This window comes from Bos grunniens, chromosome 21 (genome assembly GCF_055505025.1).
Source record: "Bos grunniens cultivar Pamir isolate PY7600 chromosome 21, Bosgru_T2T1.0, whole genome shotgun sequence".
Classification (NCBI taxonomy): domain Eukaryota; kingdom Metazoa; phylum Chordata; class Mammalia; order Artiodactyla; family Bovidae; genus Bos; species Bos grunniens.
In genome coordinates, this window is record NC_141185.1 from 36113306 (window position 1) to 36174253 (window position 60948).

Genomic DNA, 60948 nt, shown 5'->3' on the forward strand with positions numbered 1-60948 from the left:
TTAATAATACATATTAGTATTTTTTTGTGTATCCTCCATTCATGTTTTTTCTGATATGGTAATGTTTATAGGTTTCAGTGTTCTTTGGGCATTAGGGATATCATCCTTTTATATATACTGCAGATACTACCTCGTTTGTCTTTTTTCTTTTTTGCATTGTGGTGAATTTTGCACCATTATAGAAGATTATATGGATTTTTAAAATTTATTTTATTGTTTGGCTGCACTGGGTCTTTGCTGCTGAGCACGGCTTTCTCCAGTTTCAGGGAGCGGGGACTCCTCTCTAGTTGGGGTGAGCCGGCTTCTCACTGCGGTGGCTTCTTTTGTTGCAGAGCAAGCAAGGGCTCTAGGGCCTCAGGTTTCTTAGTTGTAGAACATGGGCTTAGGCATGTGTGTGATCTTCTGGGACCAGGGATCGAACCTATGTCCCCTGCATTGACAGGCAGATTCTTAACCACTGGATGACCAGGGAAGTCCCCTGGTATGGATTTTTATTTATTTTTTTAAAATATAAATTTATTTATTTTAATTGGAGGTTAATTACTTTACAATATTGTATTGGTTTTGCCATACATCAACATGAATCCACCACAGGTATACACTTGTTCCCCATCCCGAACCCCCCTCCCTCCTGGATTTTTAATATAATCAATCTATCAGTCCCTTTCTTTATGATTGTTGGCTTCTATGTCCTTTTGAAAAACCTCTCCTGCTCCAAGCGCCACAACTCCTTCTGTTAGTACCATTTGCTGATACTGGCTACTCAGGTTATGAGCCCGCATGAATAGACACATTGTGGTTCAGAGAAATCATGTCACCTCCAAAGAACAGCTGGTGAGAGCAGAGTAGAGACAGAGGATGTGGAGGTGGATGGATCCTGGTTCCATTTCCGGCTCTGTGCCTATGAGCTAAGCTGTGCACTTCAGTAAAAGGCCTTTTGTGTCCCTGAGCCTGCCTCCTGTCCTATTAAAAGGGCCTCACCATGACCGTCATAACTCCCAGGCAAGTTTAAATACTGAAATGAGAAGGAACACAAGGGGCATTTTTAACTCCAAGCCCTTGTGATGCAGCTGGAGAAACAGAGGCCCCTGGAGTGAATCAGCCCAAATGACTGATCAGGGGCATTCCTCCCATCCCTCCTGGCCCAGCATCCCCTCCTCTTGCCCCAGTCAGACCCTCTCCAGTGGCATGGCTTTCAGGTCCAGGGATATCCTGGAGGGTGGAACTTGCCTTCCTTGCTTCCCATGGCCTCCCAGATTGCTGGGGCAGAGGAGTGGTCAGGGGAGGTTGGAAATCTGTCTCCTTCCACCTTCCTCCCCACCAGAACCAATTTAAGTGCCAGCCACATAGACCATTAACTGCTTCACTGCTGGTGCAATCTTCCTACCCCCACCTTGTCCCTTCCCTCCACCACACACATCCCCAAATGCCCTGAGCAATGGGCAGTCACAGGTCCCTCAGGACATCTGCTGGCTAATCCTGGCTTACTGAGGGCATGACAGACTGTCTGGAGGGTGAGATACTAGAATTAGCAATTTCTGAGCCTGCCCACATGCTGGAGCCCAGTGGTGGAGCAGAGAGAGCTGTGCTTTGGCATCAGGCAGGTTTGGGTTCTCATAACCCAGCCCTGCCAGTACAGGCTGAGTGGCCTTGGATGCTAGTGAACCCACCTGCCAATGCAGGAGGCATAAGAGATGGAGGTTCAATCCCTGGGTCAGGAAGATCCCCTGGAGGAGGGCATGGCAACCCACTCCAGGATTCTTGCCTAGAGAATCCCACGGACAGAGGAGCCTGGTAGGCTATAGTCCATAGGGTTGCAAAGAGTCAGACACACTGAAGCAATTTAGCATGCATGCGAACCAGCCAAACCTCTGCCTAGAAATCCTGCCTATTGATTTCTGCACCCTGGCAGTGTTGGGTGAGTTAACAGGGAGCAAGCCAATGGTGAGTGTGTATCCAGCTCTGCCCCCTGGCCTATAGGAAGTGTCTTCAGGGGACGTGAATTCCCTCCCCAGGGCTCAGCTCATCCTCACAGAGGGGTTTGTAGGATCTGAGACTTAGTTTCATCATCAGTTCACTTCCCTGCATGGAACCCAGCATGTGGACATTTCCTATTCCCTGATAAAGTCTCCAGTGTAGGCCTGGGAAGGGTGGGAGGTGGGGAAGGCCTTGATCCCGATACAGGCACACATCTGAGGGAAGAGGGGAAGGCAGAAAGGTTGGCCCACTGTGCCTCCTCCAGGTCCTGCTTGATGCCAGGCCTTGGACATGAGCGGTTCTTGCCAACCCCACTGCAAGCTTTATTTCCCGAATGGCTGTCCAGAGGAGAGGCACCGAGGATGCAGAGGACATAGAGAGGCACCACGCACGGCCTGGTCTGCAAAATGCCTGGCCGGACTTGGGGTTGCTGGGAAGTCAGTGAAAGCCCCTGGGCAACTGCCATGCTGTTGGGCGCTCACTTCTGGGGAACTCGGGAGCTCATGACAGCCACGAGGGCGCTGGAGCTACCATCCTAGGCAGTTCCTGGGAATCTGGGAGTGAGAGGGACGTTAAGTCACCTCTCCTGACCTCACCACAGGAACCTTAGGCCAAATCATTGGGAGAACTGAATTACCAATGGTTCCGGACGTCCCCATTGACCGGGTGGGAAAATTAAGGCTCAGAGGGCTTTCCCAAAGAGCTGGGAACATGGATGGGTTGAAACCTAGGTCTCTCAATCCCTGGGCTGCTTGTCTTGCTCCTGGATCACCACACCAGGTCAAACCTGCTGGGGAGTGAGTGGGTTATGGGGCGTGCAGTGAGGGTGGAATACTGATCTATGAGCCTGGGAGTGGCTCTGCAGCTGTTTCTCCTCCTTTCCCCCTCCACCTGGCTCCACTCAGAGTTCCTTCTGAGTACAACCTCCCGCCTCCTCCTCAGCCCTGGCTTGGCAGAGGAATAAGGGAGGGAGGGGTGGGTTACCTCTGCAGCCGGTGATGGCTCCTGCTGGGTCCTGGGTTGGGGGAGGGGCTCCTCAGAAGAAAGGAAGGAGAGTCTCTGTAGGGCGGGGGAGGGAGGTGCTCTCACCTCCCAATTAGTCATCTTGTTAGGCAAGGACCACAGCCTGTACCAGGAAGGCCTCTCTGATAAAGAGTCAGATGTGCAGGAAGTGAGGGAACAAGCCACAGAAATGGATTTGTAGGGAAGAGCAGTCCAGACAAAAGGGACAGCCAGAGCCAAGCCTGGGAGGCAAAAGCCAGCTTGGAGGGCGTGAGAGATTGCTAGAAGGCCAGCATGGCTAGGGCGAGTGGGCAAGGGGCTCGGGGATGAGACAAGGTCAGTTTCCTGGACCAGAGTGCAATCCTTACAGGCCACGGTGCGGCTGTGTGGGAAACCAGGAGCTACTGCAGGAGCTAGAGCAGAGAAGTGGCGTCTGGTTGAAACTGGCAGAGGATCGCTCTGGCTGTTCGTGAGAGGGGGCAGGGTGGAGGGAGGGCCAGAAGGAACAGGAAAGCGATGAGGAGGCGAGTGCAGGAATCCCATGTCTCAGACCCAAGTGGAGATGGTGTGAAAGGATCCAATTCCAGATGCGGTTTGAAGGTAGAGCTGGCAGGACATGCTGATGGATTGGAGTGGCACTAGGAGCTGCATGAAATCACAGCCGTAAAAGCCCTTCCCTTTCTCTCTGCCTGGAGACTTCCCACAGCCAGGAGCAAATGTGCTCAAGACCCCCAGGCTCAAAGGGAGAGCAGTGTCTGGGGAACCTGGACCCTCACAGAGGAAGCAGGTAAGTGTCAGACAGGCTGTTCCAAGCACTCATTGTCACATTAGGGAAACCGATTCTCAGAGCACACGTGGCCTTGTTTCCTGCCGTAATGAGAGGCAGAGTTGGTTTAAACCCAGCCTTTCCAGCACTCAGTGCTCATCAGGACAGAGGGAGCCAGGGGACCCAGCCTGCCTAGGCTGCCATCAGCACAAAGCCTGCCTAGGACATGTCCTTGCTTTTCTGAGTCAGTGTCTCACATCATTCTTGATGGTCTCCGTGGACATTTCGCCCTTTGAGGACTCCTCCTCCCCTGCCATGGCCTGCCTTGGAATGCAGGTCTGATAATTCAAGTTTCCCACATAAGATGGTCAGCCCCCAGTTCCCTCCGTATCCCCACAGGACCCCATCTCCAACCTGAGGAGGTCCACTGCCTCTCCCCCAGGACCAGGGGGGCCTCTCACATCAGCTGGTGCTGATGAATTAGCGAGAGGGACATAAGGTAGTGGTGGGGGGCACCTCTTGCCAGATGAGGTTTAATCTGGGTCAACTGTGTCAACCCCAGGCCCTGGGAAAGAGGGCCAGGCTGTCCGTGCCAAGGAACTGACAAGGACTGGACCCCCCAACTACAGCAGCCCGAGGGATGAACATCCCAACCACAGCAACCTCACGTCCGTACCCTGACTCTGCCACCTTCCATGGACTCCCCACTGCCTCCAGAGTCAAACTGAGGCTGCCCTGGGCCTCGGGAAGCTCCCTCCCCTTCCCACTTTGCCCTCTTTGTCCTCAGCTCAGGGTTCTGCTTTCTGCTCGTGAATCCACAGAATGCTGAGCTGTTGAGCCCCTGCATGTGCAAGCCCCTTCTTGGGGCAACCAGCCTAGAGACCCCACGTGCGGGCAGGCGCCTCTCCTCCTCCCTGGCCCGCAGGGTTATCTGGGTAGAAGATGGATGAGGCATTTGGGAAAGGCACATCCGTTCATCTCCATTTAGTTCTTTGGGTGACTTCATGGATGTGGATAATCCTTTGTAACCTAAAAAGTGCTGGACTTTCCTGGTGGTCCAGTGGTTGAGACTCTGAGCTCCCAATGCAGGGGGCACAGGTTCAATCCTGGTCAGGGAACTAGATCTCGCACGCTGCAACTGAGACCCGGCACAGCCAAATAAATAAATATTCTAAAAAAATATAAAGCGCGATGCACAGGTGGGACCTGGGGTGACAGGTTGGACTAGGGTGAAGTTACAGGAGAGAGCAAAGAGGGCCAATCACCAGAATCTCAAAAGCAGGCAGGATTTCGAAATTACAGACACGGGTACCAGTAAAAGCAAAGGCTTGGAAGTGGGACTGGCTTATCTCATTCTATAGGAAGTGCTGGATCATGACTAGGGGAGGCAAGAGGAAGGAAGAGATGTGGAGGGTGGGACAGAGGTACAGAGGAAAAGGGGTCAAAGTTGACTGCCCCTGTAGCTGCAGACTGGGTATGAGGATGACAGAGGGAAGCAGTTACTCGGACAAGAGGCAATAAAGTGAGGTGACCACCCTGGAAGAGGCCACTCAGCCCCTGCTTTCTCCACAGGTCACTGAGGGCCCAGAAGATCCCATGAATACCTCCCAGAAGTTGGACTCTGTCATCAGCCACCTGGCTCCCCCTCATAAGGAGGCCACTGCGGTCACTCTCCATGGGGCCACCAACCTTCCCACCTGCAAGAATGGCTCTGCACCATGGCCCTACGTGGTAGTATAAGTAGCTGGTTGAGAGCAACGTCAGGGATGGTGTGTGGCCTGGAGCAGAAACCAGCATGTGGATATTTGGGATATGAGCACCCAAAGATTCAGGAATGGGACTGTGACACCCAGAGAGGAAAGAAGGCCAAGTGTGAATCACCCAGGGACTGTGGGCTCTGCAGAGGTGAGGTTTCACATCTTCCCTGCTGTGCGGGAAGCTGCTCACCAGGGCTGGGGAGGAGGGAAGAGCCACTCCTGGATCTCACAACCACCAGGGTTTGGCCACAAATCGACCCCCAGATGCAGAGACCTGGGCTGGACTCAGTGGGAGGTGATGGTCAAAGTAAGGAGAAAGCCTAAGGCCTACCTCTCCCAGCCTCTTAGTGCTCCGTCTTACCATGCCCACTCCTGGGGTAAGGGCCCCATGACCATCCTCCTCCTCGGTCCCCATCACTTCTTGCGTACGTGTGTCGTGCTCAGTCATGTCTGACTCTTTGCAACCCCTTGATCCCATGGACAATAGCCCGCCAGACTCCTCTGTCCATGGCATTCTCCAGGCAAGAATACTGGAGTGGGTCACCATTTCCTACTCCAGGGGATCTTCCTGACTCAGGGATCGAAGCTGTGTCTCTTGTGATTCCTGAATTGGCAGGCAGATTCTTTACCACCAGCGCCACCTTCTTTGGTCATTTCTATTATGGGGCTTTCCTGGTTCCTTCTGATCCCTTAATGTATGCTCCCCTCCAACCAGCTGGAGTCGGGAAGCATGCTTCTCACAGCCTGGTATCCGAGCGAGACCTGCCATGTCATGTCCACTGCATGCTTCCTGGACCTCACTTCAGCTGGAAGGGCATCAAGGGGTGAAAGAGTCTCCATCCAACCAAACTTCTATATGGATAGGGGGAGGGTAGCATCTGCTCAGTCTTGATTATAAAGCATGTGCAGTAACCCCTCCATGAACTTGCTATCCCTTAGCCCCTCTGTAGACAATGGGAGCCCTTAGGCCTCCCCACCAGGCTACCTACCCCTCCCCTCCTGCAGGCTTTGCCCATGTTTCCTTTGGGTGAGTGCCTACCCCAGCTGAAATCCACCTTCAGAGCCTGGTTTGTGTGCCTCCCCCTCCGGGCACCCACCCCAGCTGAGCTGTCCCTGCTTTGGGACCCACAGCAGTGGCAACATTGGTCTGACATACTTTATATAAACAAAATTAGGTGCTGCTCCTCTGTCCCTCACACTGGGCTTTCCAAGGACAGACCCACTCTCCCCCTCTCCATTTCCCTAACAATATGCCCAGTAGAGGCCTGAGCAGACTTAGGGGTCAAGGAATACTTGGGCAAACATCCTAGGTTACTATGACAACAAGCCGGCCACAGGCACCCACATAGAGTGGGACAGAGGATAAGCTGGAGCCCAACAGGTGACACGCTTGTCTCAAAAGCCGGGTTTCCACTGCCCAGCTCCTCCGCCCGCCCCGCCCCCCTCCATTTCCGTGGTAAGGAAGGACAGGTGGCTGGGAGCAGGCTTGGCGGGGAGCTCCCTTTTCCCCTCCGCTATTTCCATAAACCAATTATCGCCGATCATCTCGGGAGATTGAGGCCCTGCCTATCACCGATCCAGTTTGGGCGGCGGGGCGGGGAGCTGGGCGGCCCAGGGCTCCGCGACCCGTGCCGGCACCCGGTTGCCATGGGAACGCGCAGTGGGAGCCAAGCGGCGGCCCGGGTGAAGGGTGCGGAGGGGTGGAAGGGGGTAGCGGGGGAGCGCATCGCTGCACCCATCTCCCCCCAGAGAGGGGGCAGGGAGCAGGGCCTGGGCGAGCCTGCAGCCTGCGTTCCAGGGCTCCAGGAGGCGGAGCTGCCAGCAGCCGCGGAGGTGCTAATGAGATGCAAATACAAGCAGAAGTGGGGGCTTCTGAGAAAGAAGGCCCAGCTGTCAGAACCTGAAAGGGGCTTTCAGTGCGAGCCCCCGGCACCAGGCAGGAACCCCAGAGGGAGGACTCGGACCCTCAGAAGCCCTACACCCCGAAAAGAATACGTATCTGCCATGAATATTTCAATGCTTGAAATATATATTGTATGTTTAATATATACTAAATCATATTATATAATATATTGAATATATATGGAATTTTATGTTCTTTCAAAGTTGTTTTTTTTTTTTTTTTTCCCTCAGCTTTTTGTTGCCTTGTTTTGGTGCCCTCTCCTCGATTCCTGGCTTAGTTCCCTACTTTCTGCCATCCCATTGGTCTCACCTAAGAAAGGGAATATGGTCCTTGGGGTTCCTACCTCTGTCTGGTTCCCTCCTCCTCTCTGAGTGGTTGCAATCCCAGCACGCAGGTCCATTTTGGGGCCAGAGAGGTGGGGGGCAGTGAGAGCACCCCAAAGCCATTCACTCACTCAACTCATTAGTGAGGAGCAGAATAGGTAGGGTTCAGGTCCAAAGATGGGGCCTTGCTAGTCTGGGGTTTAGCCACTTCCCTCCATCATGAAGGCTCTAGCCTTGAGAAAATCTAGTAATAGAGTGTGTCCCCCAGTGGTGGCTATGCCAGACCAACAGGTCCGCTTGGCTTATCTTGTGGTTGGTTCTGCCTCTTTCCAGCTGAGCCATTGACCTGCTTCCAATCTGACCCCACTTCTTCACTGAAATGTTGTTCAGTCACCAAGTTGGGTCTGACTCTTTGCCACCCCATGGACTGTAGCACACCAGGCTTTCCTGTCCCTCACCATCTCCTGGAGTTTGCCCAAGTTCATGTCCATTGAATCAGTGATGCCATCTAACCATAGCTTTGTTTAAAATCACCAGTAATCACCATGCCTAGCTCTCCATCCAGTGGGGCTCATCTTCTGTAATCTCTTAGTGGCATTAGCCTCCCATGACCACTCATTCTGTTGGAAACCCTTCCTTGCCCTGGCTTCCAAGATGCCCTACTCTTATTTTCTTTAAAGAGTAACTCTTTATCTCGTCTACAGGGAATTAAATGTTGGCTTGTTCCAGGTTTCAACCCAAGTTCTCTTGTTTCTCTATACTCTTTTCATGGAGCTCCTCCCCATCTTGGCATCAGTAATCACATTCTTTTCCCCCATTCAATCCACTGCCAAGTCGTGTCAGTTCTCCTGTGATCTTGGTTTTGGCTGCTCCTCTCCACCAGCTCCACCACCTTAGGCTACTGCACTGTTCACCTCTTGGTATATCTAACATGACCCTTTTTCAAACCCCCTTCAAAGGCAGGTTATCGTTTGATATAGTGGTGCCATAGTACCAGTGGAACTCTCTGATGCTTTCACATTGCTCCCAAGGTAAAGAGAATTCTAGGCCCAACATGGTTAGGTCTTTGTCAGTCCCTCAAGCTCCCCAGCAGCATGATACCCCCCACTTCCTCCTGTCTGCTCCAGCCTGATGGACAAACATCTCTCAATTCTCTGAGCAGTCCCTCTTCCCTCTCTCACCAGGCCTTTGCACTCTCCCTCCCAAGAACATTCTATCCCCCCTCTTTGGATCTCAACTCAGTCATCACCTCCTCAAGGAAGCCCTCCCCACTTCCCAGACCAGGCCAGATCCTCATCTATTCCATGCTTCCATGGGACTATGTACTTCTCCAGTGTTGCCGCTGCAGTTTCGCATGTTTTATGTGCTTTGATGTGATTATTGACTTATTCTTCATCTGCACCTCCTCCCATTGTGCCCCACTAGTTCCATGAGCAAACCCCAAGTCTGTTTCCCTCCCCATCTTATCCCTACTTTCAACATAGTCTCTGGAGCTTAGGAAGCTCTCGATTAATAATTGTTGAATGAATGAATAAACAGATGAATGAATGAATCTGGCTGTATTTTGAGCATCTCCGTGATGTTGGGAAAGTTTACCTCTTGAAGCTGAATATCTCACCTGAGAACCTGCCCCAAAGGGCTGAAGAAATGGGGGAGCCAGACCACCATCTGGGAGATGCTGGCAGATACAAAGCCTTACATAGGGTGAGGGGATATCCTTAGTAGGAGTCACAGTGGGCACCTGAGACCTAGCAGAAGAAGCCACAGAGCAATGGAGAGAAGGCAAAATGGAATCAGGAAAACCCAGGGTCTAGCCCATGGCTCTTGAATCCCTGTGTGACCCCAGGCTGGGCCCTGCCCCTCTCTGAGTCCTGGTCTTCCCATGGCCAGGATATAAGCCTTGGCACCCATGCTAGTTCCAGGCTTGCTGGGCTGGTTTGCTCTCTGGCCTGGTAAACACTCTCAGTTCCTTAGAGGCAACAAGAACTCCAGTTGTACCACCCAACAGATACACCCCGAGGTCTGCTGGGCCAGTGGCCAGGCCCAGGGGCTCTCCTGAGTGGCTAGATTCAAGGCTCTGGGGTCTGAGCAGTGCCCAGCACCTGCCTCTCAGCTTGGCACAGAGAGACCTGCCTGACAGAGCACAGCAGGGACCAGGAAGACAGTGGCCCTGACAGGTGGGGAGTATCCCAGCATGCAGAGTGTGGGGACGGGACCAGCCAGGAGATGGCCTGCAGGGTTCTGACCCTTGGCCAAGGGCTGGATGGCTGGGCTGCCGGTTGGCAGCTGCTTCTGTGACTGCCTGCTGCCCAGAGCAGGGACAAAGCCAGTACTGGGAGGGGGAGGGCTGCTTCCTCTGTACACATGGGACAGGCTTGGTCCAGGCCAGGGTAAGAGAGACAGGGCACAGATCAGCCCAGTTAGTCATACTCATCAAATCTTGGGGGTTTTTTGGACAAGCCTGAGAGCTATGACTCTGGCCCCAGACTGAGCCTGACCCTGGTGACTAATTGAAGAAACTATTAAAAGTAGGGCACTTTTGTCTAAGGTTCTAGTAAGAAAGGCAAGTTGAAGATAGTTATATTTTTCAAGTGTCTACCATATAACCGGGTCTTCCCTCATAGCTCAGTTGGTAAAGAATCTGCCTGCAATGCAGGAGACCTGGGTTGGATTCCAGGTTGGGAAGATCCTCTGGAGAAGGAAATGGCAACCCACTCCTGTATTCTCGCCTGGAGAATCTCCTGGACAGAGGCGCCTGGCAGGCTACAGTCCATGGGATCACAAGTGTTAGACATGACTTAGCAACTACACCACCACCACCATATACCTGTCAAATGGGCTAGGAGTGTGCATGTGTTTGTGTGTATGTGTGTGTGATATTTAATCATCATTTGGTCTTGTTAAGTAGGTAACATTGTCCTTAGGTTACTAAGGCTCAGAGCATTTTCATGACTGCCCAATGTCACAGAACAAATGGGTATCCAAGCCAGGATTCCAAAATCCAAAATCTCTTTCCACTTCACTATCTGCCTTGATCTTCATGTAGCTGCTACCCTTGGAAGGTGATGTTGGCATCAGGGTCCCAGAATTGCAGAAAAGATCCAGTGACTAGTCTGAAGACCCTCCTGGGACTTGACTGCTCACATCTGCCTGTGTCCAGTGGTGGGCCTTGGCCAAGGGCCCCAGAGGGCAGAAATTTGGGCGAAGTGGGTGGAGGCCCAGTATGACCCATAGGTGCCCCGGGAGCTTGTCTCAGCAGCCAGAGCATTGGACTTACAAAAATAACACTATAATAACAATTAATACAGTGACAGTGGTCACGTGAAGTAAAAAAGCAGCCCGTATTTGCTGGGCAGGTCCTACACTGAGCTCACTCAGCACTTGGTTCTCCGCGCATTCTGACTCTAACACAGCGGCCCAGGGAGGCCAGTCACACTGGCCCCATTTAATAGTCAGGGAGGCCAAGACTTCGGGCAGTGAAGGGACTTGACTAAGATCACGTGGCTGGCCAGTGGGAGTGGAGCAGATGAAGAACACTGTCCCCATCTGGCCACCAGCCATTTGCTCTGGCAGAGGCCAAGCCTCCTTCCTTCCCAGCAGGATGCCCGTGGAAGAAGGCGCGTGATGGAGGAGAAGGCCCTGGAATCCTGAGTTTTATCTTCCCTGCAGGGCCTCCTGCCTATGCCACCGCCTGACCTACCTGCACCTGTTCCAAGTGACGTCAGTCCCCTGAGGCTCAGAGCCCAGAGATATAAACACAGCTGGCGGCAGTGTTTAAAAGGAGGTTGGCCGGAGACCCCCCCCCCAGCCAGACTGAAGCCACAGGGTTCTTTGTTCCTCCATCACTGCTGCCAAGGCCTCCTGAGGTCTTCTCACACTTGAAACTTTTATTCAAGCCCCCAAAGCCTGAGTTCTCCCCCAGGGGTGCTGGAATCCCGGAGGGGCAGCCCAGAAGGACAGAGTTTACCAACTGAAGCAAGTATTAGTGGAGTGATTTCAGGCGATGAGGCAGGCTGGGGGGAGGGGGCCTTCCTGGTGTCCTCACTGCATTAGACACAGGCTGTCTGCTCTGCTTATTTCTGAGCATGACCAAAACTGCTGACAGGACTCCTCCTTCCTCCCAGGACACCATGAGGAGCCCGGAGGCTTGGTGCCCCATCCAGGCGTGGTTGGGCTTCGCTCTGCCCTCGCCTGGCCCCCCAGGTTTCAGGGTCACACGCCTGTACTCTAGCATCTATCGAAGAGAATGGGAGGCCACTGGGCAGGGAGCCAGGACTGGGGTTCCAACTCAGCTCCCTCTGCCATTGTGCTCTCCCGTCTCTGTCCTCTCCCATCCCTATACACACAGTGAGATTCCACCAGAAGGAATGGCACCAGGGATGGCACGGTCACAGCCCCTTCAAGGCCCATGCCAGTTAATAGGTACAGAAATCAGCCAGGTGTATGACATCTCACTCACCCCAGGCTACCCACCTCCACCCCAATTCTGGAGTGGTTAGAGCTCTCAATTTTTCAAGAGAAGGTGGGAATCCAGATTGTTATATGAAATCAGCCAGTTTTTACAGGCAGAACGAGCGCCTCTGCTCAGTTGGATCTGAGTCTCACCTCCTCATCTTCCCTTCCTGAACCCTCAGCCCACTTAGACTCAACCTCCGCATTCATTGTCACTGACCGCCCTGCTCTCCCAGGGGCCACAGACTTTCCCATGACTGCTCATCCTTTGAACAAGTCTGAGAGGCATCCCCCGCTTCTTTTTTAAAAAATATTTATTTATTTGACTGCACAGGGTCTTAGTTACAGCATGTGGGATCTACTTCCATGACTAGGGATTGAACCTGGGCTCCCTGCACTGGGAGTGTGGAGTCTTAGCCACTGGACCACCAGGGAAGCCCCAATCCCCACTTCTCGAAGCCCCTTCTTTCTTTGCTCCCAGGACACCTGGTGTCCTGATCCCCCTTTGTCTCTCTGCCCACTCCTTTGTGGGGCCCTTTCTCCCTGACCCTGTGACTGTCCATGCTCCCTGCTCAGTCCCAGACCCTCCCCTGCATCTCTACACTCCTGAGACATCTCCCCCACCCCAGACTACCCACCTCCACCCCAATTCTGGGGGTTCCAGAATGTTTGGGTCCAGTTCAGACCTTTCCAGCCCCTGGACCCACCAGTCAGTGTATATTCTATGCCAGACTTAGTCTTCCCCAAACTGGCCTTCTCATCCCCTCCCCCTCTGGGGTTCACTGTCCATCCAGAAAACTGTGAGTTACAGAGACATTGTGAGTTACATTGTTGGGAGGAGCTGAGCTCACAGATGTTTAAAGGATGAGCCCGCACAATCAGTAGCCAGTCGTGCGTGCGTGCATGTGTACTAAGTCACTTCAGTTGTGCCTGACTCTTTGTGACCCCATGGACTGTAGCCCACCAGGCTCCTCTGTCCATGGAATTCTCCAGGCAAGAATACTGGAGTGGATTGCACGTCCTCCTCCAGGGGATCTTCCCTACCCAAGGATCAAACCTGCATTTCTTGTGTCTCCTGCTTTGGCAGGTGGGTTCTTTACCACAATTGCCACCTGGGAAGCCCTAGTAGGCAGTGAGGCCAGGACTCATGAGACCCACAACCCATGAGAGAATGCTCAGAAGGCTGAGGGGTTTTATCTCTGGGGAGGTGGGCTGCGGTCTCCCTCTTTCCTGGTCCTACAAAGTTGGAGACAGAGATGCAGCTGGCCCTGAGTAAGGGGAAGGGCTCATGGTCCTGACATTCTCCCACCCCATCTCTCATTTACTGACTTCCCACTTAGTTCCAGGGCCTGTGGGGAGTGCCATGTGCATGCTGAGATGTCCTGTGGGTATTGGAAAAGTTGGACCTGGGGAGCCAGACCATGGCTACGGTGGGGGGTGATCAAGATGGTCAGTGTGGCCAGGAGAACCAGGATTCAGGATCCAGCCCCAGGGCGCCACGCTGGGACAGAGAGGCCAGGGTCCAATCTGCACCAAGGATCTCAAAGCCCCAAGGCACCAGAACCTCAAGAGGTCCCAGCCCCCACACTTCTGGATTAGAACTTGGGGTCTGAACTCTCCTCCTAGGCTAGAACTGCTTTCAGGGTGGTCCTGATGAGCTGCCCCGGGTTAAAGCAGGGTCCCAGCAGTCCAGGCTGAGGTCTGGCATAGCAGAGCTGGAGAGGAGGGGCTGCCTCTGTCTCCACGTGCTTTTCCAAGGGTCCAGCGCCCCTTTCTTCATGCCACAAACACTTGCTGGGACCCACTGTGCCCAGACTGGGAGCTGGGAACAACTGCAACTCTGACAAGGCAGATCCCTGTCCTCCAGGAGCTCACAGTCTAGCGGGGGGAGATGGAGTAATGAGTAGTAGATACCCTTCACTTGCCCTGTGCCCACAATCTCCCAAGGCAGAAGGCAGCTGAGCAGGCTCCAGGCCCCAGCACATGGGAACAGAACTCCTGAGGGAGGCTATCTCTTGGGAAGGGGGCAGGAGGCAGGCTCTGTGTCTCAAGTCATTTTTCTGAAGCTGGGAAGTTCACTTAAATGTCTGCCCACATTCTTTCTGCTCTGAAATGGCATCTGTGCGAAAGGGTACAGAGGGAGTGTACAGAGAGACCCATCGAGGGAGTGTACAGAGGGAGTGTACAGAGAGACCCATCAAGAAGGATTCCAAGTCATGGTGGATCTTCCAGGGTTGTCTCTCCCAAGGCTGTACTTTCCCAAGGAGACTGTCATGACATCCTTTAGGACATGGTGTTGACAGACAGCTGGGCCCTCTCTCCTCTGCCTGAGAAATGGGTCCCTCACCAAGCTAGGCCACAGGATTGGCCACAGCTGGACATGCCAAGGGTTTCTCTGGTGGCTCAGATGGAGAAGAATCTGCCTGCAATGAGGGAGACCTGGGTTTGATCCCTGGGTCAGGAAGATTCCCTGGAGAAGGAAATGGCAACCCACTCCAGTGTTCTTGCCTGGAGATTTCCATGGACAGAGGAGCTTGGTGGGCTACAGTCCATAGGGTCACCAGGAGTCGAATGCAACTGAGCAACTTTCACTTCAGACATTCCAAAGGTTTGCAGATGGCACAAACAGAGGCCCTTCTTTGCCTCCTACCATCCCTTGCCTCAACAGAGACAAAAGGGGTCTCTGGAAAACAAGGAAATTCTTCCCAGGAAAGGATGAAGGATGTGATAGTGCCTGGTAGACTGGGCCTTGAGTCTGGCTTTGGACCAGCCCCAAAACTCTGTGGGCTCTGGTTTTCCTGTGGGCCATATGGAAAGACTATCCCTGCCTGGCTGCCTCCCTGAGCTGCCAGGGGGAGGGGTGCCTGTTGACCATAAGGGGCTCCCCTGAGAACAGCAGGGCTATTTCAGATGAAGTGTGGGTGGGGGTGTGGGGATCAGCATTCTTGTTTTACAGAAAGACTTCTTCCTTTGCCAGAGAGCTCATCTCAGAGTTTCTTGGAGTGTGCCATTTCTGATTTCCAGAGCAGTCCCCGCTGCCCACAGGAGAGTGCAGGGAAGGAACCACGCCCGTGCGGATGCCGAGATGACTGGCCCCCAGTTTACACCCCACTTACACCTTCGATCCTCTAAATCAAGGCCCCCCTGTCGTGGTGTAGCACCATCAACAATTAGTGATGGTTCATTAGCATCCAATTAAGAAATGAAACCCAGGATGAGAGCCCATCACTTCGCTGAGAATAACAGCCCTGCTTATGCCTTAAGTGGCAGCCTTCCAGGAGCTCAGAACCCACAAGGATCAGATGCACTGGGAGCTGGGCGGGGGGAGGCAAGCATGAAGTGGGAGGGGGACATCATGGATGGGCTGTTATCTGGTGACGTGGGAGAGGCGAGAGAAGGAGATTCAGACTAGACACTCCCTGACTCGATCTCAGCTCCTCCTTCATGGAGCCTCTGAAAGCATCTTCTTGCCCAGCTATCCCTTGGCCAAGACCAGAGGTGTGAGGAGCAGGGCTTTTCCCTCTACCTGTCTGGCCTCAGAGGATGACCACATCTGGGTGTGGAGAGAAGGCTGGAGAGGGAATGAGGTCAGGGAAGACCACAAGCCTCGTTTTCCTCTCTGACTACTCCAACTCAGGCTCCCAACGCACTGACCTTAGAGAGGACCGCCAGCCCCTCTCCAGACCCGCCCATTGGCCTACAGCTCTTTGAGCCTCAAGCTCTATCCTCCAATTGGGAAGGTCCTCCTTTCCACCTGTTCAAGCCCTGCCTCCTCCAGGAAACATTCCTTCCCTGGTCCATCTCAGGCAGGGTCAGAAACACAGGAATCCAGCCTCTGAGCAGCCCGATCAGATGGCCATCTCTGCAGAGGCCAGCTCTTCCATCCTGTCCACATCGTGTAAGGCTGGGCCTCCGAGGCAGAAAGTGGTCATGGGGTTTGTCTGTGCCTTCCGGGGATGGGGGTGGCCCTGTGACCTGGGAACCCGGCAGCCTCTTGGGCTTCTGGAGGATGGGGGAGGCTGGCCTTCCTGGCTCAGAGGCCAGCACGGAGGGTCCGGGAAGAAGACAGTTTCCTTGTCTTCTCAGAACAGAATGAGGCCCAGTCATGGCACGCCAGCATCTGGCTGCAGCAGTCTTCATCTGAACCTGTTTCCTCACCTCCCTCTAAGGTTCTCTGTGAGAGAGCAGCAGGGCTGTGGAGGACAGGCCAAAAGGTCACAAGACCTCCTCTGCCACCCATCCACCTACAGTTCTGCCCTCCACCACATCCTTCTCTATCTACCCAAGCACTTCCCTCCCCGGGGCTTCTGGGAATATCCCTCTGGTCTTTCAGGATTCGGGAGCCTGCCCATCCGGGACCCCAGCAGCCAGAGCAGGCCCACACTGGAGTGCTCCCCTTTCCCTTGATCCCCCAAGGGCTGCCCAGGGATTGGCACTCGGGTCAAGTCAGGTGGCTGACATCCTTCCAAAACCCCGCTTAGAAGGAGGCCAGACCGTGGCAGTTGTTCATTTTGAGGATTGTGGAAGACCGAGAGCACAGCCAGGGCAGGAGGTGGGCTGAGAGACACAGAGGCACCTTGAGGGCTAGCAGACTGGAGGCCGGGTATGAAGATCAGGCACAGCATGTCACACAAACCTCTGGGGCAGCCTGTGTGTGCGCATGTGTCTGCGCGCACGCACTCGCACACACACACCCACACATGCACACATGTGCTTGTAATGGGAGAAGGGAAACCGAGGAGTCAGCGGAGGCTTCCTGAGCACAGGGACTTTGGCCCATAGGTTTTCCCCTGAGGTATGTGCCCCGGAGGGCATTCGGCGGACAGTGGAGGCTGAGGAGGACCTCAGGGACTTGTCTGTTTCTCCCTCAGCACCCTGTGCCTTCTCGGAGCGCACCTCCATTCAGAGCTGAGGCCCCTGGAACCAGACAACACACTCCCCTTAGTTCTGGCCTCACAAAGCAAAGCAGAGTCCTTCTCCCCTCCCACTTGCAGCTGGCTGGACTTTGTCAAACACACATGCACCCGCTCCAGCGCCCAGAGGGGTAGGCCGGATGGAGGCGGGCTTACATTTCCTGCAGTTTGGGACCCAGGACTACTGCACTGGGCCTCTGAACCCAACCCTGGTTCCATCCTGGGGTGGCTGCCCTGCTCCCATGGCTGGATGAAGTCTGAGCCCTGGGACAGTGGGCAGCAGCTGGCAGCTCCCCACGGGCCCATGATAGAGCCAGACCAGGGCTTTAGGAATAGGGAGGGAGGGTCTCAAGCTTGCAGGCAGCCTGTGTGTGGAGGCAGGTCCCTGAGAGGTCCCCTGGGTGCTGAGACTGCACTGGGAGACCTGAACTCCATCGGAGGCCTGGGGGATATTAGAACGCAGCTTCTCTTGTGCAAGCTGGGGGCCCAGAGTGGGGACTGAAAGCCTGGAGTGAACTGGTTTCCTTCTGCAACTGTGTGAAGGATCAGAGGCCCCTCTAGCTCTCATTTCTAGAATAGCATCAAGACCAGGAGGAGTCAGATATGCCAGGAAAAGCCATTACCCTGACAGCCTCCCTCCACCTGCTAAAAGCCTCCATCCTTCCCCTGGGGCCTCACCCCTCCGGAGCTATTTCTTCTCAGCTCACCTAGCTCTGCCCAACCTCAGTACTCCCACTGAGGGAGATGCTTGCTTAACCCTTTCTATACCTGAGCAGAGTCAGCACCAGCAGGCTCCCTTGGCCTTTTCCATTGCCCTTCCCTGTGTCTTTCCACCTGGAATTCCTCCTGCCAGATGCCCAGGAGCTTATGTAGAGGAGGGGAGGGGACAAGAGGCTGAAGACATCAGAAGGGTGGAAGACAGGCTGGAAAGTTGGGGTCATGGGTTAAAACCTGCATTGCGTCACTGCACTGCTGCAAATTAAGTTCATCACGCACCCGGTGGGTCTGTCCTCTCTTTGCTCAGGGAAGCCCCCAGGGGTGCAATACCATGTGCCCTGAAGGAGCAGGCTTGCCATTTGGGTGGAGAAGGTCTGACTTCCTCCTGACACATGTCCTTACATCACTCCCTGCTCAGCGCTTCTGCCTCTCTGCCTCGCTCTGCCTTCTGTCCTCCGTGGAGCCTGGTTCCTGGTTCCCAGAGGAAGGGAGGCGTGGGGACCAGACTGAACAGGCGGCATGGGAGCTGGTGGGAGGCTGCTGAGAGCTCTGAGGCCTCCAACCTTGGGCCTGGCTGTCAGAGGGAGGACCAGAGCAGAGCGGCAGGAGGAGAGGTCCCAGTGTCACCCCTCAGTTAGCAGAGGCCACAGAGCTGGGAGGAAGGGGCTGAGGAGCATGGCAGGCTGGGCTCTACCGCCCCGCCAGCCTTTCTGCTGTCTCCTCTCCAGCCTGGCAGCCTCTCACATGCATATCCCTGGGCCTGAAGGACCTGCTTTTCAGGCATGGGGAGGTGATGGCCGTATGTGGCTAGGCACTGAGTCTGGGGGGCTCCAGGGTATTGCTCTATGGGCACCCCTTCATACCTCATTGTGGTGGCAGGGGGATCAGTACCAAAGCTTATTATACTTTCTTCCCTGTCCTGATAACCATCCTTAGAGGGAGTTGCTGCTTAGAGAAGAGGAAACTGGCTCAGAGAGGGGAGGTGCTCGGCCAGGAGAGAACTGTGGGCTTGAAACCACTTTGGCGTGGTTCCAGAGCCTGTGCTCTTTGCATCGTTTCGTCACAGCAACCAGGGACCTCCTGTTGCAGACCAAGAGTTGGGAGTCAAGATGGAGAGACACCAGGTCAGGAGCAGCTAAAATTATGATAATTATTGCTACTATCATTATTGTTAACACTCTCGTGGTATTTAACAATGTCAGATACTTTACATGTATGAATTTTTGTCCACAACAACCCTGAATCACCACCCCCGCTTCACAGATGAAGGAAGTAAAGCCCAACAAGGTCATGAACCTTGCTCAAGGTCACACAGCTACTTAAGGATTGTGTGCTCAGTCATGTTGGACTCTTTGTGACCCCATGGACTGTAGCCCATCAGGCTCCTCTGTCCGTGGAATTCTCCAGGCAAGAATACTGGAGCAGGTTGCCATTTCCTCCTCCAGGGGATCTTTCCGACCCAGGGAGCAAACCTGTTTCCTGTGTCTTCTTCACTGACAGGCAGATTCTTTACCTCTGAGCCACCTGGGAAGCCCTGTACTTAAGGGTTAGTGCTGGGGTTTGGAGCCCATGTGGTCTGACTCCAGGGACCCTGTTGTCATCGACACCATACCATACTACCTCTAGCTGAAGCAGAGGGAGGAGTCCTCAGGGGACCCCTGGAGCTTGGATACAGGACTCCCATATGAATGGGTGTCCATAGAGTAGAGCTGTAAAGGTTCGAAAGAAAGTTCCAGGCCCCTGTGTCACTCAAGTTGAGAGGACAGAGGGAGCAGTGAGGGCCAGGGCATCCCAGAGGGCTTCCTGGAGGAGAGGAGCATGCTGGGCTGGGAAGGATCTCAGGCTGGGGCTGCTAACACAGGGGCCACATTGGCTCTGAGCTTCTGAGCTGACTCGCTTGCCCCACACTCTTTGTGGGGGCCTCTGCAGGTGGGGGCCAAGGGTTGGTGAGGACATCATCTCTGCTTCCCACCCTGAGGTGCCATTTGATGCTTCTCCCTCCTGAGCGCGGTCCCCCTGCCAAGGTTCGCTTGGATGGTTCCTCACCCGTGATTGCTGCAGTTAATGTAGCAGCACCTGTTCCAGCCCTGATATAATAACCTCCTCAACAGAAGAAGCATTAATTCCCTTACTGAACTGTTTGATGGCTCAGGATCTCAGGGCCGCTTATCCCAGATACCTGTGGGGTGCTCTGGGATGCAGAAGGCCCATGTTCCCGCCTCACCTCGGACCAGCCTGACCTTGCAGGACCTTGAGGGCTCATGGGCTTGAAACTCCTCACCACCCTCTGCCCTACCCCATGCCCAGCTCCAAGTGCCCAGCCCCGGGGCCCTGCACACAGTGGCTGCTGCAGAGGGCAGTGGTGCGTGTGCATTCCATTGGAAAGGTTCAGAGCCAGGGGAGCTGGGAGGATGAGGGTTAAAGGAGAGATCAAGCATGGGGGCACTGCACAGCTGCCCTGCCAAAGCCCCCCTCCCACCAGAACCTCAGAAGAGAGCCAGGAGAAAGGCATCTATGCACCCAGCTGCCTGATGGGCCGCCCTTACCTGGCAGGGGGCAGGAAGTCAGACAGACAAGGAGTTTCCCTCCAATTCTACCCCACCCTCAACCTTTGGTGCCTGGTCACCCGGGTAGGTAGGGCAGCCAAGGAGCAAGGCCTGGCGTTCCCTGGGCCCGGGCCGACATGAGTGTCTCTTCCTGGGAGGGAGTGCTTCATGCTCTGTCCACCCTTTGCTCAGATTTATGGACAGTGGAGTCTGACAGTGGGAACAACAGGCAGGACCCCCTCCCTCTGACTCAGCCTGCTGCTCCTCTCCCCAGGAAAACCACGTCCAAGGGGACAAAGAACCGGAGTTCCAAGGCAGTCATGTCTGTGCCCTCAGAGCCCACCAAAGCCCACATCTGGGGGGACACAGTCAAAGTGGAGATCCAAGCGGAGCATGTGGGGCATGAGGGGGAGGTGGGGCAGGTGGGGCTGGCGTGCTGGGGTGGAGTGCGAGGCAGAACCAGCCCCACTCTCAACACAGCTGGAGATCACCTGAACATCTCCTTGAGCTCAGTTAAAAGCACTTTAGAGGAAAAAGTCATAATGCTGTCATGCCTCATCTCCCCAGCCTGCTCGAAAAATGAGTTGTTCCACATAAATGAATTTTCCAGACAATGAAAGCTTATCTTTTTTACGACCGTTGTTATTATTTTCATGGTTGTTATTACCACCGTCTCCCACTGAAAGGCACATTACTGCTTCCTGGCACGTCCCCGCACACTGCTCATTGGCTCACCCCTCCCTAGAGGAGCAGTAGTGCTCCCGTTGCTGAGATGAGAACACTGAGATTCAGGGAGCTTATGTCACAGACTCAAGCTCAAGTGGTCGGTAAGGGGGGAACCTCGGCCCAGGATTCCATGCTCTCAGTGGAGCTCCTGAGGTCCCCTGCTTCCCTGGAATGGCTGTGTTGTCCTGCCTCATCCTCCCCAGGCACTGTTCGCTGTCAGACAGTAGAAGGTCTGTGCTTCCGAGGGTCGGGGGTCGTGTTCATAGAAGCTACCTAATAGTTCTCACTCCTTCACCCCCGGAAGCCTTTCTAGGCCCTGTGTTTTGGCAAATTCTGACACTGCAGGCAATTTAAGGCACCGAAGCACACACATATGGGCTTCCTGGGTGGCGCTAGTGGTAAAGAACCCACCTGCTAATGCAGGAGACAGAAGAGACATGGGTTTAATCCCTAGGTCGGGAAGATCCCCTGGAGAAGGGCACGGCAACCCACTCCAGTACTCTTGCCTGGAGAATCCCATGGACAGAGGGGCCTAGGGGGCTATAGTCCATAGGGTCCCAAAGAGTCGGACACAACTGAAGCAACTTAGCATGCACACACGCATGTACACACACATGTGTGCACACTTGTGTCTTCCATACTGGGGACCCATCTGATTTCCATTCTCAGGTGAGAGCTTAGGCTGGGCACGCAGCAGTACTGACCGGCTGATGCCAGGACAACTGTGGGCACCAGCATCAGGCTGTTAGTGCAGACTTGCAGATGCCTGTCTTATCTGGTCAGTCTCAGGTTCCCATTTGCAGGTGACCTACCCCAGAAGACAGGCCTTACTCCTTCCCTTGAAAACCTCGCCAGGGACTTAGACAGAGCTCCTTGTCTACCTCACAAAGATGGGCCCCCAGCTGCTAAAGATGGTGGAAAGGGAGAGAGGGAGGGGGTGAAGAGCAGCATCAGTAACAGGAGAAAGAAGCTGGTTCTAGGTCAAGCCCCAGGATTTTTCTTTTCTGCCTATAAAGGGATAAGTGGAGCTGCTGAGAAAATGTGGAAAAGGAGGAGAAATTGACCAAGGATCTCATGCATGTACACATGTATGCCTGTGTATGAACACCTACATGCTGGTTCATATGCATGTGTGAATACGCGCTTGTGCCTATAGGCATACACATCTGTGTGTCTTGTATGTATGTGTGCATTCACATGTCTGGCGGCAACAGTGTGTTATGTGTGCAGCTAGATCTATCTGGAAGCTGGTGTATGCCTGTTGGTACATAATGTATATAGTTTGTGTGTGTGTGTGTGTGTTTGTGTGTGTGTATACATCTGTGTGGCTGACAGGCTAACAGGTTGGGATGAGTAGACCTGGGCTGTGATCCTGCCCTGGGCTCTCCACATCTGGGGGGATTACAGGAAAGGGCATGATGAGTCAGTGACCTTGGGGCCCATCTGTGTAGCAGAGGGGAAAGCAGGATTCAGACAGGAGGGACAAGAGGTGGGGAGACCTTGTGGGAAGGCAGGGAGTATTCGCAGGAGCCTCTTTGCAGCCTGAAGGAGCTGGATGCTTGTTGGAACCTGGTTGGAACCGGTTGCTGTGGTGATATCTGCAGTGGGGGGTGGGGAGATTGGGGGCCAGGCCAAGAGGTGGGGGAAGGGTGGGAGGTAGCTCAAGGATGTGTTAATGAAAAGCAAAGGGGAGTTGCAGACCCCGTGTCAGGGCCAGAGCAGGCTGGCGGCAGAAATGGCTTGTCGGCCACACAAAGGGAGCTGTAGGAGGCCAGAGGGGCACAATGCCCAGAAAAGAAGCTGATGAGGCGTGTTTGTAGCAAGGAGACAGGAACAGGGAGGATGGCTGTCCATTTTCCCCAATTACAGCTCATCTGCTGGCTGCCCACACAGAGCTCCAGAGATTGGGGAGGGGGGTGGTGAGAAATACAAGCACTCACCCCTTGTTTGGCCTCAGCAAATTCCAACTGGATTTGAGGACTCAGGGCCCATGGGTAATGGCCATGAAGGGCTTCAGGCTTCACAGCTACTCTTGTAACTTTGACTGGGAGCACTGGAATCCCCCAGCTGAGTGTTTTGAGTCTGCTCAGGGCTGGATGAGCATATGGAACACTACAGATGGTTAATGAGCAAGAAAAGGGTGACTGCTACAAGGAACACTTATTTGCTAAGAATTTTATGGGTTGGAAAACATATACCCCTTCCCTACAGCAGTTATTAGGAGAGGGACAGAGTTTTTCTTCTTTAAAGTATTAACATTTGCAGAGCAGGAACATGAAGCTCAGAGAGGTTAAGTAACTGGCTACAAGTCACAAAGCAAGTCAGTATGTTGGTACTAGAAACTAGGTCTACTGACTTCATCCCTTGCCTTACTCTACTTTCTTTTTTTTGTTTTAATAAATCACTTAAAAAGTAAAAGTATTCCTTGCTCAATCATGTCTAACTCTGCAACTCCATGATCAGTAGCCCACCAGACTCTTCTGTCCATGGAATTCTCCAGGCAAGAATACTGGAGTGGGTGGCCATTCCCTTCTCCAGGGGATCTTCCCGACCCAGGAATTGAACCTTGTTCTCCTGGATTGCAGGTGGATTCTTTATTGTCTGGGCCAACAATGAAGCCCTATATTTCTGTTTTATTGCATTATTATTTTTCAGCTGTGCAACATATGTAATCTTAGTTTTCCAACCAGAGATGGAACCTGCACCCCCTGCAGTGGAAGTGCAGAGTCTTAACCACTGTACCACCAGAGAAGTCCCTTATTCTCCTTTCTTCGAGGCAGCTTCAAGTCCTTTCAGTGCCTACTTCCCCCTCTTTCCTTTGAGCATGAATCCCATATGGCCGGCTCTTGAGGGACTTTGGCAAGTGTCTTTCCCTTCCTGTGCATCCACGGTAGCTGTGGGAAGGAGGAAATAAGGAAGAGTAAGCAGCAAAGCTCTCAGCTCCTCCTCCACCCCCTCATCCAAATGACCCACTCAGCTCACGTGACCCAGCAGTGCTGTGCTCCCAGTGAGCCTGCAGGGCCGGCAGCTGTCCCTGGTGCTGAAACGTCCTTGTCTCAAGAAGAGAGGCAAAGGGCAAGGGGCTATCCAGAAATCTCCCTCCAGTATATCCATCCACCCCGATTCTCCCTTTCCCATTCTCCTCTAGATCTCTCTTTTTTCTCCCTCCCTTCTCCATCCATTTATTTATTTCCTCCTTCCCCCTCTCCTCTTCTTCCTCAAATCATAGGTTTCCAGAGTGGGAAGATGACTCCAGGGTCACTAAATCCAGCCTCTTGCATCAGCCATTTACCAACCGTGTGATGTTGATCAAGTTAGATCACCTCTCTGAACTCCAGGTCCACACTTAAAAAACAGAAATGATGATTCCTCCTTGAGGGTCTGTGGTGGAAATTTGTTGTAATAATGGCTCAGGAGTGCCCATCCCTATGGCTGGCAATCAGTAGGTGCTTACTAAGTGGGATCATCATGATTATTTCCAGGTCAGTGGTGTTCCTCAGAGTTCATCCCAAAGTTCATGCATTTGAAGACAAAACAAAGTCTCTTTGGAATGAGTTTCCTACATGGTGCATCATTCTTAGTGTTCAGACCAGTTTTCATTTATAGACTTTTGTTGATATTTGCATTGAAAGATTTCTTGATTAGAACATTTTTTTCTTACTGAGCCTCATTTTTCCCCCTCTACAATATATGGGAGACAAGCCCTCCCCCTCCTGCCTAAGGAGCTAGTAAGAGAGTTTGTGAACACAGGAAGGGGCCTTATTCCTGGGAAGGGGTACTATCCCTACTTACGTGTGTGTCTCTGTGTCTGTCCATGTGTCTATTGCTAAGGGGACTGGGCTCAGTTCTGTGTGTGTTCATCTCTGGGCTGGGAATCTTGGGAGCAGGAGAGTATTACATTTTTCGGTCTCAACAGCACCTAGCATAGATCCTTACCCTGTGCAGGCACTCAGTAGTGCTTGTGAAGTTGTGTGCATCTGTGTGTTCTACACTTGTGCGTGCATGATGATTCTTCAGTGTGGGTCCCTTGCTCACCTCTCACTGCCTCACCTCACTCGGAGGGACAGCGATCAGCTGAGCCTTGCCATGAGCCTGTGGTCATTTTTCTCCCTCTCCAGAAGTTACTTTCAAGCTGGTGGACAATAAAAAGAAAGAGGATCTGTTGTCCTTCCAAATCCCCATCAAGTACTTGCATGCCTTCCACCCCTAGCACTTTGAGTTGGTGAAAGTGAGGCAGAGCCCCGGGCTCTGGGCTCATGTGAGCCTGGGACAAGTGAGAGAGGGTGGGTGGGCACCATCTAGATGACCCCAGCTATCCCTTCAGTGCAACTCTGGGCACCCCAGGCTGACCCAGAAGTATGACAGCTCTTGGGCCATGTGGGACTCAAGAAACATAGCTCCCAGCAGATAAACAGGAATCATTTCCATGAGAATTTGGAATTCTTTGAGTTCATCTCCATAAAACAGTCCAATGAGCACAGAACATCTACTGCATTAAATGAATACACCAATTAAAGATGTATTCTCATTTCACACATGTTTAAAGAAGGGGAGGTTACCTAAAAGTCAAAGAAATACAGTATTTACAGAGTACCTACTATATTCCAGGTCCTGGGCTAGGTACCACACACACCATCTCTGATTCTCAAGGTGAATCATATTTTGCATACATAGAACTGAGACCCAGAGAGTAGAATGCTCTCATCCTGGGTGACAGAGTAAGTGAGTAGCAGAGTCAGGGGTGAGCCTAGGGCACACTCTCCCACGCTAGCTCATTCTGTGCTGTCTCCATGCTGCCTTGGCAGGAGGAAGGCTCGGGAGAATTGGGGCGTGTGGGAGGTACAGTGTTCCTTGGAATGCACCCCTCTGGTGGACAACACCCCTCTAGCGGACACTAGAATGCACCCCTTTAGTGGACAACAGGGCAAGAGCCTAGAGGCGTGCATTCCAAAGCAATAACCCCTCAGTCCATGACCCAAGCCTCCCTGCCCCAGTGCCCCATGCCCAACCCTTCTCCTCATTGCTGACTCATAGAAAGGAGAATTTATTCTTTCATTATTCAAGTACTTTATTAAGCACCTACTGTGTGCCAAGCACTGGCAAGAGATGGACAGAAGCATCACTTTTCCCTCTCAGTACGCATCACAGACCCCTATGATTGTTTAAAGAAAAATGTGAAGTTAGCCTGGGTTCCTAACCCAAGTTTGCTGCTTACCTATGGTCTATCCATAACCCCCTAGGCCTCCATTCCTCCTCAGCAAAACTTAGATACTGTCCCTCCTAGTGTGGACATTAGGAAGCTCAAGTGCCATGATGTGCATAAAGCACATAGCAAGGGGTAGGCACATAGTAGGTGCTGAGTTCAGATTAGTTCTCCTCCTCCCTCCCACCCTCCCTCCCTCAGGCCCTGGCACTGACTTCTTTCCAAGCAACTCCTCAACCATGGCCCCAGGAGTCCATACCTTCCCTGGGTTCTAAGGAGAACCCCATGCCCAGGGCCTCAGGATGAGGAAGCAAAGATCCTGAGAGATTAGTGACTTACCTGGGAGACTGAGCACTTCAGCCACAATACTGGGAACATCAGCCAGACCTCCTGGCTCTCTGTCCACTTACAACCCTTGTTATCACATCTTTACAAAGAGAACAGGCAGGCAGTGGTCCTTGTGAGGGCGATGAAATATTCAAATAGAACAGGGAAGATTTATTATATTGATCTCCTTGGAAGGGCTCGCAGGGACCATGAGCTTTAATTATCAGCTGGAGCCCCAGTGGAGCAATGCCAAGTGATTGTAGAGGGCTGGATTTATGGCCAGGGTCGGCCCCGTAGTCACGCTTCTTCTTGTATGTCTTCTTCCACCACCCTGTCCCTAGCCCACTGAGTCTGGGAAAGTCGATGAAGCCTCGGCCAAGACCCAACTGTATGCAACAGCCATTCAGAAGGGCAGCTTCATCCCCTGCTACCTCGACCACAACCACACAGCTCGGGAGGTGTTGGCACTGGGACTCTCAGGCATGGGGTGGGGTCAAACTTTAAGCAGGCCCCAGGTTCTGCCCATGGCCGCCACCTCTGGCTGGCCTGATGGTGTGAGACAGGGGTGTCTGGGGAAGAAATTGCGAAAGAAAAAAGCAACTGGGCCTTTCAAAAATAGCCGAAGTAGTTTGTATAGAACCTGCCCTGGGATGGTAGGAATCATGGGAATAAAAATGATGATGATGATGATGATCCCTGATCTTTTCCAGCACTTCCCAGGCATGCGACCCTGCCCTAACCTCTGCTCCTCACATACCATGCAGGCGTGCTGTAGGGAGGACAGGAGGTTCCCAAAGCCTGTGTCTCCCTGACCGTCATGGGGTGAGGCAGAGTGCCCCTACTGTGGCCCACATTCTCTGGTGTTCTCTCTCTTTTTCTGTCCCTTCAAGAGTAGTGACCCCTGAACTAGGGCTCACATACCCAAGGGAAAGTTTTAGGGACCTCCTTACCCTTCCTTGTTTCTGAAGAGGTTTGGCTGGTCTTCCAGTTAGGTCATCATTGATTCATTTATTTATGCATTCATTCATTCAATGACTATTTTTGGAGCCTTTTCCATTAGCTGGGTCAGGACTAGGCCCAGCTTGGGCCTAGCTTCCATACATGCTCCCCTCCCCCCATTACTTTCTATCTCCAGACCTTTCGGTAGCCCCAGGAGGACTGGCAATGCTCCAAGAAGATGTGGTCTGGGGACCTAGCCCTTCTCCCTTGCCCTCAGCCTTCAAACAGCCCAGGATGCCAGATTCAACTCCAGTCATGGCCGGAGTATGATCAGGGTGGGAGACAGGTGGCTCCCGCCTAAGTCCTGGGCTTCCCCTGCCCCAACAGGGCTGGTCTGATCTACCCCATAGCACTGTAAGCCCGGTAAGGCAAGACGTGTTCTTCAGCCCCATTTCACAGCTGGAAACACTGAGACCCAAGGGGAGTCTGGTACGGGAGCCCAGAGCTCCTGACCTACATCTCTGCTTCCCCTTGAATGCTAAGGGTGTCAGACCTGCAGACACCCTCTGCTCCCACCTACCCCTCTTCCCCTTTGATCATGTCTTTCCTGAAGACAGCCAGCAGCTCACATACACACACACACACACACACACACACGAGGAAGAGTGACAAGAGCTTGGCCTTGCTGTCCCCAGATCACGCCCCACAGTGAGGAGGCCACACCTGTAATACCCAGGCTGAACCTTGGCCTGCAGGGCGCCCCCACTGTGGATCTGCCCCACCCCATCCCAGCCCTCTGACTTGTCCTGTAGAGTCTGGGCCCCTTTGCCCTCCAGCACCCTGCCCACTCCCCTGCCCCAGCACAGATGTCCTTCCTGTCTGCTCCTGTTGGCAGAGCAGAGAGCACAATGGAAGAAATTGCTTCAGATTGGCATGAGCAGGTAGGTGCTCATTCACACTCAACCATTCAGAACAGAACAGTTGGAAATTAACACCTCCCCCGCCATGCACACACTTCTCAGACCCCTGTCTCAGCCCTTACATCTGTTGAAGTCCCTGTGAGTAAAAGTCTAACAGGTTCCAGTGAAGTTCCTCAGGCCCCGACCCCACTTCCATCCAGAGTTTAAATTGCCACCATCAGAGATTCAATCCTTTGGTTTTAGTAAAGGGATTCTGTCTCTTGTGAGAGCTGAATGGTCCTCACCACTGTTTAAGCCCTTGTCAGTTCATACCTGTGTGGAGTGAGCAGGCAACCAGCTGAGAGGAGTCCTGCAGGGGGGCTTAGGAGAAGGCGCTGGAGAGACACAGGGAGGAGAGAAAAGAGAGAGATCCAGAGCAAGCCCCTACTCCCAGGCACTCTCTTCCCACTGAAAGCAACGCTAGAAGGGCCAGAGAGAGTGTGGTCCAACCTGGCAGGGGCCTCTTCCCATCCCCTTCCTCATCCTCCTGGCAGTCTCTTTGGCCCCATCCCTGGCCCATCCTCCTCCTCCCCAGGCCTCTGCGTTTGGTGGGTCCATAGTCCTCAGGAGGGGACTCAGTGAAGCCGCCGTGAGTACTGGGGAAGGGAACCTGGGCACTGCAGCCCATATCCTGAGCAGGGCTTTCTCAAGGCTAGGACCAGTGATCTGAAGGATCAGGGTCTATCATCTGTCTTGGGGTCCAGACCTGAGCAATGCGGGCTGCCTCACTTTTCCTCATTCACATCAATCCAGAGCCCACATGGGAGTCCTCGGCCACCAGGCTGGGCACAGAGCCACAGTGCTGGACACCCATCGCACTCCGGTACTGAGGAGGGTCTCTTTGCCTCCCCAGGGACAGTCAGGTAAACCAGAACCCGGCCTCCCTGGGGCTTCCCATCACCCCACTCTCCTTCCCCACGCCATCCGGAATGAACTTTGACGTTCCTCAGATCAGCCAGGATGGGTGCCCTCAGGTATGGCGCGTTCCCTCACTCGCCTTGTCTCTGGCTCATATCCCTGGTAGCTCACCCACTCATGTATTCATTCGTTCACTCAGTCAGCTGTTCACTTGACTGTTAAATAAGAGTTCACTGAATCCTGGCCTGTACCCCAAGCTAGGCCTGCCTGTGCTGTGGAGAAGCTGCCCTCAGGGAGTTTTTGATTTGGTGAAGACAGGAGTCACACATGTGAAAAGGTTAAATATACAAGATAATGTATAATAGCAACAAACCAGGAGGGACTGGCAGAGCCATAAAAATCAGAGCGGAGATAAATATTATATGATTCCACTTACATGCAGCACCTAGAGTAGGCAAATCATAGAGACAGACAGTACAATGGTGGTTTCCAGGAACTGGGAGAGGAGAGAATGGGGAGTTATTATTATTTAATGGGTACAGAGTTTCTGTTTTGTATAATGAGAAAGTTCTGGAAATCAGTGGTGGTGATGGTTATGCCACATTGTAAATGTACGTAATGTCATTGAACTATACACTTAAAATGGTTAAAATGATAAATTTTATATTATGCCTGTTTTACTACAATAAGCAAAAATTTTTAACCAAAGGTGAGAGGGGTGTGAAGGCTGGACAGGTACCCAGACACTGGACTGCTGAGTTTTTAATACGGAAGGGTTGGTGTAGAATGGTTGGGAACAAGAGCACAGATGTGGAGACAACAGTGCACAGGACGTGATACACATCTGGGTTGGAGAGGAGGGTGGTGGGTTTGAGTACATCGGGGAGGGCTGTGCAGACTGTGGCTGAGTCCAGGGCAACGGCCTCATTGATCTCTTCCCATAGTCTTCCCTTCGCCCCACACCATGGTCCCAACTTTCCTGGGGTCTTAAAGAAGATAGGAGTGCTTGGGAAGTCCTTCCTGTTGTCTGCCAGCCAGAGTTCGTGTCTGGCATGGCGAATATAGAACGAGGCATCCCTTTGGAGCCCCAGTCTCCATTTAAAGGCAAAGACACTGGAAGAAGGCTTAGACATGAACAAGAGTGATGGTGGTAAGGAGGGGTGGGACAGAGGGGGACTCTGGGGACAGAGGCTTCAAACCCAAACCAGTCCTCGGCCTGATTTCCCCGGAGTCATCTCACTCGTGGCCCCGCATTTGCCCAGAAAATTATGAACCAATCAGCAGGCAATCCCGAGGGACAGGAAGCACTGACTGCTTTAATGAGTGAGCCCCCTCCCCACCCTGGGGGGCTCTGGCTGCCTTTGCTGCCTAACTAGTCTGGGTAGGGGCATTGTTCCCAGTGCCTCTTGCATGTGTGGGATTGGGGGCCAGAGGCCCAGCGATGATGGGACACTTGCTGAAGGTCACCCGGCCATGGCAGTTGGGCCAGATTGGGAACTCACTGGCAGCTGGCAAAGAGGTGCCCAGGTCCCAGCAGTGAGAGGACATGGGCAGGCTTCTGTGGTACAGGTGGGGAGATGAGGGGGTTGAGCAGAGCCCTACCTGGAAGGGGCACCAGTCAGCAGCTCACACAGGTCCTTGTCCTGTCCTCTCTCAAAGTTATCAGTCCCCTCATCTTAGTTCAGGGGTGGGGGTTGGACTAGGTCACTGCTGGGACCTGCCCCTCGGACATCTTGGGGTGTAATGATGTCCCACCCGTCACGCACCATGACACAGCCCTGTGGGTGGGGACTTGAGAATTTAGAAGACCTGAGTTTGACCCTTCTGTGACTTGCTGGCTGCATGAACTTTGGCGAGCTTCTTTGTTTTATCTGTTTGGCTGTATGGAGTCTTGGTTGTGGCACATGGGGTCTTCTGTGTTCATTGTGACAAGCAGGATTTTTTTTTTTAGTTGCAGCATGCAGGTTCTAGTTACCCGACCAAGGGTTGAACCTGGGCCCTCTGCATTGGGAACGTGGAGTTTTAGCCATTGGACACCAGGGAAGTCCACTTGGCAAGCTTCTTGATTTCTCCAATTCCTAATTTCTACCTCACTAGGCTGTTAGGAAAACTTACTGGGTTAACCTTTGCAAAATGTCCACATCCTGGGTGGAAGTGAAATGGATTCGGACCCTTCCAGAGGGGCCCTTCTCCTAGTGCAATGCCCCCTCTGAGGCCAGCCTTGCCATTGTACATTTGGCTACAAGTAGCATGAACCCTATTTCCCATCGACTTAAACTCTTATGGCACCTTGGGATGGATCCCCATGAAGATGCTGCCAGAATTGGTTGATGCGTGGGCTCAGCAGCATCCTCAAGGACTCAGGATCTTTTCAACAGCCCTGGATTGCCATCTTCAGCCAGTTAACAGCTCATGGATACAGAACGTTCTGGCACCCCATCCAGAGAAAGAGGTGCCAAGACCAGGAGGATGAGAGAGCCTCTCCTTCCCACAAGTGTGGGTTTTTTTTTTTTTTTACTTTACTGAAGTATAGCTGATTCTCTGCTAAACAGCAAAGACTCCGTTTTACACATATAGACATGCTTTTTATATATATTCTTTTCCATTACGGTTTATCACAGGATATTGAATATTAACCCCTGTGCCATATGCTGCTGCTGCTAAGTCGCTTCAGTCGTGTCCAAGTCTGTGCGACCCCATAGACAGCAGCCCACCAGGCTCCTCTGTCCCTGGGATTCTCCAGGCAAGAACACTGGAGTGGGTTGCCATTGCCTTCTCCATATAGTGGGACCTTATTGTTTACCCATCATCCTACATATAATAGTTTACATATGCTAATCCCAAACTCCCCTTCCCTCCCCTCTCCATCTCCCTCCCCCTTGGCAGCCACAAGTCTGCTCTCTGTGTCTGTGAGTCTCTTTCTATTTTGTAGGTAGGTTGATTTGCGTCATATTTTAGATTCTACATACAAGTGATGTCGTGCGATATTTGTCTTTCTCTTCCTGACTTACTGCACTTAGCAGGCCAATCTCTAGTTGCATCCACATTGTTATAAGCGGCATTATTTCGTTCTTCTTTACGGCTGAGTCGTGTTCCATTGTGTATATGTACCACGTTTTCTTTATCCACTCATCTGTCGATGGACACTTAGGTTGCTTCCTTGACTTGGCTATTGTGAATAGTGCGGCTGTGAACATGGAAGTGCCTGTATCTCTTTGAATCATAGTTTTGTCTGGGTGTATACCCAGGAGTGGGATTGTTGGATGATACGGCAGCTCTTTTTTTTTTAGCTTCCTGAGGAACCTCCATACTGTTTTCCATAGTGGCTGCACCAACTTACATTCCTGCCAACACTCACAAGTGGTTTTTATGAGGACTTGGCAACCTCCTCCAGCTGCCCTTCAGAAGACTCCCCCCTCTCATCTTTTTGGCCAGAATTGGATCACATGCATGTCTCTCGGCCAATCATGGAGAAAAGGCATGGCATATCACCCTGCCAGTGCAGACAGGTGTAGAGAAGGGGCACCTGGACCAAAGTTGGTTCTGGGCTAGGAGGAAAGAAGGGGATGGCTGAAGGGTAGGCAGCCCCAGTGTCTGCTTCACCCCTCTCGGAGCCTGGTGATGACAGCGAAACCTGAACTCTGATGAGTTGACCCGGCACAGCCTGTGGGACCCAACAGAGGGTGGAACTTAGGAGTCACGCCTACCGTGGCCTCCTACAGAACTGATAGAGCTCTTAGCTGATGAAATGCAAGCAGTGGGGTCTGTGCCCACTCGCACCTCTCACGAGGCCCCTTTCCCTTGCTTTTCCCTTGCTGGCCTCTCCTTTTGGCTGGACCATTGCAGCAGCCTCCAGTAGGCCCCCTCCCATCCATCCTCTGACAAGTGGCCACAGTGGCTCCCTGTCCAGGGTTAGGCCTTCCCCCGGATTCCTTGTCCCTACCACGGACAGGGCAAAGCCCTCACTGTCAGCCAGATACACAAGGCCTTGTCCCCTCCAGCCTCCTGGGTCTCTGTCCCTGTTCACCCAGGCATTCTCTAGCTACACTGGATGACTGGCTGTTCATACCCATGCTGTCCTCTGTCACCTCCCAGTCTTGGCCTCTGCTATACTCTCAGCCTGGAGTGGTCTTCCACCTTCTTATACCTCCTACACAATCCCTAAAGCCCTCCCCTCTCTAGTCAGGAAGTCATAGCTTTTCTCTCAGACATTTGGCTTCCATGACCCACAACTTGCTTAGGCCTTTGCATGGATCATAAGTGTGTGTGTGTGTGTGTGTGTGTGCATGCGCGCGCACACACCCTATCTGGAGCGATGAGCTCCAGAGGGGAGCACAGTCAGGCTCTAGTTCTCCCATAGGCCCTACTGCACCCCAGTATCCATGAGCATGGAGAAGCCTCCAATCAGTATTTGCTGAGTTCGCACAGAGTCAGACATGACTGAAGCGACTTAGCAGCAGCAGCAGAGTTCAACTGAACTGAGCTTTCACCTTCACAGCAAAACATATGCTGTCTCCTTCAGCCTTCACGGCAGCCTGTCAAAGCGTGGTGCCCAAGATGTTTTCTCATTGGACAATGAAAACCAGGTCCTAGAGAGGGGAAGGGACTTGCTGAAGGTCACACACGAGGTTGAGGCAGACCTGGGCCCAGAGCCTAGGTGTCCCAGCCACCCAGCATCAGCTGCCCCCTTGGTGGCCACCACTGCGTCTGGGCAGAGCAGGCAGCAGCGGGTGTGGGTGTGGTTGTGGTGGACCCTGGGGAAATGTGAGGAGGGACCGTAGGCCCATGTAATGAAGGCTCTGTCCCTGGGGAAGGCAGGTCTGCCTCAGTGGCTGGGGGTTAATGGCTTTGCTGAAGATCACAGCCGAAGGTTAATCACATTCCTTATTCCACAGCCTGCCAGAGCCTTTGCCATTAGCATCTGTGGGGAATGGCTTCTGCACTTATGGTGCCCCCACCCCACGCCACCAGCCTCTTCACCAGGTCCCTGGCATCAGCCTCGGGAGGTAGTTTAACCTTGATTCCTTGCCCCCACCCCATAAACACAGGAGAGAGGCTGACCCTTCCTCCCCAGTTCTAGCTCTGAAAGGATCTTTCCTGGGGGACTCATCTGGGAAACCATTCAGAGAGGGAGCTGTCCTTCCTGGCCAGGCAGACACTGTTTCTTGCTGTGTAGACTCCATTTAGACACATTAATAGCCCCTAGAGAGGACAGCCCGCATCCATTAAACACCCCTCTTCCTGGGTGGGGCAGAGGGGGCTGTCACAGGTCCTCCTTGAGTGCCTTGGTATCTGGCAGATGGTCCAGACTGGGTGGTGCCCCTCCGGGATTCGGGAGAATGGTCGCTCAGGGATGGGCGTGGTTTGGGGATAAATCCTGAAAGGCCATTCCCAGGCACCACAGAACCCAGCGCAGCTTCTCTGACCTGACCTGGTGGCCAAGTCACTGTCCCTGAGCTGCCGCAAGCGCCTGCTCTCAGGAGCACTCCCATCACCCGGTCCAAAGTGACTGCAGCTCATCTCCCTGGGGACAGAGGCAGACACAGCTGAGCCTGCAGCCGGTCTGGGAGGACAGGAGAGACACTCCAGTGTGACAGGCATCAGGGCCCTGCCACGGCGGGGGAGGGGACCCACACTACTTCGCAGTCCTGATGTCAATAACTCCTGGAGCCGGCAGTGCATTTGTGCTGACCTTTTCGAGTGATGACTGATTCCCGCAGGAGAGCCAGAGGCGGGAGCGGCTGCCACTGTTGCTAAAAGCCCCGGGCCAGGGGCACAGGCAGGGCAGCCACTTGGAGAGTCTATGCCAATGACCCCCAAGCACCTCCCTGGGCTGGGGCCATGCAGGGCTGCCTGCTCGGTGTTACAGGCTGACGCCACCCCCACCCCGACACCCACACACCCAATCCCATCACTCACTCATCACCTTTTGGCCTTTGCAGATGCTTGACCTTCTCTCCTTGGAGTCCCTCCTCATTCTAGGGGGTCCACACACGCCAGACTTGATGCCACCTCCACACTTTTGCTCAGGAGGTTTTCCCACCCAGAATAACAGCCTCCCTCCCTTCAACCTGCCAGACCTTTCTCTCAGAGGCTTTCTCTAGTCCTGCTTCCTTCAGGCAGGCTTTTCTGATCACCCGTGGGAGTGTCTCAGACAGTCCCTTGTTTGGGGGCTATTGTTAATGCTGTCTCGTTTTGTCATTTAAATACTAGCCACAAGTGTGCCCTGGAGCCTGGCTTAGTCCCCCAGATGCCCTGTTGAAGACCTGCTGTGGCTGCTGCAAGGGGCTGGGACACCAATGCAGGACAGAGAGGGGCTGGTGACAAGGACAGAGGTCACATCTAATTTGGCATCTAGAACACCACCAGCCATGGATGGGAACACTGGTATAATTGTTGAGGAAGAGTTTCCCCATGATGAATCAAGTGTCTTAAAATATGCATGTCCTTTAATTCAACAGTTCTATTTTGGGTACTTGTTCTAAGGAAATAATTTAAGATACAGAGCTATGTATCAAAGATTATTTGATGCAGTTTATTGGACAAATGGGAAGGGAGAAACCAGGATGCTTGGACATGACAGAATGTCCTGCAGCTACTACAAATGGGTAATTAATATTACTTAGGACTCTGGATATGCTCAGGTTTTAATGGTAAATGTGAAAAAAAAAAAAGCAAGATGACAATTACATGGCAATTATAAACAAAATAGGCATAGGAAAAAAAAAAACTGTCAATAAAAAGAGGTAATTCCCTGGCAGTCCAGTGGTTAGGATCACAGGGGGCATGAGTTTGATCCCTGGTTGGGGAACCAAGATCCTGCAAGATTCACAGTGCAGCCAAAAAAAAAAAAACAAAACCTAGAAAGGAACATGCAGTATTATGAACAGTTGTCTCTAATGTAGGAATTCAGGTTTTATTTCATCTTTCTGATTTTCTGTATTTTTCCAAAACTGTGTGTTGATTTCATAATCAGGACAAATCTCTGTGACGTATGCAGACATGTACACAACCTGATGTCTGAACATTCCTTGATTCGGGAGAAGCTGTGACCCCACCACCTACTCCCACCTTCTCCTTGCAGCTGTCCAAGCCTGGGGGATCCCCGGAGCTGCTCCTGTGGCATCAGTCCTTCCTTTTCCAAAACCAAGATGGGGCCACCAACTTCTCAGAGGACACAGCCCTGGTGCTGGAGTACTGCCCCTCGTCTTCAAGTGAGTGACCTCCATTGCCACCTCGGGAAGCCACACACTGGGACACATGTATGAAAAAGTGTTCAGACCATCCTGCCTCTGCCTCCTGTGGGGATGGGTGAAGGGGTCCCAAGAGGGCCTCCGGTGTACGCAGACAGATTGGGGAGCACACTGGGGCCTGGGCCAGGACACACGGGCCCTATTCCCATACTAGACCCATGTGTTTATTGCACCACCACCTGCCTCCAGTTGAGTCTGTCAGTGACGAGGGAGGAGAGGAACCCTTAGACCTCACAGCCTTGCAGGCAGGGATACAGGATTCAGAGACCAGGTGATCCACAGTCAATTCCACACCATCGGACTGAAGCCCCCAAAGCGCAGAGCCAAGGGAGAGCTACATACACACCTCGAGACATGGAATATGCTTAGAGTTGGCCTTGCACTCAGGAAGCCCTGAAGGGCAGAGGAGGAGACTGTGCAGGGAAAGGTCAGGAGGCAAGAAATTGGTGGGTGGTGAGGGATGGTAGAATTAGATGTCAGGTACTAAAGGAGGCTTCCCTGGGGGCTCAGTGGTAAAGAATCTGCCTGCAGTGCAGGAGACACAGGCAACGCTGGTTGGAACCCTGGGTCAGGAAGATCCCCTGGAGAAGGAAATGGCAACCCACTCAGGTATTCTTGCCTGGAGATTCCCAGCTGGAAGTAAGCTGGGCAGGCTACAGTCCATAGGATCGCAAAGTCAGACACGACTGAAGCAACTTAGCACTCAGCACTGACCAAAAGAGGGGCCCCAGTGGGGCCTCAGATGCTGGGATCCAAGAAGCCTGGGCTGGGGGCTTTGGTGGGAGCCCAGTTGATCTTCCACCACAGTGAAAAGCAGTGAATCATGGACCCTTAACATACTCCTGGGCATCTCCGTGTTGCCACTAAAGAGCCGTTTGTACCACAAGATGCTGACAGGGAAAGGCCTGAATGGACTGTGCATAGAGAAGCTCCCCATCACTGTGAGTAGCCCCCTGGCTCGTCCCCTGGACAGAGTCCATGGCTGGTCCCCCTAGCCTCACCCATCCCCAACCTGCTCCTCCTTGCCCCAACAACAGAGCAAATCTGGCTTCTCCAGCAACTTCCAGCAGGGCCTCCACCAGGGCATCTGACCACTGTCAGATGTGAGGAGTACTTCCAACACCAAAACTCAGTCTTGCCCCTGGGCTAGTGATGAAATTGCCCCTGAGCAACATGGGAGAAGCACAGGGAAGCCCTGGGGGAGAGCAGACTTTTAACCAGCCAGTGCAGTGCAGTTCAGTTCAGTTCAGTCTCTCAGTCATGTCCGACTCTTGGCGACCCCATGAATCGCAGCATGCCAGGCCTCCCTGTCCATCACCATCTCCCGGAGTTCACTCAAACTCACATCCATCGAGTCGGTGATGCCATCCAGCCATCTCATCCTCTGTCGTCCCCTTCTCCTCCTGCCCCCAATCCCTCCCAGCATCAGAGTCTTTTCCAATGAGTCAACACTTCGCATGAGGTGGTCAAAGTACTGGAGTTTCAGCTTTAGCATCATTCCTTCCAAAGAACACCCAGGGCTGATCTTCTTCAGAATGGACTGGTTGGATCTTCTTTCAGTCCAAGGGACTCTCAAGAGTCTTCTCCAACACCACAGTTCAAAAGCATCAATTCTTTGGTCTCCAGCCAGACCTGAGTTCAAATCTTGACTTGCCCTAGTCCTCACAGTAGAACCTGGGACAGTTTACTTAACTTCTCTGAACCTATAGAGCACCCATCTCTAAAATGGAAACAGCATGCTGGATATGATTTCTCTGTATATCATGAGAGTCTGGAGCCAGACTGTCTGGTTCTAGTATTTATCAGCTTACAGGACCATGGAAAAATTACTTGATCTCAGTGCCTTAGTTTCCCTATCTATAAAATGGGTTCATAATAATAGTACTTTTCTCATATGGTTGCTATGAGTTTTGTTTTGTTTTTGAGGAAACACCTGCATAACACTTAGAATAGAATAAATACTCAATAATAACGAGTTATCATCATCACTGTCTATTTCTATGCCATGTTTTTCCTAAAAGACTATGGTCAAGGGACTTCCCTTGTTGGTCCAGTGGTTAAGACTCTGAGCTTCCAAAGCAGAGGGCTTGGGTTCGATCCCTGATCAGAAAACTAAGATCCCACATGTGGCATGGCCAAAAAATTAAACTCATAAAAAACAAAGAAGCACAATTTGGCAACCAAAAGTAATTTTAAAAAGATATCTTGGCCACCCTGACATAATAGATAGTGTTAGGTGCTCAGTCGTGTCTGACTCTGCAGCCCCACGGACTGTAGCCCACCACGCTCTCTGTCCATGGAATCCTCCAGGCAAGAATGGAGTGGGTAGTTACGAACAGACCTCAACAAATTAGAGCTTCCCCGTTCCGCCAGGAGGCAAGCCTGAAGGAGCCAGTCAGCTCTCCTGCGGGCTTGGGCTCGGCGGGGTATGGAAGCAGTTAGGGTGAGCAGAGGTGGGGGACCAGCTCCTGCCTCTCTTCCACCCTCTGGGCACAGCCTCCACCAGGCACCATCCTAGGGAACCTGGGACAGTGGGCAGAGCAGTGACAGCAGCTGCCTGCCCTGGCCAGTGCGGCCGACGGTTCCCTTTACCTCCCCCAGGACACCAAGCTGAAAATCATAAATAGTGAGGCCCCCGCGATGGATCTCTCCTTCCAGCTGCTTTCCTCTGATGTAAGACCATAGTCAGGGAAAGCTCAGGGCCTGGCAGCCCACATGCCAGCTCGTGTGACCTCTCAACGGGTTGCAACCTCCTTCTCAATTGCTGACCTTGTTCAGGAGCTTTTGGAAGGAGGGGGCTACTGTTCCTGAGGGTGAGTTTAGGCTTGAAAAAAAAAACAGATTAGGAAGAAAGAGTTGAGAACAGAGGGCCACTCAGACCTGGGAGTCAGCCTCTAACTCCTCCCACGCCAAGCCTGGCTCCCTGGGATCGAGATGCCACAAGAGTGAATGAACTAGGATATTCGCTTCTGTCACTGTGTAAAAAACTACCACAAACTTAGTGGCTTAAAGCGACACCAACATAAGAGCTCACACTTCTGTAGGTAGGCAGTCCAATACAGCAAGGCTGAAATCAGCATACAGGATGTGGCAGAGTCCTGTTCCCATCCAGAGGCTCTGAGGAAGAGAGCACTTCCAGGCTCACTGAGGTTGTCATCAGAATCCAGTTCCCTGCAGCTGCAGGACTAAGGTCCCGTTCCCTCGCTGGCTGGGCTCAGCCAGGGGCCTCTCTCAACTTCTGAAGGGCACCCACATTCCTTCTCACAATGCCTCCTCCATCTTTACGCCAGTCGGCATGTCAAGCCCCCCTCCCACAGCAAAGCACTCTGACTTTCTCCTCTGTCGGCAGCCAGAGAAAACGCTCGGTTTGTAAAGGGGCTCCTGTGATTCGATCAGGCTTCTGCTGATGTCCTATTTTGAGGTCAGAGGTGCCACGTGACATAATTTTAGGAATGATAGCTCACCATATTCACAGGTTTCGGGGCTTAGGGTGTGGAATCTTGGAGGCTTGTTTTTGGAATCCTGCCCACTGCAGCTGAGTTGGCCTGAGTAGAAAAACCCCAGGGGCTGAGCCCTGTCTGATGGACGGGTTCTCTCCCTCCACCAGCTGTACCTGAGCTCTGAGTCCAGCTTGAACGTGGGTCGCTTGGCTCCAGGGCACATGATAGGCTGGATTCTTTCCACTTTTCCCTCTGAGGTGCTGAGAGAGGCAGGAGGTTGGAACGTGGGCAGTTTAGGACCATGAACCCTGGAAATGCTTGCAGGGGGCTGATGGCTGAATCAGCCCACTCCTGCTGGCTTCCCAGGCTAGGAGAAATAGCCACCTGCTCTAGGGTAATACTTGGCCCTGTGACTTTACCTGTGAAGAACCCAGGGACTTCCTTTTGGGAGCATCTGAGGGGGTATCTGGGAAGGTACCAGCCCCAAAGTGTCTCCCCACAAGCCCTCTGGTGAGTGCTGGAAACCTCCCATTGCACTCCCCACTGTGCAATGTTCCGCATCACCTTCTCAGAGTCTCCTCTGGTTCTTGGTCACAGAAGGTTTGTTAGATACCACCTGATGTCCACCCCACCACCACCACCACCACCACCAAACCAGGGACAGATGGCGAAGTTACCAAGAGGGGAGGACACAGAAGCAACAAAAGAACCCAAGGAAGGGGAAGCAAAGTCCTCGGAGAAAAATGTCCCAGACTGGAGCTCAACCCTCCCACGGCTCTTCTCAAGGTCTGCTCAACCCCCCACCTCCCCCTCCCCCCGGCCCCACCTTCTACCCATTTACTGGAGCACATGTGTCCTGAGGAAGGAAAGGAGCGTCACGTGCTGCTGGTCAGGGCACTGGGGGACCCGGCAGGCAACAGGCAGGTGGGCAGGATGTTTCCTCCATCGCCCAGGGGCTGGGCACAAAGGTCTCAGTGATGAATTATTCACTGGAGCTGTGCTAAGTGCAGAATTAATCCCTTTCCTTCCAGCTGGCGGCCTCACTAAATTATCCCTCCAAGTCATGCGGGAAAATGCTGCCGAATTCATTTAGCTGCTGAGTGTTTTGATCTGGGCCTTGTGATTTTAGCTTCCCCTTCTCCCAGCCCCCTCCCCCTGGAGGTGGGTTAAAAAAAAAAAAAAAAAAAACCTTTCAGTAATGGATTTCCAAGAAGAAAGGAAAAGAAAGGGATCAAGATTGGGTGTGGACCAGGAAAACAGTACTGAAGGAAATTCAGATTCTGCAGCCAAGTGTTCATACACACACAGCTCTACACATGCTCTCACACAATCGCATTTGAAAACACACACACAGACAGCCACATATGCAGAGACGTGCACACACAAACTTACACACCTCTCTGCAAGGGTGTACACATTTAATGCATACAGATGCATGCCCCCCCACACACAGGCAAACTGACACACAGATGTTTTCACACCGGCATTGGCGCACACAGAAGCGCAATCTTTTTGTGGTTAAACTGTTTCTTGGCGAAACCATCTGAGAATTGGCCAATAACTGACTCGCTTTGATTCTAGAATCTTGAAGTCCAATGTGGGGGCCTGAATATGAAGAGCTAACATGGTTGGCTTTGGCATAAGGTTCCTGCAGGCTTGGTAACCCAATCATTCATTCTTTTATCCCACATATATTTGACGAGGACTAGAATTTCAGAGGCCCTTGTGGACTGCAATGAGGAGAGGGAGGAGCAGGCAGACAAGGAGCCCGCTTGCCTTGAATTCACCCTCCTCAGGCGTGGACATGGCTCTTTGCTAGTGTCAGAGCCCTTTGGCGTCCTCCTCCCTAAGGGTGGTAGGAGAGTGTTGATGAAGAGATCAGAGGGTATAGCAGCTCCACCTAAAGGACGCGTCCCTGCTCCACTCCTCACCATTGTCTTTACTATAACACCGCCACCGTTTTCCATGCAACTGCAAGTCTTTGCTGAGCACCTGCTGTGTAATCGATACTGTCCTAGGTTTATGGGCCTTACACCGAAAAAGATGAGAAAAGGCCCTGTCTTCACAAAGCTTATATTCTTAGAGAGAAGGGAGTGTGGACCAGACAATGAGCAAATCAATTCACGAGCAGATATCAGTTCAGGATACGAGGCCGGATGAACCCCAAATGAGTTGACGTGATAGGGAGTGTTTGGACAGGCTGTTTGCATCTGATGGGCTCTCTGAGCAAGGTTACCAGCCAAGCTGCTATGTCAGAGAAGACTGGGTTCCTTCCATCTTATTGATCCACCTAAGGTGCTGTCCACCGATTTGTGGTGGGAGTCACGCAGCCTTCATCTCTGCATTCCAGCCTCTTCCCTGAGAACGTACATGTCCTGCAAGTTCAGGCACAGGCCATCCTGGTTACTTGACCTTCTGATAAACACAGTTTCCTCACAGCCACAGCTTCCATATCATCCATTCTCAGAGCTCCAGGAACAACACTGTGGAACTTCCAAATAGGCAGAGACCACAGAAGTGTCTCTCAACAGCTCATCTGGACAGGAATCTCTGTGATGCTGCCCACCACGATGGTCATCCCAACCTCTTCCTCTTGCTCTGCCCAGTCTGGGAGCTCACTGCCTCCAGAAGCAGCCAGTCTCCCAGTTCAGTGGCTACAGCTGATAGAAGTGCTCACTCCATATTGAGCCCACCCTGCCTCTAGGGGCTCTCCCTCTGCCCAGGCTGCTGACTCTGCCCTCTGGAGCCACTGCGCAACCCCAGCAAGCCTCCTTCCGAGCCCTCCAGCACGCTGGTGGGCAGACTACACAACAAAGCCTGCCATCACAGTCAATGGCAAGAGGGAGCAGTTCCCTGGTTTGGGGTACTGGGCTTGAAGCAGGTTCTGCTGGTGACAGGTTAAGCTTTTTCCCTCCGATGGAACTCCTCAATGGACACCTGCTGCTTAGAGTGACCTGTCTTAAGCTGGAGTTGTGTGTGTGTTTAGATGAGTACATACATGTATAACTACACATAGATACAAAAAAGGAGAAGGCAGTGGCACCCCACTCCAGTACTTTTACCTGGAAAATCCCATGGACAGAGGAGCCTGGTAGGCTGCAGTCCATGGGGTCGCTAGAGGCGGACACGACTGAGCGACTTCACTTTCACTTTTCACTTTCATGCATTAGAGAAGGAAATGGCAACCCACTCTAGTGTTCTTTCCTGGAGAATCCCAGGGACAGGGGAGCCTGGTGGGCTGCCGTCTATGGGGTCGCACAGAGTCGGACACGACTGAAGCGACTTAGCAGCAGCAGATACAAAAAACTAGGAAACCATGGATGTCTGCATATACTTGGAAAACTTCTCTTCGTGGCCTACTCAGCGGGAGTTCACCTTGGAGGTCTATTCGACTCTGAGAACCCAGGAGTCAATGGCCACTCCACATATACATACATGAATAAACCCATAGCCTCCTCCATTCCCTCTCTGATCTTGGCCTCTTCTCTTTGAAGAGTGCAATCTGTCTCCCAGAAGTCTGGGCTTCTCCGGGCTACACAGTCTGCCTGTTTTAATGAACTGGTTTCTGGATCCCACAGCATCCTGGGTGCCTTGCAGCTTGCAGACAGCCTCTTTGAAGTAAGATCACTGACTGGGTTTCCTAGGCTGACTATGTGGATGGGAGCCTGGCTTGCACACAGTAGGAGCTCATTGTGTCAGCTCCTGACTCCTTGCCTGGAAATACGCCTCCTCCCCACGAGGTGGGACAAGTCCTTGCTGTCATCTGGGTGTTCTCTTGGGGCTGGGATTTGGGACCTAGAGTCTTGCCAAAACAGGGTGCCAGGTCACCAGGCAAGTTAGGGCCTCTCGGGTGGGTAGCCACCCTCGTTAGCCCATAGCCCTGAGAGTCGCTGGAGAATTCAAAACCCACTGCTTCCTTGGGTTTGTCACAGATGGGGTACATCGAAGGAGACAAGGAGGTGGCCCCTGCTCTCCCCACTGTGGGTGGCTCCCACAGTCCCATCTGATCTGACCTTCCCCCTCTTTGTTCTTCTCAAGGTGGGGGGCAGGGCTTTGATGCCATGCAAAAGGCTACCCTGCTGCTTTTATTCAACCCACTTACAAAGCTCTCTCTGGAGACCAGCCCAGAGTGGGGACAAGTGGCTGTTTCGCAAATGTGGAGTGGAGGGCAGGCGACAGGCAGAACCATGCGGACTTCTGATGAATTTTTATGGATTTTTGGAAACCGCACATGACAGCCCAGGGGCTGGTCCTCAGAGAAGCCCCAACATAAGCTCACCTCCATTTCCTCACCAAGCCCAGCTGCCCAGAAGACCCCGTGTCCAGGGTAGCACAGCTGCCTCCTCAGTCACTTCTATCCTCCAGGAGCTTCAGTTCCACCCCCAAGACTTCAGCTTTGAAAATGCTACTGTAAGGACAATGGCGAATCCAGAGAAAAAACACTTTCCCCTCTTTCAACCTCACAACATCCCTGACTGTCTTCCCTGCCCTACCCCCAGCCCCGAGCCTCACCCTGAGCCCCTCCCTCCCTGTCCTCCCATTCTCCCAGGCCACATGGCAGGAGACAGAGAAATTGTCTGTCTGTCTCCAGTTCCCAGGCACCCTTTCCCCACTTGCTCAGACTCTAGGCCCAATTCAGAGATCTTCCCATACAACCAAAGGAAGCTGGAGACAGATACGTGAGAGGTGAGAGCCTGTGCCTTTCCAGGGCCCGCCTGGCCCTTGGCTCACAGGTGCTCAGTGTTGGGGCAGGGTTCACCATCCCACCATAAGAGGCTCTTGCCTGCTTTTCACAGTGCCTGAACCCCTCCCAGCGGTGCTCCATACTCCCTCCACAGGCTGTTGGTTATGATTCAACCTTCCCACCCTGCTCCCTGCCTCAGAGAGGACATTTGACACTCCCTCCAACACACAAGGTTTGACAGACTCTGCTTGCTCACTTCTCATGACAGGGAGCTCACTATCTCTCAGGAAGCCCTCTCCAGTCTCCATCAGTTCCCTTATGGACCTCTCCCTCCCTACCTCTCTCCAGGTGCCTCTCCCAGTCCTGCCTTTTCCCTTCTGAGATCGGCTCCGGAGAAATCAGCTCCCATGCCCATGTCAGCCCTGTTGTTGTTTGCAAACTTGTGTCATCTCCAGCCTGACCAACTCTCCTTCCTCTGACTGTCCTTGGTCACACTGAGTGTTTTGCTTCTCATCCTCCTGGTCACCTCACCTTGCCAACACTCCTTTTAAAGTGTCCCCTGCAAACTGTGGAACTGGATCCGTATTGGTGGGTGGAATAGGACCAGCACCCTTTTTCTGCAAACACTTTCTCCTCTTTGGTACAGCCGAAGTCTATCATTTGCCTTATTTGATTACTAACCAAGGCTGTGGGGGTCCCTTTAGAGCCAAGAAGTCCAGTCTGGTATGTGAGCCATTGTCAGGCAGCACATCTCCACCTTGACCATCTGCTGCTCCATTTCGAACTTAGGCAGGGCTTCTCTTCACTGCGGTATTTCACCTTCTTTGTCTCGGCATATTATCTGGACTTGAGATCATTCTGGACTCTGATTTCATCATGGATCACAAGTTCACAGCCCCACCCCCACCCCACCCCAAGCTCCAGGTCATCTGTCGACATGGTTAGGACACTTTGCTGCAATGTGCAGTAAAAAAAAAAGATGCATCCTTAGAACTGGGTTTGAGTTCTGAATCTTCCACTCAATCTTAGCCACCTTGAGCTTTACTTTACTCATCTATAGAAAGGGGCTGTGATCCCTACCGGCCAGGAATGTAGTGAACATTGAATGAGGAAGCACGTGTAAGTGCCCAGCACAGGGTCTTGCAGATGCTCAGTAAAGTGAGTACTTCCTATTGTTCACCCAAGTCGCTGACAAACACGCTGAACTCATCAGAGATGAGGACAAGGCTCCTGGGGGAGGGGAACGACAGAGCCCTGCTAATCCATCACTCAGCGCCCGCCCCTCATGACAGCTGCTCCACCAGATTCCCATCCATAAGGACATCAGGAGGCCTTGTCGAGTGCTGAAGATAAACGTCACCAGCACCACATTTGGTCTCACAGCAATTTTTCAGGGAATGAAGAAACGCAGAACAGACAGACAATCACGTCTCCGGAGGCCAGAGCCCTGAGCTGGGGGCTGGAGAGAAGATAGAGAAAATGAAGACCTGTGAGCTCCCAGGTCAGGGAAGTCATAGCTGAACCCAGAGCCACACTGCAGGCTTATCCTGAATGCCTCCCTGATCACCCTGTGCTGCCTTGAATGTGAGCCTACGACTCCCAGCCACAGATGGAATGGATTGAGTCAGGATACAGACTTGGAAACTGGACATTTGGGCCTTCCCCTGGCCTGCTCTGCTCTTCCCATGAGCCCAATGCATAGCTGATGGATTGAAGAAGGGGAGGTGGGGAAGTAAGACTGGGCGGCAACTTTCAGACCAAATTTCTTAGAAAGTGCAGGCTGCTCTTGGGTTTTTCCCTATCTCAGAGCCAGACTACCACAGTCTAGATGTCCTTTCAGCCAAACCATGTGTGCCCTGGGTCCAGCTGAGGTCATTCAGGCATGAATTCATCAACCGTTTATTAGATCCCTAACCTGCACCAAGCAGTAAAGCACTCCAAAAGATCATCAGTATCCATCTTCCGAAGGGTTCTAGTTAAGGTAGGTGCATTGAGCACAGGGGACGAGTCATAGAGAAGCATGGTTTACACTCTGCCTCAAAGAGTGGCTTGGAAGTGGGCAAGACAGAGGAACCACAAGTGCAAAGCCCCAAAAGCATGTCTGGAGCGCACGGGACGTGAGGGGACTGTTGTGGGCAGCAAGACTGGAGAGTTAGATGAGGCCTAGATTGCGGAGTGTCTGGATGCCAGGATATAAAGTTTAGACTTTGTCATATAGTAGTAGGAAGCTGGCCTTCCCTGGTGACTCAGACAGTAGAGAATCTGCCAGCAATGCCGGAGACCCAGGTTTGATACCTGGTTCAGGAAGATCCCCTGGAAAAAGAAATGACAACCCACTCCAAAATTCTTGACTGGAGAATTCCATGGACAGAGGAGCCTGACTGGCTACAGTCCACAGTACCAAAGAGTCGGACATGACTGAGTGACTAACACACGTAGACACACAATAGGAAGCTGAGGAAGATGTTTGATCAGCAGTAAGATCTATACATTGGAAGGATCTCTCTAGATACGAATAGAGGGAACCCAAGGGGAAAGATTCAGCGCAGAAGAACAAGGTTTCAGGCTAACAAGAGAAAGCCCACAGCTTATCCACTGAGCCATAGGCAGGGCTCTATTTAATACTAAAATCCCTGCCAGAATTTTTTAAAAATCTTTATCACTGGCTTCCCTCCTCTGACCCCACAACTTGCTTTTAGATTAACCCTGTGACACCATTTTCTGGAGAATGAATCATGGTCCCAGTGAGGATTAACACTTGGGCCTTTCTTGGCCGGCAGACAGACTCAGAACTTCAAACCCCACTGCAGCTGCCAGGCCACATGGTTTGTCATAAATGAGGCTTTCGATATTCAGGGGAGGCGGCAAGCCCTCTTGGAGGGACCCGTTGCTGAGCCTCGCCTTCCGCTGAAGAGATAAGAACCTACAACTGCAGCCACAGGAAATGACAAAGCGCGACTGACAGGGGATCCACTGCAAAGGGCTCATTACAGCGCTTGCCAGCGGGCGAGACACCCTTATCAGGGAGAAAATTGCATCAGGCCTCCTGAATTACTAGCGATTGGAAGCAGATTTCTTGGGACGCACTTTGTTAGATACCTAATGAGCAGGATACAGGCAGGCAGAGCCCAAAGCCAGTAGGGCGGAGGACAAATGTCTTTGTTAAACAGAATTTGTCAGTTTCCGCTTCAGGCTCCCTGGGGAGGGTTCAGGGCCAGCTAATTGAATTAAGAGCCTGTGCGCTCCAGCAAGAAGGTTCTGGGCGGGGCGAGAGGCAGGCAGGCCTCAAGACAGGCACTTTCAGAACCGAGGACAGCAGCTGCAACCCAGCTAGTCTGTAATTGCCAGGGCAGGTTGGAACTGTTGCATTTTGCATGATCAGGGATCTAGGGGATGAACTGAGTAGGAGGGAGGCAGAAGATGTTAGGGGAGGGGGGAGGACAAGTGACCCAAGACACCTTGAGCCTGTTAATGCTATTGGCCTGGTCTGTCTCAACAGACCCTCCTCTGCAGGCAACAGCGAGGGCTGAGAAGGATAAAGAAGGGGTGTCTTCTCCCCTCCATGCCTCATGTGGTGTGGGGCAGCTGCAGCAAGACAAGGAGCAATGGGCTGGGCGCTGAGTCTGAGCCAGTGCACGGCTGTGCATCACTTTGAGCTTTCAAAGTAAGTCTCCCAATTATAGCATTAATGAAGCAGGACATGCTGTAGCCATGGAGCCACAGAGCGAGGGGCCACTTGTCAGCCCCAAGCTTCCTCTGCAGGCAGAGCCAAGCTTACCAATAGCAAAGCAAATAAGCAGCCTTGTGGGGTGAACCAGCAGCTTCCTCCCCCACCTGGAAGAAGCAGGGAGAGCAAGGCAAGGCTGGACCTGAGTATGGAAGAGCTAGTCCTCAAAGCCCCACCCTCTTTCCATCCCCGTTTTAGCACTGCTGCAGCCTGGCTCACTGCTACCTGCAGCCTGGCTTCTACCTGTAGTGTCAGACAAGTTCCATCCCATGAGGAGCGAGGAGAGGAGGGCACGACCCCCTCCCCAAACTGTGGGCAGGCAGTGTTGGCCCTAAAGAAAGGGAACGACTGGGGAGAATTTAAGCACTATGTGAGGTGCTATGGTGGTCCTGGGGCCCCTTACATCAACATGACTAGAACAACTGCCTCTGACCTTCCCTTCGGAGCCTGCATTATGTGGAAATGAAAAAGATTTTTCTAGAAAAGTCTCCCACCCGCCTTGCCCCAACCCCCAGGATAGGAGGAATCTTGGCAAAGCTGACGGGGGCAAGGATTGGAAATGTGGGCAGCAGGGCTGCAGCAGTAGGGGCTGAGGAGGTACTGGCATAAAGCAGCCGTGGAAACAGGTAGAGGCCAGGTCCAGCCACGGAGAGGACAGAGCAGGAACTAAGTCTGGCAGAGGCTATAGAAAGAGCCGCGGGGAGTCCACAGCGGGTATGATGGGCAGGACAGACTGAAGTCTGTAAATAGCCTGGCTTTCCTTCCCTCCTCCTTGGAACAACCCCTCTGCCCACCAGCAACTGATAGGGTGGTTTGGATTGAGGGGTCTGTCGCGTGTTTATCTTTGTGATGAAATTAAATGAATTATACATAATACATTTCAGAATCCACATAAAAATAGTACCTGGTGAGTGGCCAGCCCGGATCAGGGGGCCAGTAAGTGTTGGCTCTGGGTCACCAAATTGACCCACCTGGTACTGGGACCACACAGGGTGGCTATCAGGGCAGGTTGTGGGGGGAGGGACTCTCTCAGCAATGTGTCCCTGCTTTCAGAACTGACGGGGGCACCTCTGGAGACCTCGCCCTTGATTTCATTACTTCTACTTCCTCCCCTAACTGGATTAGATGGCAGTCTATGAAATCCAGAGCATCCAGATTGGCTTTCTGCCTGGAAATGAGGAGAAATGTCATTATAGGTCCTGAATCAGCATCTCACCCCAGTCCCAGGGGCCACTTGGTCAATGGGGAGTTGCTCTTTGCTCTGGCTAGCTATTCTTTCCTTCCCTCTCTCCTGCATCCTCCTGCCTATCCATCCATCCAGTATACATTCTGCCATTTTTCTGCTACAGCCAGTCTGGTGTTCAGCTGTTCCGAACAAGAGACAGACGTGGTGCTTTCTCCTATCTAAAACACACAGACGACCAGAAAACCCCAAAGCATCTGACTCAGATGCTATACAGAGGGCATGTTCAGTGGGGAATCTCTGAACGAATGAAACTTACTGAGAGGAGTCGATGAGAGAGACAGCCAGGCCTCATATCCAGGGACAAAACAGCCCCTGAAGTCTTGGTTATGAAGTGCAGTCCGTGCCAAAGTCAGCCTCGAGGTCACCCAGTGCTTGACTCTTCCCATCCCGAGTCTTCATACAGCAGCTTTCTCCTGGTACTCATTTGATGGTGGAGGGAGGTAGGGGTGAGGCCCAGACTGGACAGGATACCTCTGTACTTGTATGAATGTCCCTTAATCTACTTATACAAGCCTGAAAATGCTTCTTGTTAATGAAGTTCTGCACACCAAATTTATTTTATTTTTTTAAAAAAAACATCGACTTATCTGTGTATTTATTTGGCTGCATTGAGTCTTAGTTTGCGGGGTACCGGATCTTCGTTGTGGTGCACAGGCTTCTCTCTAGTTGTGACTCATGGATTCCATAGTGTAGGGACTCAGTAGTTGTGATGCTTGGGCTTAGTCGCCCCTGGGTATGTGGGCTCTTAGTTCCCCGACCAGGGATCAAACCCTTGTCCCTTGTATTGGGAGGTGGTCCTTTACCACTGGACCTCCGGGGAAATCCCCACCACATTTCTTTTTAAAGGTAATGGGCTTCTCTGGTCGCTCAGTGGTAAAAGAATCTGCCTGCTAGTGCAGGAAAAGAGGTTCTATCCCTGGATCGAGAAGATCCCCTGGAGAAAGACATGGCAACACACTCCAGTATTCTTGCCTGGGAAATCCCATGGACAGAGGAGCCTGGTGGGCTACATAGTCCATGGGGTCACAGAGTCAGAACCAGCTTAGCAACTGAGCATGCATGCACGCGTGCACACGTAATGGGAAGGGTCGTTGTCCTACCTCATCTGGTTCATACGTGTGGATTTTCATATAAAGCATCCACTTAAAGAGAGGACCACCTGCATTCATTCTGTTTTGTTCAATGTCAGACATTCGAGCATGTCTAACCTTGAGCACGTTTGTCCTGGTTGGCATGGTGCCCGTTGTTCAGTTTGCTTCTAGCACAACACTCTAGACAGTGGAATAATTTGTCCCCTGTGTGGCCAAGACAGGATTCCAACAGCTGAAGTAGGGTGGAAATGGGTCACTGTTGAGGTCCCTACAAACTTCAGACTGACTACACAGTTCTTTGAACAGTGGGCACATTTTGGAGGCTAACATGGATTTTCAACAGAGCTTTCAAGTAATCTCTCCCCACAGGGAGTATGAGACATATCCCTAAGCCTGAGCAACTTAAAGTTTTGCCAGAAAAACAGAAGTGGCAAATAAACCTAGAATTGGAGGAAAGTGTGAGAGAAGAAAGCTTCCCAAGGTGGCTCCAGTGGTAAAGAACCCGCTTGCCAATGCAGGAGATGTAAGAGATGCAGGTTCAATCCCTGGGTTGGGAAGATCCCCTGGAGGAGGGCACAGCAACCCACGACAGTATTCTTGCCTGGAGAATCCCATGGACTGAGGAGCTTGGTGGGCTATAGTCCATAGCACCGCAGAGTTGGACACAGCTGAAGCGACTTAACACACATGCTTGTGAGAGCAGAAAAAGCCAGCTGCTGGGCTGGGTGAACCCAGAAAAGCTTCAAGCAAGTGTGGGTGGAGGCCATCGAGGGTTGTTGCTGGTCGTTGCTGTTGTTCAGTTGCTAAGTCATGTCCAGCTCTTTTCAACCTCATGGACTACAGCCCGCCAGGCTTCCCTGTCCTTCACTGTCTCCCTGAGTTTGCTCAGACTCATGTCCATTGAGTCAGTGATGCCATCCAACCATCTCATCCTCTGTTGCTCCCTTCTCCTTCTGCCCTCAATCTTTCCTAGCATCAGGGTCTTTTCCAACGAACCGGCTCTTTGCTTCAGGTGGCCAAAGTGTTGGAGCTTCAGTTTCAGCACTTCCAATGAATATTCAGGGTTGATTTCCTTTAGGATTGACTACTTTGATCTCCTTGCTGTCCAAGGGACTCTCAAGGCTTCTTGGAGGGGCTGGTATTTGAGTGGGGTTAAATTCTGGATAAGCAGAGATGGGAGTATTAGTCATGCCAAGGGAGGAAGAAGAGAATTAGGAAAAACAACATGGATGGAGAAAGAGGCCCATCAGAGTAGAGAAGATAAGAGGATGAGATGAGAAGATGGAAAGGAAAGCAAGTCTACAAAGCAAAGGATGTCAAAGGAGCAGAGAGATTTTCAAATCTGTTATTGGACCAAGGGTTGGAGTCATAGATGGCACAATTGATTTATTCTTTCAACAAATATTTTCTTAGATTTCCCTGGTGGTCCAGTGGCTAAGATTCCATGCTCCCAATGCAGGGGGCTGGGTGTGATCCCTGGTCAGAGAACTAGATCCCACATGCCACAACTAAGGATCCCACACCCTGCAGCAAAGATTAAAGATCCCATGTGCTACAATTAAGACCCAGCACACCAAATAAATAAAATAAATACTAAAAAAACCACAGATACTTCTTGAGTACCTACAGTGAGGCAGACCCTCGGGATAAATGGGGTCCCTGTTCACTAGTAACTTGCATTCTAATGTGGAGAGTGGAGGAGGGAGGCAGACAGTGAACAAGTAAACACATTTTTTGAAAATGAATTTTCTGGTAAATACTGTGAAGACAGTAAAATGGGATAGTGTGAATAGAATGTATTGGAGGAAGGGTTACTTTGGGTGGGATGGGCCTCTATTTCCAAGGCAGGGCCTCTCTGAGAAGATCCCATCTGGGCTGAGACCTGAATGATGAGAAGTGGATAGCCATGCAAAGAGGTAAGGGACTCTCCAGGTAGAGAGAACAGCAGATGCAAAGGCCCTGAAGCGGGAAAGAGCTTGACTCATTGGAGGAAAGGCAAAGACAGTGTGGTTAGGGCGCAGTGAGCAGGAGGCAGGTGGTAGGAGGTAGACAGGGGCCAGGCATGCAGGCCTCCTGAGCCATAAACAGGAGTGGCTTGGGGGTGTGGAAGGGCACGTTTATGGTAGAAAAGTCACAGAGCCACGTCTCTGCACCTTCTCTCCACAAAGACTGGAAAACTTCTTGACACCAAACTACAGCAATGGCCTGCCCGTCCTGGGCCCCAAGATCTTAGATGAGAAGCTGGGTGCCATCCGTGAGTTCTGGTCCAAGGCCATGGTGAGCTCCACGATCGGGTCCATCACATCCCAGAAACAGAGGCCAAGTCTCAGGTGCCCAAGGTGTCCAGAGAAGTGGTGAATGTGTCCCCTTCCCGCCAGGGCTAGGAGGGCCAGAGTGGGGATAGGACCTGGGGAAGGGGCTTGCCCGCTACCTGTGGGCTGTTCACTCCTAGGTGGCCAGTGGACCTTCCCTAAAGGGAAGGCTCCTTCTGTATGTGAGTCACCCTAAACAGGTGAATTCTTCATTTTACCTAGTCTCTTTCCCTTTTGAATGGAACTCCCATTTGCGCTTCCCCGGTGGCAGAGTGGTAAAGAATCTGCCTGCAAGGCAGGAAACCTGGGTTTGATCCCTGGGTCAGGGAGATTCCCCTCGAGGAGGAAATGGCAACCCACTCCAGTATCCTTGCCTGGAAAATTCCATGGACAGAGGAGCCTGATGGGCTACAGTCCAGGGGGTTGCAAAGAGTCAGACACGACTGAGCACACACACAAGGGATTTCTTTCCAAACAAACCCCTGCCACACTTGTAAGACCGGGTTCCTTCCTCTGACTCAAGTTGCCATCAACTCAGAACTTCCTTGGGAGCTCGCCCTCTGGGTAATGGGAAGCCCCCAAGAGACCAGTTTGAACTTTTGAAAGAGGAAACTGGGGCTCAAAGAAAAGGAGACTCGGTCTTGGGTCACAGAGTCCCTGCCCTTAATCCTGGGAGTTGGTCTGGCTTCCTGTTGATCAGACGCTGGGAGAGGGATGGTGCAGGTGGCTGAAATGATGCCTTCCTTGGATGAGGGATGACCCAGTCCCAGACCCTTGAGGCAGAAAGCTCCAGACTGGCTGCCGGAAAGACAGCACAGTCCAGGGCCCCCACTGAAGTCCTGCCCCAGCCACCACGGGTGAATTCATACGTGGCTTCTTCCCTTCCCCCCCAGTGGACCCCATGGGGAACGCTGCTCTGGAAGACACTGAGAAAAGGCCCAAGCCGAGGCCACTGGCCCCTAGGGGAGCCCTGGGCCTCCTCTTCCCAGGACTTAAGCCTTTCCACCAACAGCCTCCGCATCTTCCCCTGGCACTTCTGCACCTTCCTGGAACACGTCCCATCAGACCAATAGGAAGGGAGCCGTCCGCTGGGTATGCCAGGATGCCCCCACATGGAGCACCCCTGCCCACCCCCAACGGTGCCCTCCCTGGAGACCCAGAGCACTCAGGTCATCTTCTAGACTCTTTTCACCTCTGCCCCTTGGGAAAGCAACTCTCGGGCCTGACCTGCCAGCCCACCCATCAGTTGGGTTGAAAATAAAGATTCAGGCCTGACTTTGGAGACTTTGGGTAGTGTGAATAATCCAATGCCTGCTGCCCCCACAGCCTGGCCTCGTGACACCCCTCTTGTGCCTCTGAGCAGAGGATGTGCAGTGGAGAAAGGAGGAGGGGAAACAAACAGGGAAGAAAGGAAAAGGGAAGGTGCCATGGGAGGGGAAAGGCAGACCAGGAGGAAGGAGAAAGGCAAAGGCATTCCCTCCCTGGTCACAACCCTGAAGAGACCTCACCCCTCCAGGGCACTCTCCTCTCCTCACCCCTCCAGCTCCAGGGGTCTCCCCTGGGGTGCTGAGCCAGCCAAGCCTCGGTCATCACCTAGTGAGACCCTACTTACTGCTGGATGCAGACCTCACACATCTCCAGGGAGCAGAACGAGCCTCTCATCTCAGCCACTGTGCTGGCCCAGTGGGACCAAGGAGGGAGCCATATGGGCCCCACTCCGGGTACTGTGCATGGCAGCCCTCTCTGGTTTGGAGTCTGGTGAACATTTCTGCTTGGCAGAGGATCCAAGGTCTGAGCTGAAGTCAGTGGCTTTGGATTATTTGAAAGAAATTAGATAGAGATGGGGGCTTCCCAGGTGGCGCTAGTGGTAAAGACCTATCGAAGCAGGAGACTTAAGAGACACAGATTTTATCTCCAGATCAGGAAGATCCCCTGGCAGAAGAAATGGCAACCCACTCCCGTATTCTTGCCTGGGAAATCCCATGGACAGAGGAGCCTGGTGGTCTACAGTTCATAGGCTCACAAAGAGTCGGACACGACTGAAGCAACTTAGCACCCATGCACAAGGATAGAGACGACTTAGTATGGTCTTTGTGTTTGGTGGGGGAGGGTATGACTTATTAATAGAAAGGGTTGGAATGGGCTGAGCTGGACTTTTCATACTGCATACAAAATGCATTGGTTTTAATGGCCATGATGGGGGTAAGAAGGAGAAAAAAAAGCAGAGCTGAGGGGAAAGGGCCTTTACATATAGGATGGATCCAATAGGTGGGCAAATTTAAACATTATATATATATATATATATATTTAATATCCTTTAATACTTGAAGTATAATAACTTGGGTATGGCCAGCTAGTCTTGATCTTCTCTTAAGGATTAAGCTGTGGAGATGAGTCCAGATTGCACTTGAGAAGCCAAAGCTAGCCACCAGGAGGAACCCTTTTTGAGCGAGGGGTTGAATGAATATCATTAGTGACAGAGGGTAGGAGGAGAAATAAGTGGCCCTAGGGCACTAAGGCCGGAGAAGGCAATGGCACCCCACTCCAGTACTCTTGCCTGGAAAATCCCATGGACGGAGGACCACGGTGGGCCGCAGTCCATGGGGTCGCTAAGAGTCGGACACGACTGATCGACTTCACTTTCACTTTTCACTTGCATGCACTGGAGAAGGAAGTGGCAACCCACTCCAGTGTTCTTGCCTGGAGAATCCCAGGGACGGGGGAGCCTGGTGCGCTGCCGTCTATGGGGTCGCACAGAGTTAGACACGACTGAAGCAACTCAGCAGCAGCAGCAGCAGAGCACTAAGGCAGGATGTGAGGAGGCTCTGAGTATGAATAAGGGGGCTCAGGGGTGCCCTGTACCCTGTGAGAGGTGTTGTGAGCTGGGTCTATATGGAGAACCAATTCCAGCATGCCCTCTCTGGGTATCACAGCAGCACCCTCGCTGGCGGACTCAGTCCTCTATCCTCCCCCTTGCCAGGTACTTGGCAAGGTCTCAAGCACTGGCTTCTCGCCCTAGCTTCCTGTTGAATTCAGTACCCTCAGCCACCACCTTCCAGGACTTGAACTAAGAACACTTTGGCTTCCTCATCTCTGAGCTCCAGGGCCCAGGGCAGGCCTGGTCCTACACAGATGTAGGTGAATGCTTTGGGGACCATGTGAGAGAATTCCTAGCTGGGCAAGGGCATCAGAAAGTACCTTAGAGAGAGTATCCAGGACAATATCCTAATTTTGCAAAGGATGTCAGTGAGGAAGCCCAGCCGTGGGACAACCCTTGCCCGAGGTTCCTGACTCCACTACCCCAGGGTGTCCTGCACACAGCCGAGTGAACACCAGATGGCTGCAGAAGCCCACACATCCAGCCCTGGGCCCTTTGGCCACCCTGACACCGCTGGATCCCTCAGACACTCAGAGTATTCAGGCAACAGGCCTGCCTGTCTCCCTTTCCCATTCATCCTGTCCCGGGCCCAGCTTCCAGCCTATTCTCTGCTGACTTTTGGCTCCATTCCCTTTACCCTCCAGCCCAGCCTCCATCCTCCAGTGCAGCCTTCTCCTGTCTCTCTCTCTGTCTCTTATCAGCACAGATTTACCATGCTAATCATTCCCACCTCTGCCTTGGCTGAGTCCGAGACTCAGTCCCCAACTCCAGTTCCAAGCCTTTAGCCAGAGCCTCGAAGGACCAGCGCAGGAGCCAGACAAGCATTCATGCAGCCAGCAGAGCCCAAGAACAAGCACTAGACCGTGGGTGGGTAGCAACCGTGCACAGCTCCGTGACAGGGAGCATGCAGCAATGGGTCGCTGTTCCATAGCAACCAAACAAAATTACATAGCAATCAGTGAGCTCATGTGACCGAGAGACACAATGACAAGCTATAGGCCACGGCCAGGGAGCTGTGGAGTGTCGTAGCATAGCAATAGACTCAAGCCACACAATGATATCACACAGCCCGGCGTAGAGGAAGGCATAGCCATGAAGCACGGCAGTGGGCAAAGACTGCAGTATGTACCCAGTAGACGCGGCCACGGAATGTGGAAAGACACCTGACCGCACTAGAACACATCTGGGTGGCCGTGGCACCGTTGCAGGTGTGTGACTCCTGGGTGTGCCGTCAGGGAGCGGTCAGCAGCAGCGGAGCCTGGGGGACAGCGGTGGGCACATGATTGGCTGTGTCCCTCGGCTCTCAGCCGCTATATCTGAACCTGATTCCAGGAGTCATTAATCTGTGTCTGGTCTTGAGCACACCCCAGAGCCCAGAAACGATTCTGCCGCTGATTTCCTCCAGAGCCTAATAGGAAATTGAACATTTTCTGGAGAAAGGATCACCTTGGGAACAGAGAAGGGAGTGGAGGAGACCAGGGCCTGTGCCCCCTCTTCCAGGAGGATACCACTGATGCTCCCTGCTGCCCTGGGCCTGCCTGTCCCAACCCCACACCCCCTTTCCCTTACTGGCCGCGCTTGCCCTCATGTGCCCTCGTGTGCCCTCGTGTGCCCTAGTGTGCCCCTGGATCTGCCTTCAGGGCAGTCAATTCTTCCTCCCTTCATTCAAGACACCTGATTTTGACGCAGGCTTTTCAAGTTCCATTCTGTCCAAGAGGTGAAAAGCTCCAGGCCTGAGTGGACCCACCCGGGTCAGGGCCTTGTGGGTGTGACCTTGGGTCCAGAGTTACTCCTGGGCAGAGCTAAAGAAAGCCTTCACTTCCCTTCTGAACAGCCTAGGGAACCTTCTTTGGAAGAGGTAGGCTTTTGAGTGAGGGTGAAGAATGAGATATTAAGAGTCATCCCAGGGGACTTCCCTGATGGTCTGGTGGCTAAGACTCTGAGTTCCCAATACAGGGGGCCCGGGTTCAATCCCTAGTCAGGGAACTAGATCTCACATGTTACAACTAAGACCCAGCACAGCCCAATAAATAAATAATTTTTTTTAAGCCATCCCAAACATGCTAACTCTTCAGACTCCAAACAACTGGTAAGCATTCCCTGCTCGCTCCCTAGACACCCTGAGCCCACCTCCTGCTGATCCAGGCAATAGATGAGGGGCCCCAGGCAGCCTCCAGATAGAGCAGCTCCACTCACTGGGGCTTGTAAAACCCTTGCCATTGCCCAGATTTCTGTTCTCCAGCAGCTCCATCAGCAATTTCTCCAACCAGCCAGAAAAAAAGAACTTGCCCCAGCGCCAGGTGCCCAGCCGTGTGCCCAACTGTGCAGGGGCCTGGAAGGTGGTGGTAGGGGGTGGGGTGGGAAGAGGCCCAGGCACCCAGCTCTAGGAGTTCCCAGCAGGTAGGAGGGGCAGAGTAGGTATACAGTAGCTGGTAAATATTTGCCCTTTTCTCTGTCTCTCTCCTCCAGTGTCCCCCCAAACCATGCCCCCTCTGTTTCCTTCCCTCCTCCTTTCCTCCACTGCTCAGAGGAGATTTGTGGCAGACCAGAGGGCCCTCATACCAGCAGATGAATAATTGACGAGGGTTGTTTAAAGATTCAGAGGAGTTTTTCCAACCTCACCGCACTAGAATAACTTATTTCTTTCATTCTGTGTTTGAAAGCCTAACCCCCTCCCTTCATCTTTCCCCTTCCTGGTCCCCACATGCCTGCCCCGCTCTGAGCATCACACTTCTGTTTCTCTTCCTCTCTTGAGTCTGCTGAACTCCAAACGATCCCTTGATCTCTGCCTACCCCCGTTTCCTTTGTGTCCCCTTCCCCAGCTGTCCCCATCCCCATTTAACCTGGTAGGTTGACTTCAGCTCCTCTAGACGTCATTTCCCCAAGACAAAGGGCCCCATTTCAAGGATGAGGTAAGGAAGGAAGGCGGCAGGCGCTGTGGCTTCTCCCAGGTCACACAGCTGTGGAGGTCGGGGCTCGGGAGACCCAAGTGCAGACCTCCCAGGCCAGGGACAGCTTCCTTCCCAGCCAGGCAGAGAGGGGTTGGTTCTGCTGTGCCTTCCCAGGGTGGCTTGGAGCCCTTTGTGTCCCTGGGCCTTGATTTCTCCCTCTTACCTGCCTTGCTTGCCTCTCAGGGTCAAATGGAACTGGTGAGGGGCCTTCAGAAAGGGCTGGCGTGTAGCAGAGACACCTGTGAGCCTGGGCCTGCGAGTCTGCCTGGCATGGCCTTTGTGGAGTCCAACTGTCCCTGTTTTCCCAAGACTGAGGGATCCTGGGACACAGGACTTGCAGTGCTAAACCGGAGTCCCAGGCAAATCGGGATGGGGTCATGACGTGGGCGCTCCCCTGCCCCTGTGCCAGCCCTGCTCCTTTCAAGGTAGTAGCCCCCTCAGCCCTCCACAGCCATAGGACATATACCCTCCATCTGTCAGCCCAGCGCCACACTGTGCCCCACACTCACAGCACTCTCGCCTCCTCCTTGAAGTGACCTTGAACTCTCTTCCCTTCTCTGGGCCCCAGTCCCTTCCTCTGTCTGCAGAGGAGGTTGGAGCAGATGTTCCCAAGCCCCCGGGAGCCCCTGGGCTGTGACTGGAGCCTTGGTCCTGCCCCCAGGCTCTGGCCCGGGAAGAGGACTGCAGACTGATGAGGTTCAGCACCAACCTCGGCTCCCCGGGCACCACGTGGTAGCAGGTGATGGGTCCTGGGTAGGAGGCAGCTGCCAACACTGGTCCCCAAGTACGGACACCACGCACATCAGTGGCAGCTAGTAGCCGGAATATCAGCTCAGGTTGTGAGCGTCACAAGGCCAAGAGCCTGGGGTCAGCCCCCAGAAACCAGAGTGACACGGAGCCCACCCTGGGAGGCAGACTGCCCGGTGCTGAGAGTCTGAGCCCCACCCAGATCTTTGGTCCACAAGAGGGAGGAAAGATACGAGAGAGACAGATGGAGGCAGAGACAAAGCACAGCCCTCTGGTGCCCCTTCAGCAGCCTCCAGTCAGATGGCCCTGACTCAGTGCCCACTGTGGACCACCAGCTGTGTTCCAGAAACATCACTGTCACCCCATCCTTCCTGCTCCAACACCCCAGTCTCCATAGTCCCGACTCCACTGCCCAGCGCCCGTGGTCCCATTTGCCAGGTCAGGCTTCTGTCCCTGTCACTCTACAAGCACCCCTGTTCTGTCCACCTGGCTTAAGGCTCATTTAAGGATACGTGTTCATCGCACACGGGCACCAGATCCACTCCCATCCCGAGCCCAGCTCCTGCAGGTAGAAGGTCTTCTCGGGACTCCAGCCCGCCTCAGCTCCTCCCCTGCACTCCTGCAGCCCGAGTGGTAAGCCCTGCATGCTGGCACTTGGGGGCTGTCTAAAAATAAATCTTGTGAGGGTGCAGCAGTCACAGCTCCCGGGCTTGGCTGAAAGCCGTCACCAGCTCCACTCCACTTTTTCTCTGTCCTTCTCTTCCTCCTCCAGTCCCTACAGAGTGAGAGAGGAAAAGGTGCTTACCAAGCATTTGAGAGAAACAAGGATCTCATCCTATATGCCTCTGTTATCTCCCTCTGCAGACCCCTCCTCCCCTCCTCCTCTCAGCCGTGAGCCATCTCCACCTCGCAAGAGCTGTGTGGCCTTGGATAAATCACTCCACCTCTCTGGGCCTGTCTCCTTGTTGTTAAGTGCAAGAAATCCACCCCTTCCCCACCCATACACAACCTCCTGAGGCTGTAGGGAGGGTTAACCAGAGAGTGGATGACAGTACAGTGCATTAGAAACTGTAAGGGACTGTCCACTTTACAGAGGCTTATATAGTTACTGTGTTGGTGGGGCTTTTGGAGCCAGAGAATGAAAGGGGGGAAGCACGCATCTCCCAGGCCTCCCCACTCTGACCCCTTCTGCAGAAGGGCTGTTCCCAGACCCCTGACCCACTTCTCCCTCCTTCCCCCCATCCCCGGCAT

At 52.8% G+C, this 60948-nt stretch overlaps 1 long non-coding RNA gene across 2 annotated transcripts; it reads right to left on the reverse strand.

Annotated features, from left to right (window-relative positions):
* Nucleotides 1-23844: 23844 nt before the first annotated feature.
* LOC147349376 (uncharacterized) lies at nucleotides 23845-60339 on the reverse strand. 2 transcript variants are annotated; one of them, XR_015150452.1, is made up of 3 exons: nucleotides 60210-60339; nucleotides 44341-44455; nucleotides 23845-23976 (listed from the first exon to the last, which is right to left on the reverse strand). It is a non-coding gene; the product is annotated as an uncharacterized LOC147349376 (long non-coding RNA). The 2 variants fall into 2 exon arrangements; XR_015150453.1 differs by lacking the exon at nucleotides 23845-23976 and having other exon boundaries at nucleotides 41464-44455.
* Nucleotides 60340-60948: the final 609 nt, after the last annotated feature.